Below are 72,089 nucleotides of genomic sequence, written 5' to 3' on the forward strand. Positions count from 1 at the left end.
ATTCAGGAGAAAATGGATCAAAAGTTAGAAGCCCTTGCAAGGGAAACACAAAAATCATTGAAAGAAATCCAGGAGAATACAAAAGCCAACAAGGAGGAAATGCAAAAAACACTTAAAGAAATACAGGAGAACTTTGCTCAACAGGCTGAGGTCATGAAAGACGAAACACAAAAATCTCTTAAAGAAATACAGGAGAACTTTGGTCAACAGGCTGAGCTCATGAAAGAGGAAACACAAAAATCTCTTAAAGAATTACAGGAAAACACAAACATGCAAGTGAAGGAGCTAAGCAAAACCATCCAGGTTCTAAAATCAGAAGTAGAAACAACTAAGAAAACTCAAAGGGAGACAACTTTGGAGATAGAAAGCCTTGGGAAGAAATCAGGGGACAGAGATACAAATATCAACAACAGAATACAAGAGATAGAAGAAAGAATCTCAGATGCTGAAGATTCCATAGAAACCATGGACTCAACAGTTAAAGAAAATGCAAAATGCAAAAAGCTTGTAACCCAAAATATCCAGGAAATCCAGGACACAGTGAGAAGACCAAACCTAAGGATTATAGGCATAGATGAGAGTGAAGATTTACAACTTAAAGGGCCAGCAAATATCTTCAATAAAATTATGGAAGAAAACTTCCCTAACCTAAAGAGAGAGATGCCCATGAATATACAAGAAGCCTACAGAACTCCAAACAGACTGGACCAGAACAGAAATACTTCCTGTCACATAATAATCAAAACACCAAATGTTCTAAACAAAGAAAGAATACTAAAGGCAGTAAGAGAAAAAGGCCAAGTAACATATAAAGGAAGACCTATCAGAATCACAGCAGACTTTTCACCTGAGACTATGAAGGCTAGAAGGTCCTGGGCAGATCTCATGCAGACTCTAAGAGAACACAAATGCCAACCAAAACTACTATATCCAGCAAAACTCTCAATCACCATAGATGGAGAAACTAAGATATTTCATGACAAAACCAAGTTTACCCAATATCTATCCACAAACCCGGCCCTAAAAAGGATAATAGGAGGACAACACCAATACAAGGAGGGAAACTTCACCCTGGAAAAAGCAAGATAGTAACCTTTCATCAAACCCAAAAGAAGTTAAGCATTCAAATTTAAAAAATAACGTCAAAAATGATAGGAAGTAACAATCACTATTCCTTAATATCTCTTAACATCAATGGACTTAATGCCCCAATAAAAAGACACAGACTAACTGAATGGATACGTAAACAGGACCCTACATTTTGCTGCTTACAGGAAACACACCTCAGGGTCAAAGACAAACACTACCTTAGAGTAAAAGGCTGGAAGACAATTTTACAAGCAAATGGTCTCAGGAAACAAGCTGGAGTAGCCATTTTAATATCAGATAAAATTGACTTTCAACTCAAAGTCATCAAAAGAGACCCTGAGGGACACTTCTTGCTGGTCAAAGGAAAAATACAAAAAGAAGAACTGTCAATCCTGAACATCTATGCCCCAAATGCAAGGGCACCGTCTTTCGTAAAAGAAACTTTATTAAAACTAAAAGCACACATTGCACCTAACACAATAATTGTGGGTGAATTCAACACTGCACTTTCCTCAATGGACCGATCAGGAAAACAGAAACTAAACAGGGACACAATGAAACTAATTGAAGCTTTGGACCAATTAGATTTAACAGATATATATAGAACATTCTATCCTAAAACAAAAGAATATACCTTTTTCTCAGCACCTCATGGTACCTTCTCCAAAATCGACCATATAATTGGTCACAAGACAGACCTCAACAAATATAAGAAGATCGAACTAATCCCATGCCTCCTATCTGATCACTATGGAGTAAAAGTGGTCTTCAATAGCAACAGAAACAACAGAAAGCCCACATACACGTGGAAACTGAACAATACTCTACTCAATGATACCTTGGTCAAGGAAGAAATAAAGAAATTAAAGACTTTTTAGAACACAATGAAAATGAAAACACAACATACCCAAATCTATGGGACACAATGAAAGCAGTGCTAAGAGGAAAACTCATAGCCCTGAGTGCCTCCAAAAAGAAAATGGAGAGAGCATACATTACCAGCTTAATGACACATCTGAAAGCCCTGGAACAAAAAGAAGCTATTTCGCCCAGGAGGAGTAGAAGGCAGGAAATCATCAAACTCAGGGCCGAAATCAATCAAGTAGAAACAAAGAGAACCATACAAAAAATCAACAATACCAGGAGCTGGTTCTTTGAGAAAATCAACAAGATAGATAAACCCTTAGCCAGAATGACCAAAGGGCACAGAGAAAGTATCCAAATTAACAAACTTAGAAATGAAAAGGGAGATATAACAACGGAAACTGAGGAAATCCAAAAAATCATCAGATCCTACTACAAGAGCCTATACTCAACACAACTGGAGAATCTGGAGGAAATGGACAATTTCCTTGACAGATACCAAATACCAAAATTAAATCAGGACCAACTAGACCATCTAAACAGTCCCATAATGCCTAAAGAAATAGAAGGAGTCATAGAAAGTCTTCCAACCAAAAAAAGCACAGGACCAGATGGCTTCAGTGCAGAATTCTACCAGACCTTCAAAGAAGAGTTAACACCAATACTCTTCAAACTATTCCACAAAATAGAAACAGAAGGAACACTACCCAATTCCTTCTACGAAGCCACAATTACGCTGATACCAAAGCCACACAAAGATCCAACAAAGAAAGAGAACTTCAGACCAATTTCCCTTATGAACATCGATGCAAAAATACTCAATAAAATTCTTGCCAACCGAATCCAAGAACACATCAAAACGATCATCCACCATGATCAAGTAGGCTTTATCCCGGGAATGCAAGGTTGGTTCAATATACGGAAATCCATCAATACAATCCACTACATAAACAAACTCAAAGAACAAAACCACATGGTCATTTCATTGGATGCTGAAAAAGCATTTGACAAAATTCAGCATGCCTTCATGCTTAAAGTCTTGGAGAGAACAGGAATTCAAGGCCCATACCTAAACATAGTAAAAGCAATATACAGCAAACCGGTAGCCAGCATCAAACTAAATGGAGAGAAACTTGAAGCAATCCCACTGAAATCAGGGACCAGACAAGGCTGCCCCCTTTCTCCTTATCTTTTCAATATTGTACTTGAGGTACTAGCTCGGGCAATTCGACAACATAAGGAGGTCAAAGAGATACAAATTGGAAAGGAAGAAGTCAAACTATCATTATTTGCAGACGACATGATCGTCTACCTAAGTGACCCAAAGAACTCCACTAGAGAGCTCCTACAGCAGATAAACAACTTCAGCAAAGTGGCAGGTTATAAAGTCAACTCAAGCAAATCAGTGGCCTTCCTATACTCAAAGGATAAGCAGGCTGAGAAAGAAATTAGGGAAATGACCCCCTTCACAATAGCCACAAACAGTATAAAGTATCTTGGGGTGACTCTTACCAAACATGTGAAAGATCTGTATGACAAGAACTTCAAGACTCTGAAGAAGGAAATGGAAGAAGACCTCAAAAAATGGGAAAACCTCCCATGCTCATGGATCGGTAGAATCAATATACTTAAAATGGCCATTTTGCCCAAAGCACTATACAGATTCAATGCAATACCCATCAAAATCCCAACTCAATTCTTCACAGAGTTAGAAAGAGCAATTATCAAATTCATCTGGAACAACAAAAAACCCAGGATAGCTAAAACTATTCTCAGCAACAAAAGGAAATCTGGGGGAATCAGTATCCCTGACCTCAAGCAATACTACAGAGCAATAGTGTTAAAAACTGCATGGTATTGGTACAGTGACAGGCAGGAGGATCAATGGAACAGGATTGGAGATCCAGAAATGAACCCACACACCTATGGCCACTTGATCCTCGACAAAGAGGCTGAAAACATCCAATGGAAAAAAGATAGCCTTTTCAACAAATGGTGCTGGTTCAACTGGAGGTCAGCATGCAGAAGAATGCGAATTGATCCATCCTTGTCTCCTTGTACTAAGCTCAAATCCAAATGGATCAAGGACCTCCACATAAAGCCAGACACTCTGAAGCTAATAGAAAAAAAACTGGGGAAGACCCTTGAGGACATCGGTACAGGGAGAACGTTTCTGAACAGAACACCAATAGCGTATGCTCTAAGAGCAAGAATTGACAAATGGGACCTCATAAAATTACAAAGTTTCTGTAAGGCAAAGGACACCATCAAGAGGACAAATCGGCAACCAACAAATTGGGAAAAGATCTTCACCAATCCTACATCAGATAGAGGGCTAATATCCAATATATATAAAGAACTCAAGAAGTTAGACTCCAGAAAACCAAACAACCCTATTAAAAAATGGGGTACAGAGTTAAACAAAGAATTCTCACCTGAAGAACTTCGGATGGCGGAGAAGCATCTTAAAAAATGCTCAACTTCATTAGTCATTAGGGAAATGCAAATCAAAACAACCCTAAGATTTCATCTTACACCAGTCAGAATGGCTAAGATTAAAAATTCAGGAGACAGCAGGTGTTGGAGAGAGTGTGGAGAAAGAGGAACACTTCTCCACTGCTGGTGGGGTTGCAAATTGGTACAACCACTCTGGAAATCAGTCTGGCGGTTCCTCCGAAAACTGGGCACCTTACTTCCAGAAGATCCTGCTATACCACTCCTGGGCATATACCCAGAAGACTCCCCACCATGTAATAAGGATACATGTTCTACTATGTTCATAGCAGCCCTATTTGTAATTGCCAGATGCTGGAAAGAACCCAGGTATCCCTCAACAGAAGAGTGGATGCAAAAAATGTGGTATATCTACACAATGGAGTACTATTCAGCCATTAGAAACAATGAATTCATGAAATTCTTAGGCAAATGGATGGAGCTAGAGAATATCATACTAAGTGAGGTAACCCAGACTCAAAAGGTGAATCATGGTATGCACTCACTAATAAGTGGATATTAACCTAGAAAACTGGAATACCCAAAACATAATCCACACATCAAATGAGGTACAAGAAGAAAGGAGGAGTGGCCCCTGGTTCTGGAAAGACTCAGTGAAACAGTATTCAGCAAAACCAGAACGGGGAAGTGGGAAGGGGTGGGTGGGAGGACAGGGGAAGAGAAGGGGGCTTGCGGGACTTTCGGGGAGTGGGGGGGCTAGAAGAGGGGAAATCATTTGAAATGTAAATAAATTATATTGAATAATAAAAAAAAAATAAGCACTGTCCGTGTATAGGTTAAGGGGGGAAGAATAATCCTTCAAAGACCTGTTGTACAGCAAACAACTCAACCAGCAAAAAAAAAAAAAAAAAAAAAAAAAAAAAAAGAGTAACCTTCTTCCCAGGACCTCATGGTACTTTCTCCAAAATTGACCATATAATCAAACACACACACACACACACACACACACACACACACACATACACACACACACAAATACACCTCAGCAGATACAAAAGGATTGAAATAAAGCCATGCATTCTATCAGATCACCATGGATTAATGCTGGTCTTCAATAAAAACAAAACCAACAGGAAGCCCACATACTCATGGAAACTGAACAACTCTACTCAATGTTAACGTAGAAAGGGAAGAAATAAAGAAATTAAAGACTTTCTAGAATTTAACAAATATGAAGTCTCAGCATACACAAACTTTGGGACACAATGAAAGCAATGCTAAGAAGAAAATTCATACCACTGAGTAAGTACCTTCATAAAGAAATACGAAAGATCCTACATTAGTAACCTTAACAGCACATCTGAAGGCTCTGGAATAAAAAATAAAATAAAATAAAAAGCATAAATGCACCCAAGAAGAGTAGATAGTAGGAAATTATCAATATCATGGCAGAAATCGACCAATTAGAAACAAAGAGAATTATACAAAAAAAATCAACAAAATTAAGAGCTAGTTCTTAGAGAAAATGAATGAAATAGATAAACCCTTACCCAAACTAACTAAAGGGAACAAAGAAAGTATCTAAAATTAACAAAATCAGAAATTAAAAGGGAGACATCACTAGGAGGGGGCAAGCTTTATTCTTTGGGGCCTTGTTACCCCACTAAAGGGGAATGTTAGAAGGGGGATGCTGGACTTTGTGATGGATGGAGGAGTATTCTCTTAGAGGCAATTGGGAGGGGAGAATGGTTGGAATGATTGCAGAAGGGATACCAGGAAAAAAGACAACATTTGAAATTTAAATAAATATAATCATTCATGAAAGAAGAAAACTTTTTCAAAGAGAAAAAACAAACCTTTTTAAAACATATACACACTATACACAGAGGTCTGTAACTTTAGTATTTGGGGTTTAAAATATTTACAGGTCAGGCTTTAATGAAGCAAGACATTCTGTCAGAATCTATCTTCCTTCCACTCCCTGAAACAGGGGAGTGTAAATAACATAGCATTCCACTCTTCAACAATCTAGTTGGTAAAAATCCATTGAAGAGCAAGAAACGTGCTTTCCCAACAAGGTCCACAAGCATAAATCAGCATCAAATCCCTGGAAAAGGAGGATTCACCTTCATGTATGTGTCATGTTTCACCAAGTGCAGGAAATCATATTCTTACATGTTATTGGCATGGTTTTGACAGTTAATAAAGAGTCTACCTTGAGCTAATGCTCTATCTAGAATTAATGTCAATGATATATGAACTATGTATTGTGGGTTGGCCTGGTTACTGTTTATATTCTGATGTTAATTTTGCTTCCTCAAGAGGGGCTGCCCAAACAAGTAGTGGATCATTTACTTGATTAATTTAATTTGAACCTTCTCCCCATTATCACTGGTTAAACAAAAAAAGCTTAAAGCCTGTGATTGGGCACAACAAGGGGTAAGTGCGGCTGAAGGTTTTAGAGGGTGGAATCAGGGTAAAGGATAACTGAAAAGAAAGAAGGAGGAAGAAAGGTATAAGGAAGATGGAGTAGAACTATATTGCCTTGGAGAAGCCACAAGTTGCAATGGATCTCATAGTTATGGAATAGATTAAAGTAGTGGTAGATCTGTCCAAAATAGGTTTATAGCTTATAAATATTATAATTGAGTTGTGTGGTTTTTGTTGGGGCTTGTTGGGGTTGGAGATTTACTATAGCAATTATGTATACACAAAAAATACTATCTTAGTTCATTAGAATCTAATAATCAGATATGTCTTTAAAAACTACTGAAATCTGACAAGAATGTTGAATATCAAACAGAATGCAAAACCCCAGTGAATAGAGGACAAGGCAGAGGACCTCTTAGTTATTAGTTAATTTAATATTTGCATTGGGGGAAGCCAACAAGGTCTCAAACCTACACAAAAACTGTAGGAAAAGAAGATCTTGATTGTTCTTGAAATGAGTAAGATTCCATCTCATTCATCTTAGGAAACAACCATCTCATTTCAAAGTGTTAATAGCACTTAGTGCCATTTACCTTCAATGCCTTCTCTGTTCCCAAATCTCCAACTGGGATAAATATGATACTGTTTTTGTTTGACCTCTCCCTAGAATGGTTCCTAGGATTATTGGACACCAAATGTTTATATTCAAGTTTAGGTGGTAGCTATGACTTTTTTTGTAATTACTATTCTTCAAGGCTATCAAATTTAGTCGGAAAAGAAGGTCACCTCTAAATAACACACTTACTTTCCCTATTTAGCCCTTTACAGTTGTACAGCACATATTTCCTTATTCATTTTTAGCCTTGTTTGATTTGAGCTAAGTTCTATCTGCAAAATCAGCTATCATATCTAACAAATAAAACCATTGGGATTTTTTTTTCCGTATGACTTGAAATGTCTAACTAAACCCAAGTTGTGCTCATGCTGAGTGGTCATGTTCCTATGATATCTCCACTCTTCTGTTCTCTGAACACAATACATCTTTATTATCAGTAGGTTCTCTTGGTTGAAATATCTTCTTCATGCCATTTGTGCTTCTAACTTTAGATATATTTCAATGAAAACATTGTGGATGTCAATCTCATGATTATCTCAACCTTCCATCCTGTAACAAGGCATATCTGTTCATTATATGACCAATATCCCTGTTCTCTGCATTCTTTATTAATAAGGATGTTTACCATAGATAAGAAAAGGTCTTAAATTCTCAAGAACACTATTGCTTCCTATGTTTTACATTTCAAAAATCAAAAGTTTTATAGTCAAGGGTAACGTCTTTTACAGTCATCATAAATTCTCGTTACAAAATCCTCACACCATGAAAGGATTGAAAGGTGAAAGGTCATACTAGAGCAATCTGGAATCTTACCTTTGTATAACAAATTCAATATTTATGCCAATCATAAATTAAGATTTAATCAATTCCATAGTATATATCTCTATAAACTAATTCTTTTCTAAAGTACATGATATAAGTATCCCAAAAAAGTTATCTAGGTTTCCAGGACCAGGACTAATTATTATTCAAGAAGGTAGGCCTTAAGTGAAACTAGATGGCTAAGGGTGACCAGAGACATAAAAGTGGTACTTATCACATTGGTAACACAACATGGTGTACTGACCACTGTGATTCATGGGTTTTGAAGCTTGGTAGGACTATTTAAGTTCTTCTCTCCCTAGCACAATTCAGAGTATTTTCTGCTACCATAGAAGTTGCATTTCAGGAAGGTTACTTTAAAGTTTAATCCAGATCATCTGAGTCATATGTCTAATGTGTTCAATAACTTTAGTAATAGGATCTCAAATTAAAAGACTGAGATGCACCAAAAGATACATTGTCAGTCTGTATTATCTTAGATGTTACTTGGACTATCCTGACTAACCATTCAAATGTTTCCCTATGTCAAAGACTTGGGGATTGATAGATTATATATAAATATTTAATTACATATTGGCATATCATTGTATTTTATAATACAAGTAAATATCATATATAATATTTTATACTATATTACAAGATAGTATATTACAACATGTTATTGTATATTTAATCTTTTCATACCCACCAGTAGGAATAGTGACCATCACTGACAAAATATCTTCATACCAAATAAAGACCATCATAGAAATGACAACTGGACCAAATGCAAAGATCAATGGATCATGGGAAGGTCAGCACTTAAGTAGAAGTAATTACTAACTCTCAATATATATAGATGTATACATCTATACCACAGCTCCTGCATCTTTGATACAGAAGAATAGCAAAAATGAAATAGAAAACTTCTAAGAGCCAGAATACCAAGACATGTATTGTGAAACAATTTCTCGTAGACATGATGTCATAAAGAAGACCAGAACAATAGCTTCTTCATTGTCCATTTCCTCTTCATTCAGTTAACTTTTGCCACATCCAAAGACATCAAATGGTGGAGCTGTCACAGCTTGTTGTATTTATCTACTTACATTTATGCTCTCTTGGTTTGAGTTACCAAAAACATGTCTTGGCTGTTTTGGATTTTTACTTTTGCATTGATTGCTATTGTTCTTTTGTTCTCTGGGGGCTGTTTGTTTTGGTTTTGTCGCTGGTATATTTTATACATCACCTATTTTAAACCCTCATGTTCTGAACAACTGAAGCAAGCTTTAGTTTCAAGGATTCAAATCTCTCTCCTGGTCTCTTCATGCACCAAGACTGAATATTCATATGTATACAAGTAAAAAATATTGACACACATACAAAACCAACCGATAAAATAAATAAATCTTAAAAGAAAATAGTTAACAAATACTTGCTAAGATGTGGCAAACAGGAACTATTATTTACTACTAGTCAGAATGTAGGCCAGTAGAGTCATTGTGCAAATTCATTTGGAGGCTTCTCAAAAAGCTAAAAATAAAACTTTTTATGACCCACCAGTACCTCTCCTGAATATATATTCAAACACAATAGTATTTTATTCAAGTGTAAAAATCAACAAACTCATTATATTTTCAAGTAAAGGATGGATTTGGAAAGCATCATATTAAGTGAGTTATCCAGACTCATAACAGCACCCCTTGCCTGTTTGTTGTTTGTCTATTTCTCTCTCTTACTTTGGCAATCATATCAGAACTTCAAGATCAGAATTATATATATATATATCTGTATCATCTATATATGATATATATGATATATAGATGATATAAACATATGGATATAGATATACATGTAGATGTAGATATAAAAATGCAAATATAGACGTAGAAGTAGATGTAGATGTAGATAGAGATAGATAGAGATAGAGATAGAGATAGAGATATAGACATAGATATTTTCTGTATACCATTCACTATGTTTCCCATTGTCTCTGGGGGAAAGCATTTATATTATCAAGTGACACCATGTTAAGATAACATCATTCTCCAATGATAATTTCATGGTTACTCCAATACATAAAATTTAATGAGATTGACATTTAGTGATATATTCCTAGAAAAAAAAACTTCCTCTAGTCTGAGGGAAGAGGTTGGTGTTTTGGTGAACAGACTTGTCAGCATAGTTAAATAAAATAGAAAATGATTTTCAATAATATATAGAAATGAAGGATTTTTATATAGCAAAACAAAAAAGCAAAGTTTTGTTCAATGGAATTATGAGCTTATTATTTTAAATTTTCTAGTCCTAATATAAAAACATATAACTGGTCGAGAAATGCCTAAATGCTCAAATCTGTTCATTATAATTTGGCTTGTGTAGGAATGTCAATGTCTAGAAACTTCTAAGAAATGTAGATTCTTAAGCCTAATGAATCTGAACACAATTTGATTTTTAATACAGATTGTGATTATGTGCAAATCTTTGCCTATAATCTAAAAGTTTTTGAGATAGAAATATCTCATCAGTTTTTCTTCTATTATTATGGTTACATATATGTGTACGCTCATAAATATGTAATATATATGTTATATATATATAAATATATATATATATATATATATATATATATATATATATATATATATATATATATATAATTCTGAGTGTTTTATTCCCCTGTGTATGTGGTTTCAGTGCTGACTATTGTGTTGAATAACTAATTAAGAGTGTCATTCCTAAGACAGGCTCATTCAGCCTCTCTCAGAATTCATTAGTTGTCTATAGTTATTTGACTAGATATAGGACTCTATAAGATTTACCCCATTCTGCATTAACGTTTCTATTGATTTTGCCATTGTTCTGACTTTGTTCATGCTATTGTTACTAGGAAAGTTTGTTTCATACCTGAGCTATTAGTATTCTGGTTCTTAGCATCATTCTGCACCTTCTTTTTTGTTATTTGAGCCATGGATACATGTGGTTTTTTATCCTGACACAGGTTTTCTATCCCATGTTTGACCATTTAGATCCTGTATAAAAGACACACACAACCTCCATATTTACAATAACACTTAAACAGTACAAGAGCTTGGCACTCCACCACATTTTTTTTAATTTTTCTGATTTTGAGACTGGGACATGGATATAGAAGTAGTTGTAGTGATGGGACATATGATGGACTGAAGGGAAAAAAGGAGGGGAACATGATATAACTATATTTTAGTGAAAATTCATTAAAATTAAAAATAGAATTTTAAGAATATTTCAAATAAAAAAGGAAAAATGCATAAATTTGGAAGGTAAATGTTGTAAGGACACCAGGAAATAGGGGTGCATTTAATTGTATATGAATGTATGAAATTTTCAAACTGAAAATAAATTTTGTGGAATTAAAAATAGGCAATGTATTTAAGATAGTGGGGGCTGCTAGGGAGAGATTGAGTGAGGAACAAGGAGGAATAAATAAACTGATTGCATTATAACGTTAAAAAATAAAATAATCATTATTAAAAAGGGGAAAATTAGTCTAATGGGAAATGGCAAATGCAACCAATTCAATTCTCATGAGTCTGCTGCCTGAAAAGCAGAAACCATTGGAGAGTATGGTATTATGTTTTGGTAGCTGAGACATATTAACTCAGGAAATAACTTATGAACATAAGAGGAATCACTCAAATGAGCATGAGACCTAGATATATTGGCTACTTTAGGGATGCTGACATAAGATAAAAAGTTGAACTGAGGCTAATGTTCTGGGTGTTATTACTGAAAATTCTAGGATGCTGATACCTATGGTTCCTAATATCAGCATTTGTGATTTTGCAAGTGGCAAGTAAAATTTGGTGCTAAGGCTTTCAGAAAAAAAAAGGTGAGTGTTCATTCAAAACTGTGATTAAAGAGCACAAGTCTAGAAGAATCACTTGCCTAGTCAGGGCAATATTGCTTAATAGCTGCCGTTCTTCAATTTGTCAAAAAAATTTTTTTAAGTTCATAGAATCTCCAACCACTTTCTCAGTTCCTTGAAGGTTCTGATGCTTTCTATGAATAGAGAAATGTTTTCTTGATGCCTTTAATTTAACAACAAAATATTTTTTAGAAAACAAAGAATGACACTGCTTATACTTTTTTAATTGTGTTAAAAAAATACACAGTTTTGGCCTTTGTAATTTCTGGTTTTATAATGTCTTACATTTGTCAGTTACAAGGACAACATTGTATCATAAAGAAGAGGTATTATTCATCTCAGGTTTAATGAACAGATGAAAATCACATAAGTTTACTGCATAAAAATGTGTTCTCAGCCACAATGACCATAATTCTGATCATAAAAAACAATTAAAAGGCACAAGAGAGAGCTTCCATGACAATGTTTTTAAGAGTTTCTCACGTGTAATAACATCTAAATTGCAGCCTCACTTAATGGCTCTGTTCAAACTCTAGGAGAAAAGGTAATAGACAGACTCTCTAATATTTTTAACTTCTTCTTATGATTATTGAAGACCAGATTTTGCTTAAAATGAAAAAATAGTTTTCAAGGTTATATAAATGGTTAATAAATATAAAAATACTGTTTCAAATAAAATATTATATATATATATATAATATATAATATATATAATATTATATATATATATATATATCAAATTTAATGAGATTGGGAAGTCATTTAAAATTGTTTGTTACTCATTTCTCATTCTAGTTTTGTTCATCACACAGTATTAGTATGAATGTCTGCTTGTCTTCTGTAATTAGCTTTTATTTATGTATGTATTTTTAAAATTTTACATTTATGTGTCTTTTGCCTGCATGTATGTACCTGCCTGGTCAGAGCATAGAACAGGGCTTGAGATTCCCCTACAACATGGTCGTTGGAAAGTTTCTCATATGATTAAGACACTAATCACCAAGCTGGCAACACTAGTTCAAGCCACAAGATTACTGTAATATTAAGAAAGAAGCATCTTGTCCAATTGTTCTGTGACCTCAGTGAGAGCACTATTTTAAGAACACACACAAGGATAATTAAGATTTAAAAAATGCATATAAACTATGAGTTGTCTGTCAAATGCATAGTTTATTCATGACTCAAGGTGATTTTGAATAAATCTGCCATGTATATTTTAGTACAGATATCTCTATAGAAAATTCCTGATATTGTTTTCTTGGGTAAAACTTGTGGTATAGGTTATTCATTTGTCGTGTGGATATATCTTTAAATTTAGAGTAAATTATAAACTATTTTTCCAAAGTAGGGACACAGTTTCACACTGCACAGAAGATGTGTGGGAGGTCTGACTACTCTGCCCCAACAACTGGCACTCTTGCCTCTTCTTAATCCCATTGTAATAAGAGGTGTGTGAAGGCTGCATTGTTTTAATTTCAGTTTTGATTAGAGATAATGAGTATTTGATCTTCTCTATGGATTAGTCACAAACCAACTACATGGATATAGTAGTTTGATAAGCTGCCTTTTCAGTTGGTATAATTTTTATTAAAAAATATATCTTATTGTATTTTAGAATATGGGTTTTGATTCCACCTTCAGTTGGTAATTTCATTTTCCTTTGCAAAATAATGTTTATTTTAACAAATAGTTTTAGTTTTGTTTTTCTCTAGTTTTATTGGTAAATGTTCTTGTGAATTTTCTTTATAAAAAATCAACCTGCTGGGCAGTGGTGGCACACACCTTTAATCCCTGCACTTGGGAGGCAGAGGCAGGCAGATTTCTGAGTTGGAGGCCAGCCTGGTCCACAGAGTGAGTTCCAGGACAGCCAGAATGACACAGAGAAACCCTGTCTCGAAAAGAAATCCAAAAAAAAAAAAAAAAAAAGAAATGAATCAACCTTTTTTAGACATCAAGTAATTTGTTTAGTTTATTTCTTTCAGCTATTTAAGCGCACTTTTGTCCTCTGCCTTCACTGTAGTTGCTACAAGGTTTCTTCAGAATTATTTTGTTGTGTTAATAACAAAATTTAGATTTAAAATTTTAAAATACTTGATTGTTTTAATAATTCACTTCAAACACACTTAGGAATTTGCATTGGCAGATATAGTAATTTCAATACTTAGTGTTTAATGAAAAACATAATATTCAAGAATCTTTATTTTTCAGTTTAAGTTTCTTCTTTGTATAACATGATAATTCACAAATTGTTGAATGTATATTGATTACTTGTTTAAAACTTGGTAGAATATTAATAGCAGACATACTTATGAATTACTTTTCTTCTTGATTTAATCAAAGATAGATGTTTTATGTATGAAGTGTTCAACAATTATTTATTTTATGCAGCTATTAAGTCAAGATAAAACTAATAACAACAACCAAAAACCTGACTGTTAAATGAATGAGTGTGTGTAAAAATCAGGTGTCTCACCATTTAATCAGAACCGATTCTGATCTTTTCAAGATAGAGTCCAGAAGTACTGGATGGCGAATTATAGATTATTCTATTCAGCCTATTATCTGATTGTTGTTACATGTGTTGTTTAATTTTTATAATATTAGATATCAAACATCATGTCTGGGACTTTACACTACTATTGCATTCCGGAACTTACACAAATCAGGTTGTCTACTAGGCTTACAAAAGACTGGTTCAGACAGCAGTCAGTTCTGGTCAGAGGAGCTGCTTCTAATATATATATATTCTAATATATATATATATATATCAGTGCCAACTAATGTCTACTGAAAATATGCGAGAGGGTAACAGATATTGTTTTGAGTTGTGAACACATCGGTAAAGTTTCCACAGTCCAATGTATAGTTCTGAATCATGAACAACAAAAAATTAGATTTCCCTGGCAATAGAGTACAGCATATATCTTTGCAGTTAGGGGTAGGATATAATCTACATGCAGCCATTGACAACTCTAGATGTGTGACTATTGTTGATACATTTTCATTTAGAAGAAATATACCAAAATTGGAATTGTATTCTTAGTTTAATACACATGATGATCCTTTACTCCCTGATATAACCAGAGTTCACACAGAGGTAGCAACTTATATCACCTCCTGAAAATTCTTCAAAGTGTGTGTTTGGATATATTTACATATACACACACTGATATCATCTTGAGTTGTAAACTCATTGGTAAATTATCCGCACTCCAATGGATAGTTCTGAATCATGGTCATACACATGGCTTTGGTTTTATATATATATATATATATATGATGGAAGTAGTTATAGGAGTGGAAGTTAAAAAGAGTGAGAGTATGTTTTTGCATGTGTGAAAATGAAAAGGGCAATTTTAGTTAATAAACAGTATCTAATAAATTTATGTAAAACATGCCTTTGAAAAAATTATATAAAAATGAAATGTCTGTAAACAAAAGTTCTGATCATGGTTAGGAGATTTGAGGACTTTTAAGCAATGGCTTTAAGGAAGAGTTTACTTTCTTTTTTTTTTTCCTTTGGTTTTTTGAGACAGGATTTCGATGTGTAACTCCAGCTATCCTGGAACTCACTCTGTAGACCAGGCTGGCCTCAAACTCAGAAATCTTCCTGCCTCTGCCCAAGTGCTTGGATTAAAGGCATGCACCACCACTGTCCAGATGAAGAGTTTACCTTCAAATTGTCAGTCACTTTTATTCATTGACAGTGACTCTCCCATATTTAGATTTCCATGACTCAACATAGCTTTTTCTTATTTTAATTTAAAAGTTTCTGATATTTTTGCAAGAGTACTGTTTATATATTTCCACCTACCTCACTTCCTTCCATGTCCTCTCCTGCCTTAACTTCCTAACTAATTCATGTATGTGTATGTTTGTGTTTGTATACAATATAAACATATACTCATGTATGTATACATGTATATATACATATATATACATGTCCTGATGAGACCATTTAGTGTTGCTTATATGCATTTGTGGTAGAACAGTGGGATTGGAGAACATATCTTAGAGCTTAACCCTATAGAAGTCTGATTCTCCTTATCTCATTAGCTATTAATTGCCTATAACTTTTTTTTGCCTATAATTTATGATTCAGTGGTAAAGCTTTATGAAATTTCCCCCATCCTGTTGGCATGGCTACTTGGTTGACATACTGGTCTTGTTTAGGCAAATACAAGTTGATATTCTATGGGTGTAGCTTTCCTGCCATTATAAAAGATTCTCTCTCACAGAAGACTTCCTGGTTCTCTGCTTCTTATAATCTTTGCAAAAATATTTGGTTATCACCTCATTAATACACATTGGTCACATTATATAGGTTTTTAAAGGTGCCTTTAGGAATAAGTGATTAATTAGATGTGAGGATGAGAATATTTACTTAGTTGTCAATCTTTTGATAGTGATTGCTTGAGGACTTAAAGTCCTAATTGACAAGTATAATTATGTGAGATAAACATGCTTACCTAACTTTACATTGATTTTAAATTGTTCTAGATCATAGGGTTTGTAGCTGAGTGAAACTGTTGATTACTTTTCTCCTGTGATAGACTCCATATCACTTTAGGGTATTATGAGATTTAGTTCTCATAGAGTACATGCAGGATTTAAATCAAGGCATTGCTGAAATGATCAAAGTGCTCATGGGCAGTATTATGTATACCATGCATTACTAATTATTTTTTTAAAAAATAATGTCAACTATATATTAAATTACAAAAAGTTATATGCATGCAGAACTCTTTAATTAAAATAATAACAGTCATTGTAACATATATATTTTTCTCTCTTCTTTGAACAGAGATTTGAACAGAGCATATGGCAACAGGAAACTATTGCATGTTTCCTGAGTTCATTCTTACTGGGCTCTCAAAGAAGCCAGAACTCCAGACGCCTCTTTTTCTCCTCTTCCTAGGAATTTATGTGGTCACTGTAGTGGGGAATTTGGGCATGATTACACTGATTAGGTTCAGTTCTCACCTGCAGACACCCATGTACTATTTCCTCAGTAGTTTGTCCTTTATTGGTCTCTGCCATTCCACAGTAATTACCCCCAAAATGTTGGTGAACTTTGTGACAGAGAAGAACATCATTTCCTACACTGGATGCATGATTCAGCTCTATTTTTTTCTAATTTTTGCTATTGCAGAGTGTCATATGTTAGCTGCAATGGCATATGATCGCTATGTTGCCATCTGTAACCCCTTGCTTTACAATGTAACCATGTCCTATCAGATTTACATTTCCCTGATCTCTGGAGTCTATATTATTGGTGTGGTTTGTGCATCAACTCATACGGGATTCATGATCAGAGTACAGTTTTGTAACATAGATGTAATCAACCACTATTTCTGTGATCTTCTTCCACTGCTGGAGCTTGCTCATTCTAGTACTTATGTTAATGAATTGTTAATTCTGTGCTTTGGTACATTTAACATTATTGTTCCAACCTTAACTATTCTTACTTCTTATATCCTCATCATTGCCACCATCCTACACATTCGTTCTACTGAAGGCAGGTCCAAAGCCTTCAGTACCTGTAGCTCCCACATCTTGGCTGTTGCTGTCTTCTTTGGGTCTGCTGCATTCATGTACTTACAGCCATCATCAGTGAGTTCTATGGACCAAGGGAAAGTGTCCTCTGTGTTTTATACAATCGTTGTGCCCATGTTGAACCCCTTGATCTATAGTTTGAGGAATAAGGATGTCAGTATTGCCTTGAAGAAAATATTAGAAAGAAAATCATTCATGTAAACTAAAGTAAAAGAATAGAGTCATCAACTGATACAATATTTGAAATTCTATTATTACCTTTAATTCATTTGGTAATATTTTAACCATTTATTCAGATACATTCATTTTATCTCGTATCTATAATCATCCATTCCCATTTCCTCTAAAAAATTGTCACATATTCATCATAGAGTCAAGTGAAGAAACGCTGAGGATGTAATCAACATATTGACCTTATTCTATCAGTCACATCCAATTTATATCACTTTGACTGTATAGTTGTTTTAAAAAATACCTTCTTTATAATTTAGGATGTTAAGGATGTATTTATAAAAGTTGTGATAATCCTGTTTATCTATGTGAAAATACTTGAGACTTAGATCTATGAACCTTATGATTGTAGTTTGGAAACTACCTGAAAAAGCTCATGTTCTGGCCTGTTCTTCAGTGAATCTTAATTAAGTTCCTTCTTAAGTATATTACTTTAGACTCCTGATAGTTATTTTAAATGTATGTTAGAGAAAATTGTATGTGTTAAGCTTGTGCCTGATCTAGTATCCTTGTGTTTTATCCATTGGTGATTTAGTTTATACTTTCACATTTTATCCAAATTTATTGCAATTAACAGATTCAAGGAGAATTTTCCATTTTATGGAAAATTCTCCTTGAATCTGCACAGGTACTAGAATTATTCTTAAAATGTATTAAATCTATAATAGTTTTCTTATTTTCCTAAGAAATTTTTAAGGAAAGTCTAATCTACGTTCTATCTATATCTAACAATGCTTTGTTATTGATCCAAGGAATTATATCTATTTTTAAGTTTAATTTTATTGAGTATATTTTTTTTGTAAATCAGATTTCTTTTAAGATTTATTTGTATGCATGCTTAAGGAATATGTTGAATATTAATGGCATTCTGATCTATTTTACATAAGCATTTGAATGTTTTCAAGTTGAGTAGACTTTCTCTGGAAAACCAGTTCAAGTGAGATAATGTGTGTGTAACTGTTTTCTGAGTTTATTAAATCTTGTTCATAAAGAAATCCTTGAAGTAATGCTTAATTTTTCTTGATGTTCAAGCTTGTGTAAAGTTAAAGATAATTAAGTTTGATAATATATGGCTCAACAATAAAAATATATGCAATAGTGTTAGTTAGAACAAAAACAAGTCTTATGTTCTACTGAAAATTAGCCATATCAAGAGCAGGACATAATTCCACATATGATAACATCAATATAATTGCAGTATATAATCAGTTTATATATATGATATATAACATACATAAACTTTATATTTATTTATATAATTATCACATGCTCAATAAACTAACCAGGAAAGATGTTTCATTTTGTTTGTTTATTCATTTGTTTATTTATTTATTATTTTTGGTAGGACTGGCTTAAATCTTCCATTTTTCTCCAATTAGATTATTCTCCAATTAGAATATTATTATTTCACAGACTTTTTGACCCTCCATATTGAAGTTTGTTCAGAACTTTGGAGGAATAGTAAGGTGATAACAAAATTAGCCACAGCTCTATATAACTGTCCTCTGAGGACCCTAAAAGTATGACATTTTCGGCTTCCGGGCGGCCAGCGGGGAGAAGTCTGTGTGCTCAAGTGAATCCAGCGGGCCCCAGCAGGAGCCTTCAGGCACCTGCTTTGAGATCTGAACAGCCTGGTCCACAGCACTGGTCTCCAGGAAGTGTGGGAGACCTGGTGTGCACCCAGAGGCAGTCTGGGAGCTCACTGCACAGGTCATTCCTGTGGTACAGAGCTTAGGCTACAGTCCTGAGGCCTCTGGCAGTAGCCCTCAGACCTCTCCGCTTCCGGATCCAGATCAGCAAAGTGGCAGGTTATAAAATCAACTCAAGCAAGTCAGTAGCCTTCCTATACTCAAAGGATAAGCAGGCTGAGAAAGAAATTAGGGTTCTTTCCAGCATCTGGCAATTATAAATAGGGCTGCTATGAACATAGTAGAGCATGCATCCTTATTACATGGTGGGGAATCCTCTGGGTATATGTCCAGGAGTGGTATAGCAGGATCTTCTGGAAGTGAGGTGCCCAGTTTTCGGAGGAACCACCAGACTGATTTCCATAGTGGTTGTACCAATTTGCAATCCCACCAGCAGTGGAGGAGTGTTCCTCTTTCTCCACATCCTCGCCAACACCTGCTGTCTCCTGAATTTTTAATCTTAGCCATTCTGACTGGCGTAAGGTGAAATCTCAGGGTTGTTTTGATTTGCATTTCCCTAATAACTAATGAAATTGAGTTCTTTAATGATGCTTCTCCATATCCCTCAACAGAAGAGTGGATGCAAAAAATGTGGTATATCTACACAATGGAGTACTATTCAGCCATTAGAAACAATGAATTCATGAAATTTTTAGGCAAATAGATGGAGCTGGAGAACATCATACTAAGTGAGGTAACCCAGACTCAAAAGGTGAATCATGGTATGCACTCACTAAGAAGTGGATATTAACCTAAAAAATTGGAATACCCATAACATAATCCACATATCAAATGAGGTACAAGAAGAAAGGAGGAGTGGCCCCCTTGCTCTGGAAAGACTCAGTGAAGCAGTATTTGGCAAAACCAGAACGGGGAAGTGGGAAGGGGTAGGTGGGAGGACAGGGGGAGAGAAGGGGGCTTATGGGACTTTTGGGGAGTGGGGGGCTAGAAAAGGGAAAATCATTTGAAATGTAAATAAAAAATATAATGAATAAAATAAGTAGTTTAAATATCAAAAAAAGAAAGTTAGGCAGTGTATCATATATGCTTAAAATAAATAATAGCCTATTTTTACAGAAAATGATAAAACATGTCTGAAAAATAGATGGGAAGTGACAAAGATCTATAGCATGAGACACTTTCAAATGGATTGCTTTTTTGGCATTGGCTTGTAGAATGTTTTAAGAAGGAACATAGTTTGTATCACTATTCTTATTTAATCTCACTCTTCACTGTAATCTCCCATGAGAAGCAAAATTACCCAGAGTGCCCTTCACTTGCATGCAACTGTATTGCTTGTAATTAATAAGTATCAAAATAAAGCATGCTCATGATAAATGAAAAAAAAAAGAAATTAGGGAAATGGCACCCTTCACAATATCCACAAACAGTATAAACTACCTTGGGGTGACTCTTACCAACATGTATATAACAAGAACTTCAAGACTCTGAAGAAGGAAATGGAAGAAGACCTCAAAAAATGGAAAAACGTCCTATGCTCATGGATTGGCAGGATTAATATAGTTAAAAAAAAAGCCATTTTGCCAAAAGCAATATACAGATTCATCGCAATACCCATCAAAATCCCAACTCAATTCTTCATATAGTTAGAAAGAGCAATTCTCAAATTCATCTGGAATAACAAAAAACCCAGAATAGCTAAAACTATTCTCAACAACAAAAGAAATCCGGGGAAATCAGTATCCTTGACCTCAAGCAATACTATAGTGTTAAAAACTGCATGGTATTGGTACAGTGACAGGCTGGCAGATCAATGGAACAGGATTGAAGATCCAGAAATAAACCCACACACCTAGGGCCACTTGATCCTTGTCAAAGGGGCTGAAAACATACAATGGTAAAAAAATAGCCTTTTCAACAAATGGTGCTGGATCAACTGGAAGTCAGCATGCAGAAGAATGCGAATTGATCCATCTTTATCTCCTTGTACTAAGCTCAAATCCAAATGGGTCAAAGACATGCACATAAAGCCAGACACTCTGAAGCTAATAGAAAAGAAACTGGGGAAGACCTTTGAGGACATCTTTACAGGGGGAAAGTTTCTGAACAGATCACCAATAGCGTATGCTCTAAGATCAAGAATTGACAAATGGGACCTCATAAATTTCAAAGTTTCTGTAAGGCAAAAGACACCATCAAAAGGACAAATCGGCAACCAACAAATTGGGAAAAGATCTTCACCAACCCTACATCAGATTGAGGGCTAATATCTAATATATACAAAGAACTCAAGAAGTTAGACCCCAGAAAACCAAATAATCCTATTAAAAAATGGGATAAAGAGTTAAACAAAGAATTTTCACCTGAAGAACTTTGGGTGGCGGAGAAGCATCTTAAAAATGCTCAACTTCATTAGTCATTAGGGAAATGCAAATCAAAAGAACCCTGAGATTTCACTGTGCACCAGTCAGAATGGCTAAGATTTATAGGGCAAAACCAGAACGGGGAAGTGGGAAGAGGTGGGTGGGAGGACAGGGGGAGAAAAGGGGACTTATGGGACTTTCGGGGAGTGGGGGGCTAGAAAAGGGGAAGTCATTTGAAATGTAAATAAAAAATATATCGAATAAAAAAAAGAAAAGAAAAAAAAATTCAGGAGACAGCAGGTGTTGGCAAAGATGTGGAGAAAGAGGAACACTCCTCCACCGCTGGAGGGCTGAAAACCCCGTATGTTCTTGTTGTGATACTATCATGCAAATGGCATCCTGTAAAAAATACTCTACAAAGCCAATACAAACTCTCCCTTAAGTAAAACTGAAAAAAAAATAACTTAGTGTTTTTAAGTTTACCAGAAATCTCAAATATCCAGAAACCCAAAACAATTTTGAACAATAAGGGGTGTGGGATAGTGAAGGCATCAGTTTTCCAGTTGATTATAGTGTTTGATAAAGTTTATTATAGTGTTTGATAAAAGTTATAGGAACCCTAACTAAGAGTTACCATCCAATCTTGATGGTAAAACCTTATTAGGGAAGATAACATATACTTAAGTGATAGGGTATAGAAAACTCATGTTAGAACCAACTTCAAAGTGCCAACTTTATTGGCTAGCTATCATCATAGAAAAGTGTACTTTTCATTCTATTAGAGGAGAAAAATCAGTAGTCATGCTTAGTTGTGATCCTTGATTTCACTAGAAAGCTTTGTTCAATGCTCTACTAGTGACAAAAATATTATGGGAGTAACCATAAATTTTGTTCTATCCCCTTATCTCCAAGATAATCGTCATTCCCATTACCATTAACTGAGTCACAAACCCAAGGCTGGGTAGATCATAATCCATAGATTTGAACCTAGTATTAATCACACAATTAATATAGTGCTAGAGATAGAAAGATGGATTAGTCTTGTATTAAATCCTTTATTTTCACATACATAATGATAGTTACATTCATTGCTATTGCAATTAATTTTGAACCTGTATTATCTGTTAAATCTATTCAGAATATGAAATATTAGGATTGGAAAGATGCTACAGTAGGTAAGTTTGCTTATTGTCGGGCTCTGAGTAAACTGAGAAAAAGCCAAATTGATTTCCTATGTGGTTGGAGAGGTTAGCACTCCCACCAGGATGGGAGGAGTGTTCTACATCTTCACCAGCAGATGCTATATCTTGAGGTTTTCATCTTAGACATTCTGTTAGGTGCAAGATGGAATATCAATGTTATTTTGATTTGCATTTCCCTGGTGACTAATTACTTTGAACATTTTTTTAAGTGCTTCTCAGCCATTTGATAATCTTCTGAGAATTCTCTGTTTTGTTTTGTACCCCATTTTTTAATTGGGATATTTTGGTTGTTGGTGTGTAATGACTTTAGCTCATTTACATTTTGGATATCAGCCATCTGTCAGATGAAGGATTGGTGAAGATAATTTCCCAGGCTGGGGGTGATGATTTGTCCTATTGACAGTGTCCCTGTCTTATAAAAGCTTTGCAGTTTCATGAGGTCTAAAATTGTTGATTTTAGAGGCTAACCCATTAGTGATGATTTGTCCTATTGACAGTGCCCCTGTCTTATAAAAGCTTTGCAGTTTCATGAGGTCTAAAATTGTTGATTTTAGAGGCTAACCCATTAGTGGTTTTTTTTATTATTTATTTATTTGTTTATTTATTTATTTTATTTTTTGGTTTTTTTTTTTTTTTTTTTTTTTTGAGACAGGATTTCTCTGTGTAGCCCTGTCTGTCCAGGAACTCACTCTGTAGTACAGGCTGGCCTCAAAGTCAGAAATCTGCCTGCCTCTGACTCTCAAGTACTGGGATTAAAGGTGTGTGCTACCAATGCCCAGCTCCATTAGTGTTCTGTACAGGAAATTACCAATGCCTTCAAGGGTATTTACCACATCTCTTTTATGAAATTTAGTTTATCCACAGACTCAATTAAGTTAAACAAGAAGGAAGGCCTAAGGGAGGATCTTGAATTCCAATTCGTTGTGGAGAGAAAATAGTGAGAAGAAGCAGATGGAACTGAATATAGCTGTCCCCTGGGTGGCTCTGCTAGTTCATGACAAATATAGGGGGGGACACTCACAGCCAGCCCTTGAACTGAGCACAGGGTCCTCAATGGGGGAGCTAGAGAAAGGACCAAAGGAGCTGAAGGGGTTAGCAGCGCCATAGAAGGAACAAAGATATGAGCCACCTAGTACTCCCAGAGATACTAGGGACAGAAACATCAACTAGATAATATACATGGTATTACCCCTGGCTCCAGACACATAGGCATCAGATGATGGACTTTTTGGACATCAAATGGAAGAGAGGACCCTGGTCTTGAAAAGGCTTGATGCAGCAGTGTAGGATTATACCAGGAGAGAAAAACAGGAGAGGGTTGATTGGGGAACACAGGAAGGGGAGGTGGCTTATGGTACTTTCGGAGAGTGGGGGACCAGGAAAGGGGAAATCATTTGAAATGTAAATAAAGAATATATCAAATAAAAAAAACAGATGGACAGAGGGATCTGTAATGGAAGAGGATAGGAAGGTATAAGGGGATATGAGGGTTCATGATCAGGTGTGGGGAAGGACAGAAGAGATGGGTAAATGGCTACGGAAATTAGTGGAAATCTCCAACTAATGGGAGTGAGGAGGTGAATGCCATCTCTAGGTAGTGAGAAAGACATGGAATGAGGGAGACATATGAGAATCAATGGGGTTAACCTTTGCTGTGACTCACTATGTCATCTACTATAGCCAGACAGAAACTCCAGTAGAGTGATAGAGACACCAACCTATCCACAACATTTTGAACTCAAGATTTATCCTATCTTCAAAAAATGCAGGGACTGGTGACAGAGCAGAGAACGAGGGAACAGGAAACTAATAATGGGACCAATTTGAGATCCATGAGAAAGAACCAATTACTAAGATTATTAATGGTATTCTCTTATGCTTGCAGACAGGTGTATGTTGTCCTTTGAAAGGCTCCACCCAGATGCTTATTCAAACAAGTACAGACCCCAACAGACAATCAGTGGAAGGAGTTTGTGGACAAATACGGAAGAATAGGAGGAAGGATTTCAGGCTCAAAGGGTTTAGGACTTACACAGGAAGACCAACAGACTCAACTAACCTAGACTTTTGGGGCTCTCAGAGTCTGAACCACCAACAAAGAAATACATGTGCTGGCCTTAGATCTTACCACTCATATGTAGATAAGCAGCTTACCATCATGTGGTTCCTGAAAAACTGGAACTAGGATTATCCCAAAAGCTGTTGCCTGTATGTCCATATGTTCTACTGGCTGGGCTGCCTTGTCTGGTCACAGGGGGCCTAGACTCACAGAGACTGGAAGTTATAGGGTGGGAGGCATACCTAGGTGATTTCCCACCTGCTTAGATGAGAAGGAGGTAGCAAAGAGAAAGGAGAGGGGGGAAGGAGAGGACCAGTGAGTAGGATGTAAAGTAAATATGTAAAAGAATAAAATTAAGTTAAAAAGATTTAAAGAGCATAATACAAATAATAAGTATAACTGGGCCTTCTCTCATAGTTTTTCTTGTGAGAATTAGCCGCACTAAGCCTCCAGCAACTCCTTGTTTACAATTTAAGATTGCAACACTGGCACTGATTTCATTACACGTTTTTGTTCTTAAAATTTTGTGGTAATGAAGTTTTAATCTCAAGAATCTTCTCTTTTGCCACCTGAGATTTATCTGAGGACCTGAAATCCACTGGTGCATCAAATTCTCACGTGTTTGCTTTAAATGGATAATACAACCTTATTTCAATGCATACTGACGGTCCTTTAGAGATAATTGCTTCTTATTTAATACAGAGTAATTTGAGCAACAATATTTGTACAACACAATATTGAAACCTAAATTGCTATGGAGAAATTGTTTATCTAATATTGTTAAGGATGCTAGTAAATCTGGTTTAGGGATTATGAAATATAGACAGAATATACTTTTAAAGGAAGCATACCAATATTTACATTTGCACCCTATTTTTGAAAAAGTGAGATATTCATATTTTTCTGATAATTACATATTAAAATGATAAAATGTAAAACGTTAAAAGAAGATAAGCATTATGGTGTTTCAGGCCTAAAATCCCAGCACTCAGGAGGCAGAAGCAGGATAATTTCTGAGTTCAAGACCAACTGCTTATACAAAGTGTGTTCTAGGAAAGTCATGGATACATAGAGAAACCCTGTGTGATACTTTGTATATGCTCTGCCTAGGGAGTGGCAGGATTAGCAGGTGTGGTCCTGTTAGAGTATGTGTGGTGTTGTTGGAGTAGGTGTGTCACTGTGGGTGAGATCTTTAAGACCCTCACTCTAGTTGCCTGGAAATCAATATTTTGCTGGCAGTCTTCAGATGGAGATATAGAACTTTCAGCTCCTCCTGCACCATGCCTGCCTAGAAGCTGCCATGTTCCCACCTTTATGATAATGGACAGAACCTCTGAACTTGTAAGCCAGCACCAATTAAATGCTGTCCTTATAAGAGTTGCCTTGGTCATGGTGTCTGTTCACAGCAGTAAAACCTTAACTAATTGACCCTGTATCAAAACCAAAATATAACAAAACATATACAAAAAATCCCCAAAACAAAACAAAACAACATAAAAATGATATGTACTATCATAGTAAAACTTGTACTTAAACACTCTTATGTATAATTTTGTGCTTTGCTTGCCAAACTCATGATAAGTCCTGAATTTAACTGCTGTCATGATGTGAATAAAAATATAGCAAGGAGAATCCTGTAAAATGACTATGCCATATAGTCAGGTTTGTTGAAATTCAGAAATCCTACAAAGTCAAGATAAAAAATAATGTGCACATAATTCCTTTTAAGGTGTAAAATCATACCTTTGTGAGGAACAAAATTAATAGTTGTAACACCAGATGCAATGCTTGCATTGGTCTTATATTTTCCTTCTATATCTTTGTAGAAACTTTTGCATATAGATAGCATGTTTCCTGTCAAACTAATATTTTAATGTGGCCTCTCATTTTGCTAATCTTTCTAGTTTTTCTCCACTGTTTTCATTCAGAAAAATTTTGACTTTACAAATTCTCCCTGTGTTGAATAGTTTTACATCAGCTGGAAACAAGTTAGAATCATTTGAGAAGAGGAATATAAAACAACCTTTTTTATATTCATTTTTTGACTAAAGAATGAATACAATGGTATATTTGCACAATGGCGTATTACTGAGCTACTAAATACAAAGACATCACGGGATTTGTAGACAAATGGATGAAAGAAGAAAAGATCATCATTCTGTGTGTGGTACTAGAAATCCAGAAAGAGAAACATGGAATGTTCTCACTTATAACTAGATATTAGCCATAAAGTAAAGGAAAACCATGCTAGAATCCACAGACCAGAGATGCTAAGTAATACTCTCACTATGAATGAGAAATATAATAGACTTGTGGGTAGACTTGGTGGTGTCCTACAGAGGGATGGTGTAGGGCTAGGAACAGGTGGCCCCAGAATTGGAGGACAATGGAGGGAGAGAGTAATAGGAGAGACAACTGAAAGTGGGGAGGGGAGCATAACTGGAATAAGCTAGAAATCTAGGGAAGTGCAAAGTCCAAGAAATCTATAAAGGTAACCTGAGCTAACACTCCTGGCATGGAGTATATGAAACCTATACAGGCCATCTCTAACTAGGCAAGACTTCCAGTGAAAGGTTTGGATCAACAAACCAACCACAAAACCTTCAAGATATAATTTGTACTGCCTAATAGATGGGCTGGGGTATAGGTAGCACAGAAAATTGTAGAAGTGGTCAAAGACTGATCCCTTTTGAGATCCATGCCATGAAATAGGGTTCATACCTACACTACCTTAATGGCCAGGACCCAGTGGTTGCACAGATAGCCCAGAGACTTAGGATAGAATAAACCCTACTGGAATAAAGAAGTCAATGAAATGATTCTTAATGATGCTCTGCTCTACTTATAGATTGGGGCTAGCCAAATTGTTATTAGAGAGGCTTCAAAAGAAGCTGACAGAAACTGATTTAGAGAATTAAACATTAGGCAGAGCTAAGAGAATCCTGCTCAAGATGTGAAAAAAGTATGGATTAGCCCCAGTGGTAAAGGACTCCACAAGAAAAACCAAAGAATCAACTGATCTTGGCTCATAAGAGCTCACAGACACTCCACATTCAGTCAGGGAGCCTATATAGGACTAACATATGCCTTCTGTCAGAATTTTGCAATTGGGTAGCTAGGTCTTTTTGTATGAATCCTAAAAGTGGGAGCAGGGCTGTCTTTATTGCTTGAATTTGAGACGCTGTCCTCTTACTTGGTCACCTCCTCCAGCCTAGATAGGAGAGAGGTACCTAGTCTTTCTGCAACTTGAACTGATCTAGGTAGTTGATATCAGTGGGAGGAAGCATGCCTTTTTCTGAAGAAATGTGGACTGGGGAGAAGAAGGGGGAGGAAGGTTGGGAAAGGACTGGGAGGAATGGAGAGAGGGAGACCAGTGCTTAAGGTGCAAATAAGCAAACAAACAAGCAAATAGTGAACAAAACTATAAAGTTAAAGCATTAATGTATATAAAACATTAGGTTCAATGTCTGGTCATATTTTCCAAATCAAGTTGAATTTTTTTCATGAGTATACTCTATATACAAAGTATCCTTATGATTTACCCAGCTTAAATGACACTGGTTCAGCTGTCTCCCATCCTCCTCCAGAGGAGAAGCTTCTCTTTCATCAGAATACTTATGAGTTAAAATGCCACTAAACTGTTTTTTACTACAACCTCTTTATGAAAAAGGAACATTATTATTTTAATAGTGCCTAGTCATTACATATTTAGACCAAAGCACGGTTCTTACATATATTGAAATATATCAAAGCTTTAATGAAATCAAATAATCTCTGGGCTAAGATTTAATATGTGAACACAGGATTGTCTCATTGCAAGGAAGATACTTTCTTCATTTATATATATACAAAAGCAAGCCTTCTAAAAGGTCTTGGATGCTTACTCATCCATTAAATTTATGCCTTCACTGTTTAACTCATTGAGATTTTTTTTTTCTTTACAATGCAGTGTGACTTTTAAGGAACCCTGCATGCTCTGTTCCTTACTCTATGGAAACTTTCATAATTGTCTCTGGTATCAGAGCATCAGGCAGTTTAGACAGAGAGCAGGAAATAAGTATGAAAGACCTGGTTCAGGAATCATACATGGCTTAGCTCACCTTCCAATTTTGTGGTTCAAGCTTCAGTGTGTAATTTTCCCAGTCTACGTAAGTGACATGTTTTTTTTAAATATATTCTTTATTTACATTTCAAATGTTGTCTCCTTTCCTGATATCCCCGCCTTAAATTTCCAAACCCATCCACTCTCCACTGCTCACCAATCCACCCACTCTTGCTTCCCTGTCCCAGCATTCTCTGATACTGGGGCATCTAGCCTTCTCAAGACCAAGGGCCTTTCCTCCCTTAATTGCTTGAGAAAATAACCATTGTACTTAAGAAGATACTTAGAATCACAAATAATCAATCAGTGTTGATCTTTCAGTTAAATGATGTCTGCATGGAATAGTTTATATCATGCTACTGATTTCTAATTTCTCTTTGTAAATACTATATTAACATTATTTTTAGAGTGCCTTAATGGAAGGATACATTAAGTGACTGAATATTTACACTGTCCTATTCATTAAATTCTGCTTTAAATAGCAATGTGTGTTTTAGATAGCTAAAGAATCCCTGAAATGTTTGAAGAATTGAATTGAAAGTGTTGAAGCATTGCCACAGCAAAAGATTTTAACATGCTGGAAGGAAATAGAATTTGTCTAGAAGCTTCCAGTCTGAGGTTAGTCTATCAGGCTGCCTGGAAAACAGGATAATGATCTCTTTTCTGTTTCTAAGCTTCTAATGTTTCAATCTTGATGAAGAGTATAGCAAACTTAAGTCTAATTGATTCCTCAGGGCAACTAATGACTAAATCATGAAAGTCTCCAAGGAAATGTGGAAGAAATGATAGAGGGGGCAGTCAATGTCTTCAAGACTTAACAGCGTGCACGTGCCATGAACATCATTGTAAAAGCAGCAAATCTCAAAGGCTGAGAAACCCAGAACTCCTCTAACTACAAAAGAAGGTGACTTGAGTTTCCTTTACAACACAGTAGAAAGTCTGATGAGGTATAAAGGGGCAATCCAGTTCCAGTGTTCTTGCTGGGATTAATTAGGACATCCTCAAAAGAACATCACAGTAAGTTCAAGTTCAGCAGGAACTGGTGAGACATTGTCTCAGAAAACCCAGAGCTTGGGATGTAGCTCAGTCATAAAGCGGTAGTCTATTAAACTTTGACACCAGGTCTAATCCTCAGCATTGAGAAGAAATGCACTTGGGTTCTGGAATGAAAAGTGTTTCTACATATGTTTAATCATATTTTACTATATATTCATTGAGTACATGATATCTAATAGCAGGAACGATAGAAACATTCAGGTATTTTAAAAAGTTTTATTTTTCTGAAAATGGTTTTAATTAAGAATACTACAGATATTTTTTCTTAGGCACATGATTTTATGTAAAAATAAATTATACTTTCTCAAAAGCAATTGAATGTTGTGATAATATATGTTGTGTGACACTTGTTTTCCTCATCTGATATATTAACCTAAATATTATAAAGGTGTCCCACTGTGAAGGAATTTGTATTTTTGATCAATATGGTTGAATGTTTTTCACCATTTACATAATAGTTTTCATGAAAACTATGTTAAAATGAATCTCTTGTTTTTCTTGAGCTAGTAAAATTACCAGAATATACTTTTTCTCTTAAAAATTACATATTCTAATTCATTTTAGACCTATAACTTATAAATTTTACATATATAAATATGCATAATCACATGTAAGTTCCTACACAGATTCATGCATCCAGAGTTCTCATTTATGCAATTCCACACAAATTCAGTTGGGGCCAGCTAACATGCATTCTCACAATATCACACTCACACACACACACACACAAACACACATGCATGCATTCTCACAATTACATACTTACACACACATCCATACTTACATATGCATATGGAGCAAAAGAACAAGCACCAGTGCAGAAAGAATTTACTCATTCTGGATGAAAAATGAACTCCAATATTCATTGCATAGAGAAAGAAAAAGCTCCACCCTTTTAATGCTAAATGAATTAAACTCGTGTTTATAAGAAAAAAGCTTTGTTCCTTTTAATGACACTAAACCTGCCTTCTCCTTACCATGGGACCTGCTCTGTCTCATGGGAAGGAGGAGCCTTCCTGCTCCTTCTGCTCTTTGCAGTGTCTTCTTTTCTCCTCTTTCCCTCTGCATTCTTTACATTGCTCTCTTAGTTTTATGTATGTTACCTATAGTTTCTAGTTATTCCACTCTCCTTCTAATCTTGATCTCTTCTGAGTAAAATTTCTCTTCAATTCGGTTCCTCTCTCAGCTCAGTTCCTCTCACCTCAGTTCCTCAGTTCTTCACTTCTGACTCTGCTCTTTGTCTTCAGCCCTTGAACATCTTTCAGAATACATGGTCACACTACAAAATTCATCACAAGTTCACACAAAAAAATCAAGTCACAAATTGAAATAGAAGTTACAACAGAGAATGTTTTCATGCATATCCTTTAGGAGAAATTATCCACTAGGAGTAATAGATTACAGCTAAAAATCTATCACTTGTCTCAGCTCTACATGTTCTTTGAACGTTTAAAACCATAACTAAGTTATTAGTGAAGTCTTGTAGAGATAAACCCAGTCAATATTTTGTCTTCTGTCCTAGCACTATAATAAATCATAGTTTCCTTTTTATGATCTTGGATTAATAGTTTTACAACCTCTTGGAATGTGCTCTGAGTAGGAGAAAGTCTGGTTGCCAGCTAAGAGCAATTAACTGGTGACACTTGGGAGTCTGGCAAAGTTCTCATTTCAGTTTTGACTATCAGAAAAGGACCTAATAGCAGTCCTGTTATTAAAGAGCTTAATAATCACCTATATAATTTTAGGAATTCTTATAAGATCATCATTAAAACTTAAGTCATCTATTTGTCTACACAGTATCATTATAAGACAGTATATCTTTGTGAATCTGCAGTGATCTGCTCCAAAGGGTTGTGCTATTACTTACTGATTATTATATATGATTAATAATAGCAGGAAAACTTATTAATATCAGTAATCTTTCCTAAAATTAATCCTATACAGCCTTGCTTAGTGAGGGTTCAGCAGTCTCAGATTATATAATAATCTGAAGTAGGCAATTTCATGATGATTATCTGCTAGTATATTAGCTTGACTCATTATGGCTCCTGAGACAAGCTGATAGCTATAGTTTTAGATGTGTTTCATTTAGTAATTTCTTAAGGAGCTACCTTTTACATTTTTGAGAGAAGAATGTGTGTGTGTGTGTGTGTGTGTGTGTGTGTGTGTGTGTGTGGTGTGTCTTTGTATGTGTGTGTATATTTGTGTGTGTGTGTGTGTGTTTGTATCATTGTTTGTATGTGTGTGTGTGCAAGTGTTCATGGAAGCTAGGAAATAACTTTGAACATTTTTCTTATGAGCCAGTTACCTGTATTATTATTATTATTATTATTATTATTATTATCATCAATTATTATTCACTTAACATATGGCTCCTGCCTCCCTTCTTTACCTTGATCTTCTGACTCCAGTCCCACCCATGCAAATCCCTTCCCTCATTATCTGTACTTTTCTCCTAATACAAATCTCTCACTTTTTGTAAATGTTACCTAAGATATTTTATATATTATGTGAGGCTATCTTGAAAAGTATTGTTTCAATGAATTCCTTCTCAGTAAAAGTGTTATTGTATATAAGAGGGCTACTGATTTATATAAATTAATATTGTATCCTCTCACTTTGCTGACAGTGTTTGTAAGCTATAGGTGTTACTTGGAAGACTCTTAAGAGTTGTTTATATGTACTATAATATCATCTACAAATAATATTGTCAACCCTAATTCATCATGAACATTTACTTTGTGAAAGAGATAATACATATATTTATTATGTAACAGAACAAGGAAACAAATTTTCAATTCTTTGCTTTCTATTTCTGTGTCTCTGCTTTGACCCTCTATTCACAAAAGTGGAACTAAGGAGCAAGCAGAAAATTTCAAAGAATCAAATCCTTATTCTGGGAAGGTTGTCTAATTGTCATTTGATTGATATTTCTCTGTCATTTATGTGGTAAATACAAATGTTTTCAGAAAATGCTTTTAAAATCATGATTCAAATCAGCTACATTATTTCTGAGATGTATCTCTTAATAAATAATGATGTTTAGAAATAGTATTTAGAAATACTAAGTTCAAAGATTTTACACATTGAAATACTGTACAAAGTTTTTGACAATACAAACACAAATAATATATTTTTACAAAAACATCACTAATTTTGAAACTTAATGTAGAAAATATTAAAGTGAGTTGATTTCCACATAGTAAAGATGGTACAGCAAGAACTGTTCATATAGAATTTAAGGTGGTAACTACTACTAAAAGGAGAACAACTCTAGCCCTCAAAAGTCCATATTGTTTCCTTTCAGATTCTTACCAGAAAACATGGAAAAAGACAATGACTCCACTGTGACCAAATTCTTCCTCTCTGGCTTAACAGACCAAGCAGAGCTGCAGCTGCCACTGTTCCTCCTCTTCCTTGGTATCTACCTGCTCACAGTGCTGGGGAACCTGGGCATGATAATCCTGATCCTGCTAAGCTCCCACCTGCACACACCCATGTACTTCTTCCTCAGCAGCCTGTCCTTCATTGACCTCTGCCAATCTACTGTCATTACCCCCAAAATGCTGGTGAATTTTGTGAAGGAGAAGAATGAAATCTCTTACCCTGAGTGTATGAGTCAACTTTACTTCTTTCTTCTTTTCGCTATTTCAGAATGTTACATGCTGGCTGCAATGGCATATGATCGCTATGTTGCCATCTGTAGCCCCTTGCTTTACAGTATCAACATGGCTCAACATGTGTGCCTTTCCCTTGTTTTAGGAGTTTACGTTATAGGTATAGCTTGTGCATCAGTTCACTTAGGATGTATATTTAGGGTTGATTTCTGCAGATTTGATTTGATCAACCATTATTTCTGTGACCTTATTTCTCTCCTTAAGCTCTCATGCTCTAATGTTTTTTTGAATGAGTTGTTGATTCTAATCTTTAGTGGAATTAATATCATTACCCCCACTTTGGCCATCCTTAGTTCTTATGTTTTCATCATTATCAGCATCCTACGCATTAAATCCACTGAGGGAAGATCCAAAGCCTTCAGCACCTGCAGTTCCCACATCTCTGCTGTTGCTGTCTTTTATGGTTCTGCTGCATTTATGTATCTGAACCCATCATCTTCCCATTCCATGGATGAAGGAAAGGTGTCATCTATATTTTACACTATCATTGTGCCAATGCTGAACCCTCTGATCTACAGTCTGAGGAACAAGGATGTCAATATTGCTCTGAAGAAAATGATAGAAAGAAGATCATTTTTCTGACAAAAATAGTGTGTAAAATGTATCATAGCCCTTTATTTGTGACTACTACACATTATGAAATAAATATATTTAAATTTATTAAGTCTGTGTTATTTTCTTCATTTTATGAGATTATACTGCATTATTTTCCTTTCTTCACCTTATTCATGTTATTTTCCTCAATATCTCACCTCAAATCTTCAATTGCAGGGTCATGACCATATTCTTAATATCTGGACTATATTTCCTACTAGGCCTTGATAATATTCTTGATTTTTGTTTTCTCCAATTATGTTGCATATGACATCCAATATGTAATCATCATATTGTTTCTTATTAACCATTCTAGGTTTTATTCTATTATTTTTGCTTTGGTTAAATACAATAAATATACATTTTAGCTATTCTTTAAAACTGTGTAAAATAACTGGTAGCATTCCTATAATAGTACAAAATTATTATAAACCTTAGCCTTTAGATTTTTCTGAAATGAATTATAGCACAAGTATAATAATATTGTTTATTACTTAATTATTTTGTTTTTGGGTTTGCATGGGTATGTTTGTATGTTAATGTTATTGTGTACATATATTTGGATGAATGTATACATGTATAAGGAATTTAGGGGGCAAGGACAAGTATTGCTCCATAAAAATCTGCCTGTCTTAATTTTGTTAACAACAGAACTACCTCTTCATTGGCCAGAACCTAAAAGAGATATCCACACAAATTCTGCACCTCCAACCATCCTTGACCTGAAGAAAACATAAACCTCTCTGAACACCTCCAAAAACTTCTGAACATCTATACTAAGAACCTGCTACACCACTGGGTTCATTTTTGCTACGAAGCTGATCTTTGCCTTAGTGAACTAGAATTACTTCTATTATTCCAGTTTCATATTCACACTGATGGACCCCAAGTTTGAATGTTAAGTACCATCTAGCTGCTGAAATAACTGATAATTTCAAGTAATATCAGAGATCCCAACAATAGAACCATAGTGGGACAAATATTCATACCAAGTAATACTTCCAAGACTCTAACACCAGGTGCCCATATCTCATACCAAAATCACCAACAGCACACAGACAAAAGAGAATAGCAAGACATTTAAGCTATATAATCTATATTCATACTGTAAATGACAATATGAAATAGAAATTATAAGTATAGTCAATGAATTCAAATAGGATATTAATACTGGGATGTAGACTAAGAAAAGATAGTTTAGAAATAATAAAATAATTAAGCATACAGAAGGTAAATTAATTAATTTAAAATATAGAATTTTTGAAGAAATTGAAAATGGAATAAAATGTAAAATACAAAATTAAACCAAGCAAAACATTAAATAGATAGACATACCAGTAAAATAAATCAAATAGAAGAGTGAATATCAGTGTTTGAAGACAAAATGGAGTAATAAGTAAAGTCAAGAAACAAATAAATCTAATAAAACCTAAGAAAACAGACACTGGTCACTACAAAAGCATGGCATCTTTGGAGAAATAAGAGGGAAACCCAAATAAAGGCACAGAAAGTGTATTTGCTAAAATCATTGCAGAAACATTTTTAAATATAAGACTGAAATTCAGTTTTCTTCAATAGAGTGACAGTGGGTATATCAATCAAGTTCCAGATAGGCTTTATATTCAATAATAGTTGACCAACACAAAATAGACTCTGCAGTTTTGTAATTTTTGTTTGCTTTATTTTGGCTTTTGTTTTGATTTTTTTTCAGAGAGGGTGAAAACTTGAATTTCAGTGAGCAGTATGGGGAGAAAGAGCTATGGGAAGGTAGCAATATGCTTTTTACAAAAAACACTTTTTAAAATAGTTTTGAAATCATATAACAATTTTTTTAAGAAGAGGAACAGAAAGAAAGGAAACCATCTATATGATGTGGCACATATAAAAAATTTTCTTTCTTAAATCTAAGGGAGAAAATACTCATGAATGGGCAAGAAGACTATGGGACACTAAAAATAAAAAAAACAAAGAGGAGTCACACTTCTAATGTGATACTGAAAATACTAAACCTACAGAACAAAGTAAAATTATTAAATGTCACAAGGAATACCAGATAACATATGAAGGTAGATATATTTGAATATGAGCCATATTTTTCAACATGATCACCTCATTAGATGCTTGAAAAGTCTTTGACAAAATCAAGCATATTTCCATGGTAAAAGTCATGGAAAAATCTAGGAGTGCAGCATGAATATCTCAACATAATACAATATTTATTTAAATGGAGAAAATTCAAATAATTTTACTAAAGTCATTGATAAAACAAGGGTATCCACTCCTTTCCCTCAAATTAAATATATAACTCCACATCTTATCTTAAGAGGTAATAAGGGCATAGAGGTAAGTAACATAAAAATAATGAAAGAAATCAAAGTATCCTTGTTTGCATATGGTATGATTTTATACATAGGAAAACCTCAAGGCACCATGAAAAAAAAAACATACAGCTGATAAAACCTGTATCAACATATAAGAATATAAAATCAACACACAAAGACCTGTAGACTTTCCATATATAAAATCAAAAGTAAAGAAAGGAAGGAAGGAAGGAGAGAAGGAAGGAAGAAAAGGAGGAAAGAAGGAAGGAAAGAAAGAAAATAAAACATGGAAAAATACATTTCACATGACTGTCCAAAGTAAAATATATTGGAATAAATTAAAGTAAATGAAAAAAATCTCTTCAATGAACCATTATGACACCAAAAAAAAAAAAGAAAAGAAAAAGAAAAAAGAATCAAAGAGGTTACCAAAAATTGAAGACAACTCACACTCTTGTTGAGTTAATATTGTGGAATTGGCTTCATTCCAATAAAAAAAGTTTACTGATTTAATACAATCTCTCCCTTCATCAAATCTGAAAAAAATTTTTTTTCAGTAATCACAAATATCCAGGATACTTAAACCAATTCTGAACAAAAAATGGTGGAAGGAATTGGAGCTACTAGCCTTCCAGATTTCAAGCTGGTTAGAGTGTTTTATTAAACAGTAAGAACCCTAAATGAGAGTTAAGATTCAGATCTTATGGAAAGACTTTATTGCTGAAGATATCACATACTTGAGTTATGAGGTATGGAGATATCATGTGGGAATCAACCTGGAAGGGTCAACACCAACTGGTATGTTTCTTAATATCTAAGGGTTCTATTTATTCTAGTATAGGAGAAAATTCAACAGTCTTGCTTAGTTATGATCCTTGATTTTCTTAGAAAGTTTTGTCCAGTGTTGTATTAAGGACAGAAATGTTATGTGAGTAAACAATAGTTACATCTATGTCCATCTTTTCAAGATAAAAGATATTCCCAGTACCATTAACTGAGTCACAAATCCATGGATCGGTAGATCATAAGCTGTAGAGTTGAACCTACTACTACAGAAACAACATAGTGCTAGATATGGGAAGTTTGATTAGTCTTCTTTACTGCTGTAATTACTTTGTTTATACATACATATAATGATAATTTAATTCATTGCTACTATATAATTTTTAAATAATATTTTTCTGTTATATCAATTAAGACTATGAAATACAGGGATTGTGGAGATTATACAGTGGGTAAGAGTGCTTCATTCAAGGCTCTACATAAACACTGTAATATAAGTGGCTAGGTGAGTTATTAAGCATCAATGCTTATGTGTTTTCATCTACTAAATGAGCTGCTTTAAATTCCATTAAAAAATAGTCAATGTACTTGAGAAAATACCTCAGAACCTTACACAGGCAAAATCAGTATTGATTTTTATATAAAATGGAATGTCTACATGTAATGGTTTGTTTCTATATTATTGATTTATAATATTCCCTTGTATATACTTTACTAACAATCTTTTTAAAGTGTTTTACTGGAAAGATATATTAAGTGACTGAATGTTTCTGTCCTATTCATTAAATTCAGTTTTAAATGGCAATGTGCATTTTAGATAGCTACTGAATCCCCCAAATTTTTGTAGAATTGAAATGAAAGTGTTGGAGAGTTGCCACCAGCAAATACTTTAACATGATAGGCAGGTAGTAGAAGTTGTCATGATACTTCCAGTCTGAGGTTAATCTATCAGGCAGGCTGGCACACTGGAAAAAGATTTTCTTATTTCTATTTCTAAGCTTCTATTGTTTTAATCTGAATGAGGAATGTAGTAAACTTAAGTCTAATTGGTCCCCAGGGATACCAATACCTAATTCATGAAAAATGCCCAAGGGCATCTGAAAGAAATGATGGAGGTGGCAGTGAAGATGTCCAAGACTTAATAGCACAATGCCATGAACATCATTGTACAAACAACAAATATCAGAGCCAGAGGTTGGGAAACCCTGAACTTCTCTAAGTACCAAAGAAGAAGACATAAATTTCCTTTACAACATAGAAGAATCCCGTTCTGCACAAAGTGGTATTTATCTGCAGTTCCAGTGTTCTTGCTGGGATTGGTTTGGACATCATCAGTGAGAACATTACAGTAAGTTCAAGGTCAGGATAAATTGGTCTCAGAAAACCCAGGGCCTGGGATATAGCACAGCCATAAAGCAGAACCCTAGCAAGCTGAGAAAATGAGTCTAATTCTCTTCATTGAGAAGAAATGCTGCAGAGTCCTAGCAAGAAAAGAGTTTTATATAAATTTTCCATTTTTATTAATACTTTACTACATTTTCACTTAATACATGACATCTGAAACTAGGAAGTTTCTAAATACTCAGTATCAACATAGAAAAATTCAATTTTAGGTAATTCAGCTTGTTTTCTTTGAAATAAATCACAAATTTCAATTGATACATGTTTCTGTTAATATTAAGAGGCATTGTATATTAAAAATTTGCATTTGAACCATAATGTATGTAAAAAAATATCTTTGAATAAGTTGTTAGAATGGATCTATAACAATTCCATTAAAAAATAGTCAATTTTTTGATTTTTATTTTCTATATAATTGCTGTTATTCCAAAAATAACATTGAAAAGACTGTCTTGGGCTATTTTCTTCATATGATTTGTGAAACATAAATTAACCATGTATAAGAGAGTCTATTTTCTGGATATTCTATTTGAACCTGCAGAGATATGTCTCTACCTTGACTGGTGCACATGAACTCAATAATGTAATGCTAAAGTAAGTATTAAAATTTGGTTATTTGAGTTTTTCATTTTGTTTTGTATATCAAAGGGAGAAATTAAAATTTAAGAAAAATTCCCTCTCCATTATAGTCCTTTGACATTAGTGTAAACTATGTAATTAAATTGTAATTGTAATTAAATTAAATAGTAATTAAATTGCTATTGTCATTAAAAATGTATTATTTTTCAAATTGGCATTGTATTGATTATAGAGGTTAGTTTGAAAAAAGTAATTTCTTAGCAAATTGAGTTTTCCAATATCTGAAAGTAATATTTTGGCCAGACATGGCTGTCACTTCTGAATATATTCTGAAAATATATATAGTACAAAAAATACTGAGAATTTACACATTTGGTTAGCTTTCTTTTCAAATCAATTTAAGTGAAGAATTAATGTATCTATTTATCTATTTTGTCTCTGAATTTGTGTACATGTGTGCCTCTAAAATGTGTGTAGTAACTCTGTCTCTCTCTCTCTCTCTCTCTCTCTCTCTCTCTCTCTCTCTCTCTCTCTCTCTCTGTGTGTGTGTGTGTGTGTGTGTGTGTGCTGTTTGTTGATTTTGGAGATCCACTTGAGAGAGTAGATTTTCTCTGTTTTGTGGGTTATGTGGATTGAAACCATGCCCTCTGTCTAGGAAGAAAGTGCATTTATGCCATGAGCAACCTGGCTGGTGAATCTCTGTGTCCTAAAGCATTGGTTCTTAATCTTGTTAATGCTTCAAACTTTTAATTCATTTCCTCATGTTGCTGTGACCACACCCATAAAATTATATTACTGCTACTTCCTAACTGTAATTTTGCTAGTGTTATGAATCATAATGTAAATATCTGAGATGCAGAATATCTCATATGAAACCCTTAAAGTGGTTGCAACCTATAGGTTGAGAAAAGTGTCTTAAAATGTGTATGATGCTTCTGTGATGACCGCAACAATTTAATTTTAATATTTATCTTTGCTTATATAACAAAATGCTGGGTATTTTCTACACATTGTTTTAATATTTTTTGATCTTACTATTCTTTTAATTCTACCATTTTTTAATATAGGATTTTCTGTGGGATCTTAGAGATTTATTTACAAATGTGAAAACTGCTTTGTTCTTCACATCCCCTCCCATTTGGCTTTTTCTTATTTGCATTTTAGATTTGTACACAATATATTTTATGTGCTATTTAGACTCTAGATTGTGTTGAAAATTTCCAGACAGTACTGATTAATATTTGCTGTCTTCTATTAATCAAAACAGCTAATACAAGTCAATCATACCTGTTTTACTTTATAGGCAATGCATCTAGAACTGCCTATAAAGCCTTTATAGAGTTTTATATAGTTCTGTCACCAAGGGAGCACTGAAGGATAAACATGAGACAAGTGGTCTAAATTCTCCAAATCTCAGTGATGATCTTTACTTATATTCTAGGCACACAATACCTAGAAGCAATCCCTGTCTTTGTTTATTTCCATAATTTCCTTGTTTAATGAAATATGCACTCTAACTACACATACACACATACACACACACACACACACAGAGAGAGAGAGAGAAAGAGAGAGAGAGAGAGAGAGAAAGAGAGAGAGAAGGAGAGACAGAGAGACAGGGAGACAGAGAGACAGAGATAGGGACAGAAAGACACAGATAAAGAGTCAGCGAGACAGAGGAAGACAGACATAGACAGACAGAGACATAAACAGACAAAAAGACTTAGAGAAAGAGATTGAAACAGATGTAGAGAGGAGAAAAAGATATGAGGACAGGTCAATGTAAGGATCTTCTGTCCAAAAAGTATTTTTTATTATTTATTTTATTTTATATGTATTCACTTTACATCCTGCTCACTGACCTACTCCTGGTTACCCCAAACCTACAATCCATCCCCAATAACTCCTTCCATTTTCCTCTGAGTCAGTGGGGGCTTCCTGCATATCCCAGACCATGCAACTTTAAGTTTCTGTGAGGCTAGGTGCTTCTTCTCCCACTGAGGCCAGACAATGCAGCCCTGTGAGGGTAGGTGAAGTTCAGCTCATGTATATCCTTTGTGGGTTCAGACTCTGAGAGCCCCAAGAGCCTAGGTTAGTTGAATCTGTTGGTCTTCTAGTAGAGTCTCTATCTATTCTGGGGCCCGAAATCTTTCCTTCTATTTCTTCTAAAGAGTCCCTGAGCTCTATCCATTGTTTGTCTGTGGGTATCTGAATCTGTGTGAGTCAAGTTCTTGGCGGGGTCTCTCAGAGAACAACATGCTCCTGTTTGCAAGTATAACAGAGTATTATTACTAATGTTAGGGATTGGTGTTTGCCCATCGGATAGGTCTCAAGTTGGGTCAATTATTGGTTGGCCATTCTTTCTCTGCTCCATCCCCTGTGCTTGTACTCTTGTACATAGGATGAAGTCTATGTTGAAATATTTGTAGGTGTGTTGGTATCTTTATCAGTCCACTGGGTTTATTGCCTGTTCTAGAAGCGATGGCTTCTTCAGGTTCAATGTCCAATATTGTGAGGCATATCTAATTTTATCCCTGTTGATTCTTGGGCTCCTCCATTGTCACCCCCAAAATTTTATCTACAAGTTTTGTTTTCTCTGTTGTTTATACATTTTTCTAATCTCATAAATTTATAGGGGGCACATCTGGAATGAAGCAGAAAAAGAGTACAGAGGAAGTACTGGAAAGGATACTAAGGAATAAACCTAACTCTATTCATTTTCTGTAGACACTGATGCACCACATTAGAAAATATGGATTACATTATATACTTTAGATTGAGTATCCCAATCATGACACAATCCTATATTTTACTTACTTAATTTTTTAAATTTGAAAATATATACTATTAGATCATTTCTTCCTCTTTCTTTTCCTACCCAAATCCTGGAATATATCCTCTCCTTGCTCTTTTACAAATCCTTATTTTTCATTATTCATTGTTCACTTACATTATTCATTATTCATTACACATGATCCTAAATAAAATCTGCCAAGTCTGTGAAATTTTTCCTTGTATGTTTGTTTTTAAGGCAGATCGTTTGGTATTGGATAAACAGTCAGTGTACTCCGCTCTGGGTGTGACTGTTCCTCCTATTGGTGTCCTAATTATGACAGAAACTGCACACATCAAATTTCAATCCTATAATGTTATCTCAATTTCTACATGAAACAGAGCAAAGAGGAAGGAGCAGAATCTCTCTTATGAATGGAATGTTCTTAGGATGGTGATCTCCTTTTCCAAGCTTCTTTTTTCTTTCTTTTGCTTCAAAGTCCTTAATGAAATGAATTGTACCATGACCAGAATCTTAATTATCATCTTAACATATCAAGATCAATATCAAAAAAGTTCAAATCAAAGTTGGACTTTTGTCCAACTCAGCAAAAAACTAAAAGTCCTCAGTTATACTAATATACTTTATTGTTTCATGTTTTTTCTCAATGTAGATATGTTCCTGTAAAATAAGGATGCTTGGTAAACAAACAACAAACAAAGAAACAAACATATGTCAGCATATTCATGAGAGAAATTTTTAGTTTGACTTCATTGTTTATATCTTGAAGATCTCTATTCTGCTTTAAAAATCAGTTATTCTCAAAGCTATGAGGAATCTCTCAGTAGTGACTCAGTTTATCCTTCTGGGCATCCCCCACACAGAGGGTGTGGAGATCATGCTCTTTTTCCTGTTTTTGTCCTTCTACATCTTCACCTTAGTCGGGAACTTGCTCATTCTCCTCACAATTGTCTTCTCCAGTCGGCTTCACACTCCCATGTACTTCTTCCTGTGTCAGTTGTCAGTGTGTGATATATTTTTCCCTTCTGTGAGTTCTCCCAAGATGCTATTCTACCTCTCAGGAAATAGCAGAGCCATCTCTTATTCAGGCTGTGTGTGCCAGCTCTTCTTCTAACATTTTCTTGGCTGTACTGAGTGTTTCCTGTACACAGTGATGGCCTATGACCGCTTTATTGCCATATGCTTTCCTCTAAGGTACTCAATAATCATGAACCACCAAGTATGTGCCATCATGGCTGTGGGGACATCATTTTTTGGCTGCATTCAAGCTACTTTTCTGACAACTCTCACCTTCCAGTTGCCCTACTGTGGTCCCAATGAGGTGGATTATTACTTCTGTGATATTCCTGTGATGCTGAAGCTGGCTTGTGCAGACACGTCAGCCCTGGAAATGGTGGGGCTCATCAGTGTGGGCCTGATGCCCCTCAGCTGCTTCCTCCTCATCCTGACCTCTTATAGCTTCATCCTTTGTTCCATTCTTCAGATTCGCTCTACTGAGGGGCGACATAGAGCCTTCTCTACCTGCAGTGCCCATCTCACTGCCATCCTCCTTGCCTTCATGCCAGTGGTCCTCATATACCTCCAGCCTACCCCCAATCCCTGGCTTAATGCAGCAGTTCAGGTCTTGAATAACCTGGTAACACCTATGCTGAATCCTTTGATCTATAGCCTAAGAAATAAGGAAGTAAAATGTTCTCTAAAGAAATTGCTTCAGCAAGGGCCTATTCTGTTTAAAAAGTGATAGAGAAAAGCTTAGATCCTAATGCTTTAATACTATAGCATTCTCAAAAGCCCTTCCTTTCTGTGCAATGGATAACACAGATGTCACCACGGCTTTGAAATCTTGAAAATTAAGGGCAAACAACTCAAGATAAGCTAATAAATTATCAGCAAGGACTATCTCTTTCCAATTGACAAAACATCTGGAAATTTCTCTTCCTTTGTCTGACTTATGCTCTTATCTCTATAATTGTACTTTTACATCTTAGTTACTACTTTATCGACACATGATTTTCTCATTATTTCCCTAAAAGTTTGAAATAAACGAACTTTCATTTCAAAGTCTAGGGGTTCTTAATAGAAATCAAAGAATTGTACTCCATTGTGTAGATATACCACATTTTTGTATCCACTCTTCTGTTGAGGGATACCTGGGTTCTTTCCAGCATCTGGCAATTATAAATAGGGCTGCTATGAACATAGTAGAGCATGTATCCTTATTACGTGGTGGGGAATCCTCTGGGTATATGCCCAGGAGTGGTATAGCAGGATCTTCTGGAAGTGAGGTGCCCAGTTTTCGGAGGAACCGCCAGACTGCTTTCCAGAGTGGTTGTACCAATTTGCAACCCCACCAGCAGTGGAGGAGTGTTCCTCTTTCTCCGCACCCTCTCCAACACCTGCTGTCTCCTGAATTTTTAATCTTAGCCATTCTGACTGGTGTAAGATGAAATCTTAGGGTTGTTTTGATTTGCATTTCCCTAATGACTAATGAAGTTGAGCATTTTTTAAGATGCTTCTCCACCATCCGAAGTTCTTCAGGTGAGAATTCTTTGTTTAACTCTGTACCCCATTTTTTAATAGGGTTGTTCGGTTTTCTGGAGTCTAACTTCTTGAGTTCTTTATATATATTGGATATTAGCCCTCTATCTGATGTAGGATTGGTGAAGATCTTTTCCCAATTTGTTGGTTGCCGATCTGTCCTCTTGATGGTGTCCTTTGCCTTACAGAAACTCTGTAACCTTATGAGGTCCCATTTGTCAATTCTTGCTCTTAGAGCATACGCTATTGGTGTTCTGTTCAGAAACTTTCTCCCTGTACCGATGTCCTCAAGGGTCTTCCCCAGTTTCTTTTCTATTAGCTTCAGAGTGTCTGGCTTTATGTGGAGGTCCTTGATCCATTTGGATTTGAGCTTAGTACAAGGAGACAAGGATGGATCAATTCGCATTCTTCTGCATGCTGACCTCCTAGAAACAATGAATTCATGAAATTCTTAGGCAAATGGATGGAGCTAGAGAACATCATACTAAGTGAGGTAACCCAGACTCAAAAGGTGAATCATGGTATGCACTCACTAATAAGTGGTTATTAACCTAGAAAACTGGAATACCCAAAACATAATCCACACATCAAATGAGATACAAGAAGAAAGCAGGAGTGGTCCCTGGTTCTGGAAAGACTCAGTGAAACAGTATTTGGCAAAACCAGAACGGGGAACTGGGAAGGGGTGGGAGGGAGGGCAGGGGAAGAGAAGGGGGCTTACGGGACTTTCGGGGAGTGGGGGGGGGCTAGAAAAGGGGAAATCATTTGAAATGTAAATAAATTATATCGAATAAAAAATATTTTAAACATTAAAAAAAATTGAATGAAAAAAAAAAGAAATCAAAGAATTTCAATCACGTGGCTTTGCCATGTGATTAATCAAACTGAAAAATCATAAATTTTAACTAAGTTATATTGGAAAATTTAAACCTAGATGGGACCTAATTGCACTCTTTTGGATGAAATAGAGTACTTATATCTTCAGCCACCTATGAATGCTTCCTGTTGGTCATATACCAGGAGTGGTGAAACAGAATTTAAAGGTAGTGAATGAAGAAACTTACTGAATAGCAGGCAGAAAATGTTGGTTGTCATTTCTAGATAATTTGGATTTGGATTTGGAATTGTCTGCACATATAAATGCCTTATCACAGTCTAAGCTGCAATTCATTTGTCATTTCGGACACTTTCCTTATACAGAAGCTGTCATTTCTATGTACTTCTGTGGATTCCCTTTTTTCCTGTGTGCATCAATGAGATACATGTAGAATGTCTGTCTTATTTGTTTATTTATCTATCTATTAATTTACAAATATACAATGTGTGTCTGTGTGTGTATATGCATGCATTGGTGCATGTGTGTATGTGTGTGTATGTGTGAGCGTGTAAATGTCTGTAACTTTGTGAGTGTATACATTCTGTGTATGTTAACATGCTTTTTTGTCGAGAAGATAATCTAAATCCATTTGAGCTGGAGTTACAGAACATGCCTGAAGTAAATTCTGGGATCTGAGCCATAGTCTGTTCATTAGTTTTAAAATCATATTTATTTTCATTTTCTTTAAAAGAGAATTTATTATCTGTGGGTATAAGGAAAGCTATTTAGACTATAGCTAAATATTTTGGTGGTGTAGTAAAGTGGCAGTTGCAAGTTTCCTTTCAAAATTCATGAATTTTTTAGCTTTGTATAAGAATAGTTAATGTAAAATAGATGCCATGAACTAGAAAGAGAATATGTAAGACCATAAAGCAAGGTTTGTGGAGAGGAAAATAGAAGGATGGTGACATAATTATAGTCACAAAAAGTATAATAAATAACTTCAAAAAGCATCCATTAAAAGATGAAATATGAAATAAGCAGTGTTTTCTATATACTGAACAAATAGACATTAATGAAGTGCTTGGTCCTTAGATGGGATGGTGAAAGTGATAATCAAAATGCTGATTAATGAAGTGTTAGGGAACAGGTACTGACAGTCTGCAGATCACTGAGATGGCAACACCCCTTTGAAGGCTGTCTTGCTCTAGATACTCTTCCTCCAGAAAAAATAAAATAGCTTGGTTTTGTAGCATGAACAACAAAACTTGTATTTAGTAGGTAGAAGAATAGGTTTATTTTTCTTTACTGTTATAATTTACAAGAATTATATTATCCTCAGTAACTTGGGTATAATAATAATTTCACTTTAAAACAACTTTCAATTTTTTTGCTAAAATTCTTTTTAGAAATTTAGATGAAAGCTTTGTGATTTGGAGCTTTTCTTAAGTATCTGTATTTTCTCAATTTTTGTAAAATAAAGAATTCTCTCTTTTTATTTTCTATATTCTTTGTTTACATTCCAAATGATTTCCCATTTCTCAGCTCCCCCCTCCCTTTAAGTCCCATAAGCCCTCTCCCCTCGCCCCATTCCCCAATCCCTCCTCCCATTGCTCTGTACTGGTATTCCCCTACATTGCTGCATCAAGTCTTTCCAGGACCAGGGCCCTCTCCTTCCTTCTTCTTGGGAATCATTTGATATGAAAGATCTGTATGACAAGAACTTCAGGTTTCTGAAGAAGGAAATTGAAGAAGACCTCAGAAAATGGAGAAATCTTCCATGCTCATGGATTGACAAGATTAATATGGTAAAAATGGCCATCTTGACAAAAGCAATGTACAGATTAAATACAATCCCCATTAAAATCCCAACTCAGTTCTTTATAGTCTTAGAAAGAACAGATCTCATATTCATCTGGAATAACAAAACACCCATGATAGGTAAAACTATTCTCAACAGTAAAATTAAGAATTCTTATGAAAAAATTCTAATAGTAAAATCAATACATCTATTCATACATATGAGACTTTTATGGTTATTGGTAGTATATTTATTTATTAATGCAGAAGAATAAATCTTAATAAATATTATTCATAACAAATCATACTAAGAGTAAATAGTTGGCAGAGACAGGTGAGGTCTTTTGAGTATACCCCTGCCTGATTCAATTGTTAACCAGTTATCAATATTAACACAACTGATAAATAAAATAAATCATTATTGAGCACATATAAATACATTTTCTATCTTTTGTCGTTGGAAGAAAGAAATTCAGAAAGCATAAAATAGGTTTAAAATACCTTAAAATTGATAACTTCAAATTAATAGTATAAAATCATATTTTGGCTTTAAATTACACCAAATAATGCTTATATATAAGTGCTAAAAATTTAAAATTTGTTTCCTTCAGAAGCACATTGGCTGTTTGGTGAATGACTAAGTACTCACTTAGCATAATGTACAAGTATTTCAACTAGATAATTGTTTAAATTTTACATATATAAAATCATACCATTATAGAACTGATAACAACTATAATTGTAATAGACTAAAATACCCTGAAGATCATTAATAACTAAGTAAATATATGTCATAAACCTAAACATACAATAGAATTCAAAATAATAAAATGAATTTATAGATAATATGATTACATGGGTAAAAGAAACCTAAGCACATATTACTAAAATATCTATTTGTATGAAAGGATAGAAATGCCAATCTCCAGTTTACTGTGACTATGTGAATATTAGCTATTGTCTGTTGGCAGAGGTCAAAAGAAGAGTCATGAAACATAATCAACTGTTATCATTTTCACTGAGCAATAGTTCCAAAATTTATAAGTGAATCAAAAATAACATTTATTCCTTAAATATGTGGATATTTGTGTGCTTCAACGTCCCCTGGATAAATTTGTTTGTATGATTTTTCCATGAGAAAAAAATAAATGGCAAGTAACATGAATATTATGGAGATTCTGTTAGTGTTTTGTCAAATTTGTAGATTAATTTAAAAACTAGTATTTTTAAATGTTGGTACATTCTATTCCTGTACTAAGAATTATTTTTTGGTTTTCAGTTTGTTTAAGTTTGCATTTGGATCTATTGGGACTATTTCAGAATTTCCTTCAGATAAATTCTTCACTTATTTTCTACAGTACATACACATAAATTCTATTGTCTCCTCATTACAGAGGGGTTTATGTCTTGTAGCTACATATATTTCCTACTGATTTCTGAGGAATAATTTATCTCTCAATACCTTACTGAAGTTGTAGGTTAGTTTTATTACTGATTCTCTAGGGATTGAGGAGTAAGCTATTATATTGTCTTCAATTAAAAATTACTATTTTCCTTCTTTTCTCATTTTTATAGTCTCAGGGGAGTTCTTATATTGCAGCTAATTGAATAATGCTTTATACTTAGTAATAATCATGATGAAGTGGGTGCGCAGTTCTTTATTATTGTCTTAGTATAAGGAGCTATTGACTCATGTGAGTCAGAACCTAATGGAAATTGAGAATCTTGAATAATCTCAGTAGAAAAACAATATTTAGTTACACTGAGCAAAAGCTGTACACTGAAACTGCCAATCTTCAACTGTTTTTCTTCTGTGTTACTTTTGATTTTCTCTTGCATTTGTCATATCCTCTCAAATATTAATGAGTATACCTATAAACAAGTTGCATATTTATAAACATTCAGTATTAGTGACTAGTTTAAAATATTGCATGTTTTCTTTTTTAAAGTATATCATTTTTACTTTGACTATTTTGTACATATGATTCATGTATCTTGCATTTTTACTCTTTAAAATCCTGCCACTCTCATCTCTGTCCTTCTCATGTCTCATCCTCTTTTCCCTAACAATCTCTTTATACATTTTTTTACCCCCTGGTCATGACCAAGAACATTTGATTTGCATTCTTGGGGTTGGAACTATGTGTTGGAATTTCATGGCCACTGTACTGATACTACTGACGATAGTGGCTCCTCAAATCCCAGACTCTATCAATAGTATACATATCAGTTCTGTGATGAGAAATACTAATATTCATTTTCCAAAAAGTAATAAGTACAAGCTGTCTTGATTTTGTTTGTGCCCTTAGTTAAAAGATGTTCTCAGCGCTAATTAGAGAAGTTTCCATTTACACTGAACAGTGGTAAATAGAAACTAATGGCTGCCTAAAATGCAAGGAGAAAGTGGTAGGTAAGATCTGAAACCTGATGAAGTCATTTGTACTAGTATCCCCTCTAAGGCTCAAAAAACATTACAGATAGGAGGAAATCAGGGAGAATAAGACCTAAAAGGTAGGGAAAAAGAAGGTAAAATTATCCAAATATGACATAGTCATTGCAATCTTGAATTAAATAATAAGAGTTACTTCTATTGAGCCTGATTGACAGAGCCACTCAAAATTATTTCTGGATACTGAAAGGGTTCCTGAGACCATGCATGCTACTGCTGAACCCCAAACAGAGAACAGTTTCAGTAATCAACAATGAATATTAGGAAGAAAAGATTCAGATTAAAGAAAATCTGTTATATTATCCCTTTATATAACAGAAAAAATTCAGTTTCCTTGTCAAAGCAATGGTATGATATTTACAATATCATTTTCTATTTTACTGAAAAATTGAATCACCCTACATTGTAAGGCATTTTGAAAAATATGGATATTAAATACAGCAACATGGTATAGTTCTTACCTAAAGCATAAAATGCCCTGAGATTAATCTTAGTACCACAAGCATAGATATGCTAAATATTTCAAGAAAGAAATAAAAATGAATAGAAAAAATATGTGCATTAGAACAATTCACTTCTACCATGTGTCATAAGTCAAATGTAAGACTTATCTCCCTGCCAGCAATCTGTACAATGCTTTCTTTACATCCTTGTTTCTCAAACTATATATTAATGGGTTCAGCATGGGGATCACTGTGGTATAGAACACAGAAGACACCTTCTCTTGCTCCAGAGAGTGACTTGAAGGAGGCTTGAAATACATGAAGGTGATAGACCCAAAGAAGATCCCCACAGCCATGAGATGAGAACTGCAGGTTCCAAATGCTTTGGACCTGCCCTTTGATGACCTGATGTGAAGAATGCTGCAGAAGATAAAGACATAAGAGACAGCAACAGCTAGGGTGGGCACCAAGGTGTTGAAGCCTGCAATGATAAATAGAAGAAGCTCATTCAGCTTTGTGTCAGAGCAGGAGAGATTTAGGAGGGGAAGAACATCACAGAAATAATGGGTTATGATGTGGGACTTACAGAAGCTCAGATTCATCATAGCACTTGTGTGTGCTACGGCAGACATAAAGCCTAACATGAATGCAACTAGCACTAGCAGTGAGCAGAGTCTAGAAGACATTATCACATTATACAGCAATGGTCTGCAGATGGCCACATAGCGGTCATATGCCATAACAGTCAGGAGGTATCCCTCAGCCACCACAAAGATTACAAAGAAAAAAAGCTGGGCCATGCACTCTGAGTAGACATTCAGATTTTTCTTCCCAAGGAAGTTCACCATCATTTTGGGTGTAATGACAGTGGAATAGCAGAGATCAACAAAGGATAAGCTGCTGAGGAAATAGTACATGGGAGTGTGCAGCAGTGGGCTGACTGTGATGAGAAGGATCAGGCCCAGGTTCCCCACTGCTGTCAGCACATAGATGCCCAGGAACAGAAGAAACAGGGGCAACAGGAGCTCAGGCTGCTGTGTTAACCCCACCAAGACAAACACAACTGCTGTAGAATGATTGTCAGTGCCCATTCTTTGAAGATTTCTGTGGAAATAGAAAATAAATATTTAGTTTACTATCATACTACAATGAACATGCCTGATCTCATATAAAAATTAAATACATCTTTTTGGAAGACCTTTACTCCTCTTCCTAATGAAACTAAAGGTAATGTAAACAGAGGTTACAAAAGTACCAATGCATTATTTTCATCTCCTGAAAAAGGACCTACATATCTCTTTTAAGTTTCTCTCTTGGGAATTTTGATCACAAAATAAAATCTTTCTATTTTTGACTTGGAAAGATTCTTCTCCTGTATGTAGCAGCAAAATAAATCCTGTCCCAAGGAGAGAGAACTGTGTGCCTACAGATGAAAATTAGAAATTTTCTGTGTGTTTTCTCATTCATTTAAACCACAAGTCAAGGAGCTGAGACAGGACTGATGTGGCTTTGACAGCAGTTTTGGCCTTATGCATCAGAACATCACCGCAGGTTCCATTGTTCAACTCCTTCTCTAAAATAGCACAAGGTATGTAACATAACCAACAAAAATTTCAATGAAATAAATCAAGAAAGTAAAAAGAGGAAAAGGCTGCAGATGATTCTAGAATTGTTTCTCTAGTTTCCTTACATACAGTTATCTTCAAAATACCAACAAACAAGAAAATGATAGTTTCAACCTGACTGCATTGAAAATACTTCGTTTTTTTCAATCTCTGTCTTAAGTGAAGGTGGAGATTTACATGTGTACAAAGCATTTACCCACTACAAGGAGGAAACTCTGCTTCATTTAACAACCCCTGGATCCCTACTATGTTTATAAATGTTGTTAAATAGCTGTTTCTATAGTGCAATGTGATGAATCTCAGACTCCTGTTCTACACTTGCTAAGCCCAAGTTTCACAAAGAGAGTTTTCTCCATCTTAACTATTCTCAAAAGTGTCACATATGTAGTACCATAATTATGAGCTAAAAAGCCATTACTCATGAACACCAAAATCCAAAAGAAAATCATTACAGGACAGGAACATTTTGATCAACACATGCTAAAATAATGTAAATATACTTGACTCTTCTATTAACTAACACTCTCAGTGGTTCTGACCCTGGATCTAAACAAATAAAGGCATGTGTTAGTTACATTTCTTACACCAAAAATCATTACAATGTATGGGGTCCATCTTTTCTTTTTGTGAAATACTTTTGATATGGAGCCATTTTAGATAACAGTGTGTGTTGTCAGAGTATAGTTATATCTTCTATTTTGATCGAGATAATAACTACCCTCTTCCTTACCCCTGTTCTTCCTCTCCTTCCTTCTTATCTGTCCTTCCTCAAACATTGTATATGGATTTCATGTGCTTTACATACATTATAGCACTGTGTTCTTTAAAAACTCTTGAAGGGTTATATATCTCTAATTTAGAAGTACAGGTTAGGACAACATGAGAATAGATTCAGAATTCGAGTCAAGGGTATATGACAACACATTCACTGGCTTTATATAAGAGATGGTTGACATTTCACTGACATTTACCATCTAACTAACCACAGTCCTGAGAGGAAGAGAGATTGCTAATGTGAACCATTTTAGGTGTTAAAGGATGGTCCAGATTTCTAAAGCTTCTAGATGACATGCAAGAGGAGGGCCTTGTGGTTACATTGAAGTGAACGACCAAAGCATAGAAATAATTCCCAATATGATTAAACCAGTAAGAGTGTAATTTTTGCAAAGAGTATATAATCTCAGAATTTTATATAATTTTTAGAAAATTAGGTTTGAGAAAAACCATAGAAAAGAGAAAATAGATATTTTAGGCTTCAAAAGATTTTATCAAAAGAGATATTAAATATTTGGAAAACATGAAGGAATGTTTTTTCAAAGCACTCTTTAAGGAAAAGAACCCCATGTGTGAATAGTTTTGAGCTTTATTTCTTAGACTAAGGTCTCAAATGATCTTTGAGGACAAAGAACACAATCCACAAATTGGTACTAATGGATTCAAATGAGTGTTTTCATAATACTCTCAAAGTCATTGAGAGTTTGCATGAGTGTTTTGAAAACAACTAATACTCCATCTGCAAATGAAGCTGTCAAACCCCATAACCTTGGGATTTTACATATATTTTGCAAGAAAACGAATTTAAAGGCTGAAAAATTGCATAGTCTCAGTATCAATAAAGGTTTCATTTCTGAGGCTGATTTTATTTCTGATAAGTTTGACACTTTGGATAAGTCATTTACAAAGTTTTAATGTGAATCAAGAATGAGAAAACAACTTTGTAAGAATTATTTTGTCTAACCAAATCATGACACTAATCAATATGCAACATACATTTAAAAACTTCAATATTACCATACAGTGGTCTGAAAGAGATGTGAAAATATATGAACTTGGAATAAGAAATAGAGATTTCTACATTTCCTTTCATCCCAACGACTTTAACTTTACAGATGAAAATATATTAACATATAAGAATATGTGCCTTTTACACATTTTCTAAATTCTGAATTTTGAAGTACAGTTAAAATACCAAGAACTATTCTGGACCCTGAAAGCAATTGACACTATCTTGTAGAGTATGTTATGACTGGTGGTTCTAAGGCCAGGAAGAAAATAAGAAGATTATCATATTGTTGTCATAAATGATACTGGGCACTTACCTAGAGTTTGCACATAAAATGAAGTTCTTACAAATTGCTGTTTTTCTTTTATATAACAGACAACTATTATTACATTCAAAGAAATAACCTCTGATTTCTTACACAGGTCTCAAATACTGTCTTAAAATTTTTGGCTCAAGTGAATTTCCAACATTCATCTAATAGAGCAAACTCAATGTCCGAAAGCAGATCTCCTCTACCTTCAAAGGAACTAAGATCATGAGTGTATTGTGATGCGGCTTTTATGTGATGCTCTTGAGAATTTGGAATTATGAATACAAAGTGCTAATAAATTTACAAATCCCCTGTAGTCCCCAGGATTTAAAAGCAGTCAGCTGGAATGACTTCTGGGCCTCACGTTACCATTTGTCTCAGGAGTAATGACGATGGTTGGAAAGAAAATAAGTATTATGTATTTACAAGTCATCTATTAGGATACAAATTAAATCACTTATCAGTTCCTTTTTCACTTAGTTTTAATGATTTTCTTTTACAGAAAACAATTTACTTTGCTTCGCTTTAGGCAACTTAAAATTCAAAAAGAAAAAGAAAAAAGAAAATAAACAAAAAATTGTTTATACTTTTCCTGGGTCCTTTGAGAGTGGTGCTGATTATCTTCTTTTTCTTTTTCTTTTTCTGTTTCTTTTTCTTTTTGGTGTTCTTCTCCTCCTCCTCCTCTTCTTCTTCATTTTATTTATTTTCATTTCAAATGTTGTACCCTTTCCCAATATCCTGCCCCCAAGAAACCAATTATTCCGTCCCCCCTCCTGCTTCTGTGAGGGGGTGTCGCCCCCCAACACACACCAACCTACCTGCAATTTCAATCCCCTACACTGGGGTATCAAGCATTCATGGGACCAAAGGCATCTTCTCCAATAGATGACCAACAAGGCCATTCTCTGCCACATATACTACTGAAGCCATGGTCTCTCCATGTATACTCCTTGGTTGGTGGCTTAGACACTGGGAACTCTGGTTGGTTGATACTGTTGTTCTTCTTATGGGGTTGCAAACCCCTACAGCTCCTTCAGTCCTCTCTCTAACTCCTCCATTGGGGACCCCATGATCAGATCAATGGTTGGCTGCCAGCATCTGCATCTGTATATGTCAGGTTCTGGCAAAGCCTCTAAGGAAACAGCTATATCAGACCCCTATCAACATGCACTTTTTGGCATCTACAATTGTGTCTGCATTTGGTGACTGTGTATGGGATAGATCCCCAGGTGGAGCAGTCTCCAAATGGCCCTTCCTTCAGTCTCTGTTCCACACTTATTCTCTGTATTTGTTCCCATGAGTATTTTCTTACCCCTTCTAAGAAGAACTAAAGCACCTACACTTAGGTCTTCCTTCTTCTTGAGCTTCATGTAGCCTGTGAATTGTGCCTTTGGGCTAGTATCCACTTATTAATAAGTGCATGCCATGTGTTTTCTTTTGTGATTGGATTACTTCACTCAGGCTGGTATTTTTTAGTTCCATCGATTTGCCTAAGAATTTCATGAATTCATTGTTTTAAATAGTTGAACAGTACTACATTTACTACATTGTGTAGACATACCACATTTTCAATATACATTCCTCTATCATAGGACATCTGGGTTCTTTCCAGTGTCTGCCTATTAGAAATAAGGCTGTTATGAAAATAGCAGAGCATATATCATTATTATATGTTGGAGAATCTTTCATGTATGTGCCCAGGAGTGGTATAGATGAGTCCTCAGGTCCTATGGGTCCTATGTCAAATATCCAAAACTGCCAGAATGATTTTCAGAGTGGTTTTGCCAGCTTGCAATCCCACCAGCAGAGGAAGAGTGTTCCTCTTTCTCCACATCCCTACCAGAATCTGTTGTCACCTGAGTTTTTCATCTTAGCCATTCTGACTGGTATGTGATGGAATCTTGGATTTGTTTGATTTGCATATCCTTGATGATTAAGGATGTTGACCATTCTTTAGGAGTTTCTTGGTGATTCAAATTTCCTCAGTTGAGAATTCTCTGTTTACTCTGTGCCCATTTTTCTATTAGGGTTAATTGATTGTCTGGAATCTAATTTCCTGAGTTCTTTGTATATTTTGGATATTAGACCTCTATTGGATGTAGGATTGATTTGTCCTCTTGATGGTGTCCTTTGCCTTACAGAAACTTTGTAGAGGTCCCATTTGTCAATTCTTGCTCTTAGAGCATACGCTATTGGTGTTCTGTTCAGAAACATTCTCCCTGTACCGATGTCCTCAAGGGTCTTCCCCAGTTTCTTTTCTATTAGCTTCAGAGTGTCTGGCTTTATGTGGAGGTCCTTGATCCATTTGGATTTGAGCTTAGTACAAGGAGACAAGGATGGATCAATTCTCATTCTTCTGCATGCTAACCTCCAGTTGAACCAGCACCATTTGTTGAAAAGGCTATCTTTTTTCCATTGGATGTTTTCAGCCTCTTTGTCGAGGATCAAGTGGCCATAGGTGTGTGGGTTCATTTCTGGATCTTCAATCCTGTTCCATTGATCCTCCTGCCTGTCACTGTACCAATACCATGCAGTTTTTAACACTATTGCTCTGTAGTATTGCTTGAGGTCAGGGATACTGATTTCCCCCAGATTTTCTTTTGTTGCTGAGAATAGTTTTAGCTATCCTGGGTTTTTTGTTGTTCCAGATGAATTTGATAATTGCTCTTTCTAACTCTGTGAAGAATTGAGTTGGGATTTTGATGGGTAATGCATTGAATCTGTATATTGCTTTTGGCAAAATGGCCATTTTAACTATATTGATTCTACCGATCCATGAGCATGGGAGGTTTTCCCATTTTTTGAGGTCTTCTTCCATTTCCTTCTTCAGAGTCTTGAAGTTCTTGTCATACAGATCTTTCACATGTTTGATAAGAGTCACCCCAAGATACTTTATACTGTTTGTGGCTATTGTGAAGGGGGTCATTTCCCTAATTTCTTTCTCAGCCTGCTTATCCTTTGAGTATAGGAAGGCCACTGATTTGCTTGAGTTGATTTTATAACCTGCCACTTTGCTGAAGTTGTTTATCAGCTGTAGGAGCTCTCTAGTGGAGTTTTTTGGGTCACTTAGGTAGACGATCATGTCGTCTGCAAATAATGATAGTTTGACTTCTTCCATTCCAATTTGTATCCCTTTGACCTCCTTATGTTGTCGAATTGCCCGAGCTAGTACCTCAAGTACAATATTGAAAAGATAAGGAGAAAGGGGGCAGCCTTGTCTGGTCCCTGATTTCAGTGGGATTGCTTCAAGTTTCTCACCATTTAGTTTGATGCTGGCTACCGGTTTGCTGTATATTGCTTTTACTATGTTTAGGTATGGGCCTTGAATTCCTGTTCTCTCCAAGACTTTAAGCATGAAAGGATGCTGAATTTTGTCAAATGCTTTTTCAGCATCCAATGAAATGACCATGTGGTTTTGTTCTTTGAGTTTGTTTATGTAGTGGATTGTATTGATGGATTTCCGTATATTGAACCAACCCTGCATTCCCGGGATAAAGCCTACTTGATCATGGTGGATGATCGTTTTGATGTGTTCTTGGATTTGGTTGGCAAGAATTTTATTGAGTATTTTTGCATCGAAGTTCATAAGGGAAATTGGTCTGAAGTTCTCTTTCTTTGTTGGATCTTTGTGTGGCTTTGGTATCAGCGTAATTGTGGCTTCGTAGAAGGAATTGGGTAGTGTTCCTTCTGTTTCTATTTTGTGGAATAGTTTGAAGAGTATTGGTGTTAACTCTTCTTTGAAGGTCTGGTAGAATTCTGCACCGAAAGCATCTGGTCCTGTGCTTTTTATGGTTGGAAGACTTTCTATGACTCCTTCTATTTCTTTAGGCATTATGGGACTGTTTAGATTGTCTAGTTGGTCCTGATTTAATTTTGGTATTTGGTATCTGTCAAGGAAATTGTCCATTTCCTCCAGATTCTCCAGTTGTGTTGAGTACAGGCTCTTGTAGTAGGATCTGATGATTTTTTGGATTTCCTCAGTTTCCGTTGTTATATCTCCCTTTTCATTTCTAAGTTTGTTAATTTGGATACTTTCTCTGTGCCCTTTGGTCAGTCTGGCTAAGGGTTTATCTATCTTATTGATTTTCTCAAAGAACCAGGTCCTGGTTTTGTTGATTTTTTGTATGGTTCTCTTTGTTTCTACTTGATTGATTTCGGCCCTGAGTTTGATGATTTCCTGCCTTCTACTCCTCCTGGGTGAAATAGCTTCTTTGTGTTCTAGGGCTTTCAGGTGTGTCATTAATCTGGTAATGTATGCTCTCTCCATTTTCTTTTTGGAGGCACTCAGGGCTATGAGTTTTCCTCTTAGCACTGCTTTCATTGTGTCCCATAGATTTGGGTATGTTGTGTTTTCATTTTCATTGTGTTCTAAAAAGTCTTTAATTTCTTTCTTTATTTCTTCCTTGACCAAGGTATCATTGAGTAGAGTATTGTTCAGTTTCCACGTGTATGTGGTTTTTCTGTTGTGTCTGTTGCTATTGAAGACCACTTTTACTCCATAGTGATCATATAGGAGGCATTGCATTAGTTCAATCTTCTTATATTTGTTGAGGTCTGTCTTGTGACCAATTATATGGTCGATTTTGGAGAAGGTACCATGAGGTGCTGAGAAAAAGGTATATTCTTTTGTTTTAGGATAGAATGTTCTATATATATCTGTTAAATCTAATTGGTCCAAAGCGTAAATTAGTTTCATTGTGTCCCTGTTTAGTGTCTGTTTTCCTGATTGGTCCATTGAGGAAAGTGCAGTGTTGAAGTCACCCACAATTATTGTGTTAGGTGCAATGGTTGCTTTAAGTTTTAATAAAGTTTTTTTACGAAAGAGGGTGCCTTTGCATTTGGAGCATAGATGTTCAGGATTGAGAGTTCTTCTTGTTGTATTTTTCCTTTGACCAGCAAGAAGTGTCCCTCAGAGTCTCTTTTGATGACTTTGGGTTGAAAGTCAATTTTATCTGATATTAAAATGGCTACTCCAGCTTGTTTCCTGAGACCATTTGCTTGTAAAATTGTCTTCCAGCCTTTTACTCTAAGGTAGTGTTTTTCTTTGATCCTGAGGTGTGTTTCCTGTAAGCAGCAAAATGTAGGGTCCTGTTTACATATCCAGTCAGTTAGCCTGTGTCTTTTTATTGGGGCATTAAGTCCATTGATGTTAAGAGATATTAAGGAATAGTGATTGTTACTTCCTATCATTTTTGACGTTATTTTTTAAATTTGATTGCTTAACTTCTTTTGGGTTTGATGAAAGGTTACTATCTTGCTTTTTCCAGGGTGAAGTTTCCCTCCTTGTATTGGTGTTGTCCTCCTATTATCCTTTTTAGGGCTGGGTTTGTGGATGGATATTGGGTAAACTTGGTTTTGTCATGAAATATCTCAGTTTCTCCATCTATGGTGATTGAGAGTTTTGCTGGATATAGTAGTTTTGGTTGGCATTTGTGTTCTCTTAGAGTCTGCATGAGATCTGCCCAGGACCTTCTAGCCTTCATAGTCTCAGGTGAAAAGTCTGCTGTGATTCTTATAGGTCTTCCTTTATATGTTACTTGGCCTTTTTCTCTTACTGCCTTTAATATTCTTTCTTTGTTTAGAACATTTGGTGTTTTGATTATTATGTGACGGGAAGTATTTCTGTTCTGGTCCAGTCTGTTTGGAGTTCTGTAGGCTTCTTGTATATTCATGGGCATCTCTCTCTTTAGATTAGGAAAGTTTTCTTCCATAATTTTATTGAAGATATTTGCTGGCCCTTTAAGTTGTAAACCTTCGCTCTCATCTATGCCTATAATCCTTAGGTTTGGTCTTCTCATAGTGTCCTGGATTTCCTGGATATTTTGGGTTACAAGCTTTTTGCATTTTGCATTTTCTTTAACTGTTGAGTCCATGGTTTCTATGGAATCTTCAGCATCAGAGATTCTTTCTTCTATCTCTTGTATTCTGTTGTTGATATTTGCATCTCTGTCCCCTGATTTCTTCCCAAGGCTTTCTATCTCCAAAGTTGTCTCCCTTTGAGTTTTCTTAGTTGTTTCTACTTCTGATTTTAGATCCTGGATGGTTTTGCTTAGCTCCTTCACTTGCTTGTTTGTGCTTTCCTGTAATTCTTTAAGAGATTTTTGTGTTTCCTCTTTCATGACCTCAGCCTGTTGACCAAATTTCTCCTGTATTTCTTGAAGTGTTTTTTGTGTTTCCTCATTATTGGCTTTTGTATTCTCCTGGATTTCTTTCAATGATTTTTGTGTTTCCCTTGCAAGGGCTTCTAACTTTTGATCCATTTTCTCCTGAATTTCTTTAAGTATGTCCTTCATGTGTTCCTGTACCAGCATCATGACCAGTGATTTTAAATCCAAATCTTGTTTTACTGGTGTGATGGGGTATCCAGGACATGCTGGTAGAGGAGAATTGGGTTCAGATGTTGCCATATTGCCTTGATTTCTGTTAGTGACGTTCCTGCGTTTGCCTTTTGCCATCTAGTTCTCTCTGGTGTTAGTTTGTTTTGTCAGTGCTGGACTCACCAGTGCAAGCTGCCCCTTCCCCGTTGGCCTCTGGTGCACACCTCTGTAGACAGGGTGCTACTGCCCAGGTTGATCAGATCCCAAAGCAAGCACCCGAAGGCTCCTGCCGCGGCCCGCTGGATTCACTGGAGTACACTGACTTCTCCCAGCTGGCCTCCCGGAAGCCCTGCTAGCCTCTTGCAGGACTTGGAGATGTGGTGCGGCCACCCAGGCTGATCTGGATCCAGAATCGGAGAGAGTTGAGCTGAGGGCCTCCGCCTGAGGCCTTGCCCCGACTGTGTCTGTGGACCAGATGGAGCCCGTGTGCACCCCCAGGGAGCGCCAACGACGGTGTATGCTGCTGTGACCTCCGCTGTGTTCAGGTCACTCCGCTGGGCAGCTGATCCTCCAACCGGGCTGGTGCACACAAGGTTAGCCTGGCCGCCCAGGCCCTGAGTCCAGGCAAAAGCCTGGGAGGCCAAGGTCCTAGCAAAGTTCCCCTAGGGCTATGACTGTTAATTGGGTCCGCCAGGTTACCCAGATGGCGGGCGTGTGCGCCCGCGTTCCCTGAAAGCGCCGGGAGAGTCTGCTGTGCTAACAACCTCCTGGGCGGGTTGACTCACAGATGGCCCACCAAGCCACCCAGTTCTTGGGGTCAGTCCTGTGCCTTTTGGGGACTAGATCCCCGCTTTGTTAGCCTCAGGCTATGCCTGTTAAGGCTCTGCCCGCCAGAGCTCTCTGTCGTCCTGCATGCAAAATGGCGGCGCGCGCGCGTGAGCGCGCACGCGCAGGCCCGGGCAAAAAACCTCCTGGCTGGGTTGGCACCCCGATGGTCCCCCGAACAGCCCAGGGCCTGGGTGCAGGCCAACGCCCGTCGGGCTCAGACCCCCGAGGTCTTGGCCTCGGATTATGTTTGTGTACCTCAGTCTGTCCGATCTCTGGAGTCCGATACCAAGATGGAGATGATCCTCTCCTGACTGGTGGGAGGCCGAGTTCTGAAGTGGCTTCCGTGCAGTGAAAGGTGCCGCACAACCGCAGCTGCTTGCCACCCGGCTGGTCAGCGAAGGTCAGTGGTCGTGGGCGCAGGGCCTAACTGGACCCTGTGTCGCCTTGGTTCCACTGCTGATGGCCCTTCAGCTGGACCAGCCGCTGCTGCACTCGGATAAATATATTTTAATTATAATAAAACAAAAAAAATGGCCTCCAATTATTATCCTTATGCTCTTGTATAAATTATAGAATTAATTTGTAATGGTCATTAAATTTTCTTTTTTATTAAACATTTTCTTTATTTACATTTCAAATGTTAGCCATGTTCCTAGTTTCCCTTCTGAAAACTGCTTAACCCCTCTCTCCTCTCCCTGCTCAACAAGTCACCCACTCCAACTTCCCTGTCCTGGCATTCACCTATTTAGGGGCTTTGAGCCTTCTCAGGACCAAGGGACTTTCCTCCCTTCGATGACCAACAAAGTCATCTTCTGCTCATATGCAGCTGTAGCTAAGGATCCATCCATGTGTACTCTTTGATTGGTCAGTTAGTCCCTGGGTGCTCTGGGGTTACTGGTTGGTTTATATTGTTGTTCCTCCTATGGGGCTGCAAAACTCTTTAGCTCCTTGTGTCGCTTCTCCATTGAAGACCATGTGCTCAATTTAATGGTTGGCTGAGAGAATCTCCCTCTGTATTTGTCAGGCATTGGCATAGCCTCACAAAAGACATCTATGTCAGGAAGCACTTGTTGGCATCCATAATAGTGTCTGGGTTTGGTAACTGTACATGGGATGGAACCCCAGATGGGGCAGTCTCTGGATGGTCTTTTCTTCAGACTCTGCTCCACTCTTAGACTCTATATCTCCTCCATTGGGGATTTTGTTCCCATATCTAAGAAGTACCAGAATATCCATACTTTGCTATTCCTTCTTCTTGAGCTTTGTTTGGTCTATGAATTGTATCTTGGTTATTTGAACTTTTCGGCTAATATCCACTTATCGGTGAGTCCATACCAAGTGTGTTCTTTTATGACTGGGTTACCTCACTCAGGATGATATTTTCTAGTTCCATCCTTTTGCCTAAGAATTTCAAGAATTCATTTTTTTTTAATTAGCTGAGAAGTATCCCATTGTGTAAATGTACGAAATTTTCTGTATCCATTCTTCTGTTGAGGGACATCTGGGTTCTTTCCAGTTTCTATGCATTATAAATAAGGCTGCTATGAACATAGTGGAGCATATATCCTTATTACATGCTGGAAAAACTTCTGGGTATATGCCCAGGAGTGGTAAGGCAGTGTCCTCAGCTAGTACTATGTCCAATTATCTGAGGAAATACCAAACTGATTTTCAGCGTGGTTTAACCAACTTGCAATCCCACCAGCAATTGGAGTGTTCTTTTTCCAGATCCTTACTGGCACCTGCTGTCACCTGAGTTTTTGATCTTAGCCATTCTGACTGGTATGGGGTGATATTCCAGGGTTGTTTTGATTTGCATTACCATGAGGGTAAAGGATGTTGAATATTTCTTTTAATGCTTCTCAGCCATTTGGTATTCCTTAGTTGATAATTCTTTGTTTAGCTCTGTACCCCATTTTTAATAGGGTTACTTGCTTCTTTAGAGTCTAATGTTCTTGTATGTATTAAATATTATCACTCTATTGGATGTAGGATTGCAAAAGATAATTTCACAATTTGTTGGTTGCCATTTTGTCCTATTGACAGTGTCCTTACCTTATAGAAGCTTTGTAGTATATTATGCTCCCATTTGTCAATTCCTGATCTTAGATAAGTTATTGGTGTTGTGTTCAAGAAGTGCTCCAGGTTCTTCCCCGCTTTCTTTTCTGTAAATTTCTGTGTATCTAATTTCATGTGGAGGTCCTTGATGTGGTAGAATTGAGCTTTGTACAAGGAGATAAGAATGGATCAATTTCCATTATTCTGTATGCTGTCGGTTGAACCAGCACTATTTGTTGAAAATTCTATATTTTTTCCAGTAGATGGTTTTACCTCCTTTGTCAAAGATCAAGTGACTGTAAACATGTGGGTTCATTTCTGGGTCTTCAATTCTATTCCATTTATTTACCTGCTTGTTACTGTACCAATACCATGTAGTTTTTATCACTATTTCTGTAGTACAACCTGAGGTCAGGGATGCTGATTCCCACAGAAATTCTTTTATTGTTGAGAGTAGTTTTGACTATCCAGGGTATTTTGTTATTCTAGATGAATTTGCAAATTGCTCTTCCTAACTCTATGAAGGATTTAATTGTTATTTTGATGAGGATTGCATTGAATCTATAGATTGCTTTAGGCAAGATAGCAATTGTTACCTTGTTAATCCTGCCAATCTATGAGCATGGGAGCTCTTTCCCTCTTCTGAGATCTTCGATTTCTTTCTTCAGAGACTTAAAGTTCCCGTCATACAGATCTTTCACTGTTTAGTTAGAGTCACACCAAGGTATTTCTTATTATTTGTGACTATTGTGAAGGGAGTTGTTTCTCTAATTTCTTTTTTAGCCTATTTATTCTTTGAGTATAGGAAGGCTACTGATTTGTTTGAGTTAATTTTATATCTAGCCACTTTGCTGAAGTTGCTTATTAGGTTTAGGAGTTCTCTGGTATGCCTTCTTCTCAGTACCTCATGATACCTTCTCCCAAATTGAGCATATAATTGGTCACAAAACAGACCTCAACAGATAAAAGAAGATTGAAATAATCCCATGCCTCCTTTCTGATCAGTGTGAAGCAAGGCTGGTCTTCAAAAACAAATAGCAACAAAAACAACAGAAACTACACAAACACATGGAAACTAAACAACACTCTACTCAATGATAACTTTGTAAAGAAATTAAAGACTTTTGAAAACTTTAATGAAAATGAAGCCACAGCATAGCTAAACTTATGTGACACAAAGACAGCAATCATAATAGGAAAACTTATACCTCCAAGTGCCTCCAAAAGGAAACTGGAAAGAGCACACACTAGCAGCTTGACAGCACATATGTAAGCTCTAGAACAAAAAGAAGCAAATATAGCCAAGAAGAATAGATGTTAGGAAATAATCAAACTCAAGGCTGAAATTACTAAGTACAAACAAACAAACAAACAAACAAACAAAAACTAGGCAAAGAATCGACCAGTATAGGAGATGGTACTTTGAGAAAATTAACAAGATAAACTCTTGACCAGACTAACCAGAAGTCACAGAGCCAGGACCTAAATTAACAAAACCAAGGAAATCTAAAAACAAACAAACAAACAAACAAAAACCCACTCAGATCCTACTATGAAAGCCTTTACTCAACAAAACTGGAAAATCTGGGTGAAATGGACAATTTTCTAGACAGATGCAAGGTACCAAAGTTAAATCAGTATCAGATAAATGATCTCATAACCCCTAATGAAATAGAAGCAGTCATCAATATTCTCCCAACCAAGGAAATCCCAGGGCCAGGTGGGCTTAGTGTTAAGTTCTATCAGACCTTCAAAGAAGACCTAATACCAATACTCTCCAAACTATTCCACAAAATAGGAACAGAAGGAACACCACCTAATTCATTCAATGAAGTCACAATTAGCTAACTCTGATAACTAAACTACATGAAGGCCCTACAAAAGAGAGAACTTCAGACCAATTTCCCTTATGAATATCAATGCAAAAATACGCCATATAATTCTTGCGAATTCAAGATATGTCAAAACAATCATCCATCATGTTCAAGTAGGCTTCATCCCAGGGATGCAGGGATGAAGGAAATCCATCCTTATATTGAAGGGGAGATGGCTTATGGGATTTTAGGAGGAAAGGCAAACCAGGAAAGGGAACAACATTTGAAATGTAAATAAAGAATATATTTAATAAAAAATAAATACATTAAAAAAAGAAAATAGGGGCCATGAAATAGATACAGAACAAGGAGTGGAATATAGGAGAGTTTAGGAAGGGGGAAATGATGTAATATCATCTCAAAAAGGTAAAATAAATAACTTCAAAAGGCATTTATTTAAAAATAAAATATAATATATACAATATTTTCTATTTATTGAATGAATAAACATTTATGGAGTGGTTAGTCACTAAATATTGAAAGTCAGAAGTAATATTCTGATTAATGAAGTGTTAGACAATCAGTACTGACACATGTGGATGTGAGAAATGGAGAGGCCTGGTGTAAGTCCATCTTTTCCCAGTTTACCATGTATGCCCCAAATAAACTAGCTTGGAGTTTTTCCATTTGATTTATTTTATTTTCTCTGTGACAATTTATGAGCATTAATTTTCATTGGATTAATTAGTTATAGTAACAATTTCTTTTAAAATGTTTTAAATTTTGTTATTTTTTCTTTAGGAATTTAGATTAACACTTTATGATGTATCAAGCCTAAATTATAGATACTAGATTTGATGATTTTCTTTTTCTTTTTAATTTATTTTTTCCTGGATATTTTATTTATTTACATTTTGACACAAGGTTTTTCTGTATAGCTCTGGATATCCTGGGACTCACTCTGTAGACCAGGTTGGCCACAAACTCAGAAATCTATTTGCCTCTGCCTCCTAAGTGCTGGGATTAAAGACCTGCACCCCCACTACTCAGCAAAAGCTCAGGTTTTTTTTTTAAAAAGATTTATTTATTTATTATATGTATGTACACTGTAGCTGTCTTCAGACACACAAGAAGAGGGCATCAGATCTCAATACAGATGGTTGCCACCATGTGGTTGTTGGTATTTGAACTCAGGACCTTTGGAAGAACAGTCAGTGCTCTTAACCTCTGAGCCACCTCTCCAGCCCATTTATTTACATTTCTTTTTTTTTAAATATTTTTATTGTCTATAATCTTTGTTTACATTCCAAATGATTTCCCCTTTCGAAGATCCCCACTCCCCATATGTCCCATAAACCTTCTTCTAATTTTTATCTTCTTTCACAGTTTCCCCTCTGGAAACCCCTATCCCATACGCCTACCCCTGCTTTTTTAAGGGGGCTCCCCCATCCAGCCATGCACCTCCCTGTCCTGGCATTCACCTACACTGTGGCTACCAGTCTTCACAGGACAAGGGACCTCTCCTCCCATTGATGCCAGATAAGGCAATTTTCTGCTACATATCCAGCTGGAGTAACCATTCTCCCCATTGATTCATGGTTTAGTCCCTGGGAGCTTTGAGGGGATCTGGTTGGTTGATGTTGTTCTTTCTAGCCTTAATTTTTTTTAATATTTGGAACATATAGGTGTTTAAGAAAAGCAATACCCGAGATACAATTCACAGACCATATGAAGCTTAGGAAGAAGGAAGATCAAAGTATGCTTCAGTCTTTCTTAGTGAGGGGAACAAAATACTAACAGGAGGAAATACAGAAAAAAAGTATGGAATAGAGACTGAAAGAAAAACCATCCAGAGAATGCCCTACATGGTGATTCATCCCATATACAGACACCAAACCCAGACACTATTGTGGATAACAACAAGTGTTTGCTGATAGGAGCTTGACATAGCTATCTCCTAAGAGGTTGTGCCAAAGTCAGACAAATACAGAGGTGGATGCTCATAGCCAACCATAGGACTGAGTATGGGTTTCCTAATGCAGGAGTTATAGAAAGAATTGACAGCACTTAGGGCTATGCCACCCCATAGGAAGAACAAAAGTATCTACAAACCAGATCCCACAAAGTTCCCATGGACTAAACCATCAAACAATGAGTACACACAAAGCAACTCATGGTTCCAGCCATGTATGTAGCAAGGGATGACATTTTTGGGCATCAGTGGAAGAGGCCCTTGGTCCTGTGAAGGCTTGATGCCCCAGTGTAGGGGAATGCTAGGGCATTGAGGTAGGAGTGGGTGGGCAGGTGGGGGAGCACTGCATAAAATCGTGGTGAGGGAGGAGGAGAAATGGGGGCTGTGAAGAGGAAACTGGGAAGGGAGAAAACTTTTGAAATGTAAATACATAAAATAACCAATAAAAAATAAATGCAAAAAACACAAGAATTCTTAATCCAAAATTTATTTGAATAATAAGATATCTTTGTAACATAACAGAGTCATCACTGTTATTGGTAGTATAATTACTGATAATCTAGCAGAATGAATCTTAATCAATATTAATTAAATCTAGTCATGAATGGCTAACAGTTAAGAAGATATGAGTGGAGTACAGTGAGTGAACACCTCCCTGACTGTATTTTTTTGTCGGTACTGTCTAGAGGAACACAACTGGGAGGATGAAATATGAACATTAGGTACATGAAAATATACATTTTATCTTTTATCACTGAGGATAGCAAACTAAAAACCACAAAATGTGAATACATTAAAATTAGTAAAGTTAAAATAAAACTGAAATCAAGTTTCAGCTTTAAAAGTAAACCAATAATTATTCTTTTTCATGCTTAAAATTCACATCAGCCAGCAGATTGGCAGTTTGATGAATGAATAAGAACTCACTACTCACTTAATAACATTTACAAATATTTCAACTAAATATTTGTGTGTGTGTGTGTGTGTGTGTATGTTTGTGTTATATATCTGCATGGAACTAATAGCAGCTCTATTTGTAATAACTAAAACAGAAAGAATGATCACTAATTGCTAAATGATTATATAGTAATAATTCCATAAATAGTATTCTAAACAATAAAATTGTATGTATTTATAAACATTTGAGTAATTATTCTGAATAGAGAGAAGCTAAGCGCATATTAATAAAATGTCTATTTATATGAAATGATAGAAATATCAATTGGCAATCCACTGTGAAAATGTGGAAATCAATTACTATCTATGTGCAGACATCAAAGACATAAATCATAATCAAATAATTGCTATTTTCTCTGCAGCAACTGTTCCTTAATTTATGGCATAAGTAATATTTGTTTTTTCTTAAATCTCTGAAGCTTCATGTATTCCAACTTCCTCTGAATAAATTTGTGTATCACAATGTTTCTGTAAAGTAAAAATGAATGTCTAGAACCAGAAAACCTAATATGAGATTTTTTGTGTGTTTTTTAAATTTAAAAATTAATTAATAACTTAAATAAAATTTATAATAAAAATTTATAAATTTATAAATTAAATCAATTAAAAATTTATAAATAAAATAAAAACTATTGTCTTTAAATATTGAGTCATTCTATTGAAGTGAAAAGTTTTCACAAGTTCAAGTATGGAGAATTTTTGAAAATTTCTCCCATAAAATTCTTTATTATGTATTTTTTCCAGTGCATGTACTTATGGTCCCTCATCTCCACATTGTTTTACAGTGTAGTTTATGTCTTGTAGCTTCACATATTTCCTTCTTAATTCTGCCTGCTAGTTTGTCTCTCTATAACTTATTCATGTCTTAGGTTTGTTTTCATCACTGATTCTCTAGGGATTTGGGAATAAGCTATTATGTTATCTGTAATTAAAAATAAGTGTTTCAAAAGAGAATAAGTATTTTCTTTCTTTTGTTAGCATTACATTCCCAGAGCATTTCTTATTTCATAGTCAATTCAATAAAAATTACACTCAATAATAAATACAGTTTCACACATGTGCATCATGAAGTTTGGTTGTCCTTAAGTTCAGACCCTTTCATTGTCTCCCTTCTTTGGTATTTTCTGTACCCTTTCCTTTTCATCATTGTCCATTATTAATCTCCTTTTCAAATTGTCTATGTAGAAAGGTCTTTGTTCCCTGGTTATGGTCAGGAGCATCTGTGTCTTTGGGGTTAGGACTATGTACGTACTAGAGTCTTGTGGGAACTGTGGTGACACAACTGAAGGTTGCTGTTCTCCAGATTCAGATTCCATCAGTAGTTAATACATAATTCTCTGGTGGGAGTTGCTACTATTGGCCATCTGAATGTACATACATCCAAATTACTTTATAAATATTTGTTAACATCCTTGGTCAAAATCTAATCTCAACACTAAAGAGAAAAACTTCCATTTACACTTAACAATGTTAAATACAGACTTGGGGCTAACTATAATGCTGAGCAAAAGTTTTAGGCCTATACAAGTCATTTGTACTACTGTCTTCTCTGAGGCCAAAGAAACAATGCATATGAGGAGAAAGAAAAAGATTCAAGAGCTAGAAAATTGTGATAAAGGCAATAAAATTATATCATTCAATTATGAAACAGTCATTGAAATCATGAATTAAAAGATGTGCCTACTTCTCCCGAGCAAGTTGCAGACCCAGTCAAAAATCTATGATATTTATATATCATAGAAAGGTTTATTGGACCACAACCCTTCCTATGGACAGAACTACAGATACATAAATGGTTCAATATGCAACTATGGGATATTAGGAAGAAAAAATAAAGGCTGGAGAAAACTCTGTATTATAATTTTATTTATATAACAGGGAGAGACCAATTTTCTTATCAAAGCATTAATACCTGATTTACAAGATCATTTTTCACTTTATTGTAAAAAATAATGAATGCTATATGGTAAAGCACTTCATTAAATATGAATAGTAAATGTAGCCCCATGGTATAATGTTTGTATAAAATACAGATATAGATGTGCTATATATAGCATATATGTTATATATGATATAGATATGCTATATATTGCAAGAAATAAAAGTGAATAGAATTATTTTCATTAGAAGAATTCACCTCTACTATGTATTATTTATAAACAGTAAGGCTTATCTCCCTATTGAAAATCTGCTTAAGGCTTTCTTCACATCTTTGTTCCTCAAACTATATATTAATGGGTTCAGCATGGGGATCACTGTGGTATAGAACACAGAAGACACCTTCTCTTGCTCCAGAGAATTACTAGAAGAAGGCTTCAAATACATGAAGGTTATAGACCCAAAGAAGATCCCTACAGCCATGAGATGAGAGCTGCAGGTTCCAAAGGCTTTGGATCTTCCCGTTGATGACTTGATGTGAAGGATGCTAGAGAAAATGAAAACATAGGAGATGACAACAGCTAGAGTGGGCACTAAGGTGTTGATCCCTCCAATAATAAATATGAGAAGCTCATTGAGATGTGTGTTAGAGCAGGAAAGTTTGAGGAGGGGGAGAGCATCACAGAAGTAATGGCTTATGATGTAGGTTTTACAGAAGTTCAGACTCATCATAGCACTTGTATGTACCACAGCAGAAAAAAGGCCTAGGGTAAAGGCAACCAGCACTAACAGTGAGCAGAGTCTAGAGGACATCATCAAATTATACAGCAATGGTCTGCAGATGGCCACATAGCGATCATATGCCATAACAGTCAGGAGGTACCCCTCAGTGACCACAAAGATTGCAAAGAAAAAGAACTGAGACATGCACTCTGAATAGGTAATGAAATTTTTCTTCCCAAGAAAGTTCACCAGCATTTTGGGTGTAATGACAGTGGAATAGCAGAGATCAACAAATGACAAGCTGCTGAGGAAATAGTACATGGGAGTGTGCAGCAGTGGGCTGACTGTGATGAGCAGGATCAGGCCCAGGTTCCCCACTGCTGTCAGCACATAGATGCCCAGGAACAGAATAAAGAGGGGCAACAGGAGCTCAGGCTGCTGTGTTAACCCCACCAAGACAAACACAACTGCTACAGAATGATTTCCGGTTTCCATTATTTGAAGATTTCTGGAGAAATAGAAATTAAATATTTAGTTTACTATCATACCACCATAAACATGTCTACCCTCATATGCAACTAAAGTTTACATTTTGGAAGACTTTTACTCCACTTCTAAATGAAATTAAATCTTCAAAGAGAGATTAACAATGTGTCAATGTATCATTTTCATTCTATGGTCCAAGAACGTCTAATTTATCACCTTTAAATTTGTGTCCAAGTTGTGTGTGAACTCAGATCACAAAATAAATTGCTTCTTCATTGGCTTGAAATGACTTACCACCTGTGTCCAGAAGCCAAAGTAAATTTTTCCCTAAGGAGGCATGTTTTATTTTTCCCTGACTGAGGTAATTTTTACTGAAAGATGAAGAGTAGAAATTGTGTGCTTGTTCATACTTTAAGCCACACAACTCAAGGAGCTAAGACATGAATTTGGGGATTGTAGAATTTTAGCTACCTAGGATATAGTATCAAACTGTTTCCATTGTTTAACCCTTTCTCAAAAAAGCAAAAGAATGTCTGTAAACCAACTCAACAATATTTCAATGAAAGAAACCTAGCAAAAGTAGAAAGGGGAAACAATTGTGGAACATTCTAGCACAATTTCTCCAAAATCTTTACATGCCCACAAAGAAGGAAGGAAGGATGAAGCTTCAGTCCCACTACATTGAAAGAGTGTTCTTTTTATTTTGTTTTAAATCTCCAGCTGGCAGAGAGATAGACATATGCTTGTGTAAAAATCATTGAGT

The 72,089-nt window shown here is 35.7% G+C and overlaps 4 protein-coding genes and 1 pseudogene across 4 annotated transcripts; 3 read left to right on the forward strand and 2 right to left on the reverse strand.

Moving 5' to 3' along the window:
* The first annotated feature begins 16,982 nt into the window (after window positions 1-16,982).
* On the forward strand, window positions 16,983-17,918 carry LOC127689992 (olfactory receptor 8G1-like). Its single transcript, XM_052189561.1, has one exon. The coding sequence runs from the start codon at window positions 16,983-16,985 to the stop codon at window positions 17,916-17,918; it is 936 nt and encodes a 311-aa protein (XP_052045521.1).
* A 15,778-nt stretch (window positions 17,919-33,696) lies between these two features.
* LOC127689993 (olfactory receptor 146) lies at window positions 33,697-34,638 on the forward strand. The gene has a single exon (XM_052189562.1). The coding sequence runs from the start codon at window positions 33,703-33,705 to the stop codon at window positions 34,636-34,638; it is 936 nt and encodes a 311-aa protein (XP_052045522.1). The 5' UTR covers window positions 33,697-33,702.
* Window positions 34,639-43,336: 8,698 nt separating this feature from the next.
* On the forward strand, window positions 43,337-44,269 carry LOC127689994 (olfactory receptor 149-like; annotated as a pseudogene).
* Window positions 44,270-50,739: 6,470 nt separating this feature from the next.
* On the reverse strand, window positions 50,740-51,666 carry LOC127689995 (olfactory receptor 8D1-like). Its single transcript, XM_052189564.1, has one exon. It carries the CDS (start codon window positions 51,664-51,666, stop codon window positions 50,740-50,742), a length of 927 nt encoding a protein of 308 aa, XP_052045524.1.
* Window positions 51,667-70,408: 18,742 nt separating this feature from the next.
* LOC127689996 (olfactory receptor 8D1-like) lies at window positions 70,409-71,335 on the reverse strand. The gene has a single exon (XM_052189565.1). It carries the CDS (start codon window positions 71,333-71,335, stop codon window positions 70,409-70,411), a length of 927 nt encoding a protein of 308 aa, XP_052045525.1.
* Between the last annotated feature and the right edge of the window lie 754 nt (window positions 71,336-72,089).

Source organism: Apodemus sylvaticus, chromosome 7, assembly GCF_947179515.1.
Source record: "Apodemus sylvaticus chromosome 7, mApoSyl1.1, whole genome shotgun sequence".
NCBI classification, from domain to species: domain Eukaryota; kingdom Metazoa; phylum Chordata; class Mammalia; order Rodentia; family Muridae; genus Apodemus; species Apodemus sylvaticus.

Coding starts and splice junctions, on each gene's coding strand:
- LOC127689992 (XM_052189561.1), top strand. CDS start 16,983: ATGGCAACAGGAAACTATTGCATGTTTCCTGAGTTCATTCTTACTGGG.
- LOC127689993 (XM_052189562.1), top strand. CDS start 33,703: ATGGAAAAAGACAATGACTCCACTGTGACCAAATTCTTCCTCTCTGGC.
- LOC127689995 (XM_052189564.1), bottom strand. CDS start 51,666: ATGGGCACTGACAATCATTCTACAGCAGTTGTGTTTGTCTTGGTGGGG.
- LOC127689996 (XM_052189565.1), bottom strand. CDS start 71,335: ATGGAAACCGGAAATCATTCTGTAGCAGTTGTGTTTGTCTTGGTGGGG.